This window comes from Crassostrea angulata, chromosome 2, assembly GCF_025612915.1.
Source record: "Crassostrea angulata isolate pt1a10 chromosome 2, ASM2561291v2, whole genome shotgun sequence".
Lineage (NCBI taxonomy): Eukaryota > Metazoa > Mollusca > Bivalvia > Ostreida > Ostreidae > Magallana > Magallana angulata.
Window position 1 is genome coordinate 47,634,289 of NC_069112.1, and position 72,089 is coordinate 47,706,377.

Below are 72,089 nucleotides of genomic sequence, written 5' to 3' on the forward strand. Positions count from 1 at the left end.
CTCGGCTGTCGCCGTTAATCTCCGACAAGCAAGAGAGACTCTCTGCTTGTCGGAGATTTACGGAGACAGCCGAGCGTCGAGTTGAACGAGACTATATTGAACTCTGTCGTAAGAATATATAGGACTACAAAATATATTTAAATTGTTCGTACCATTTAAAATCTGGCTATTTTCAAGGTATTTATAAATGAGTTTTCTTGAGAAAAAAAAAAGCTTTAGCGTACATTTTTTCGAATTTTATCAACTATTTTCAAGAACTAAGTCTTGTCAGCGGCGATGATTTGTGCTTTGGTCCAAACACGTTTTCCTTTTCGGTTTGTCAGAGTAACTGCATAGGAGAGTTGATTAAAATCAACTCCCAAAAAATGGGCGACACGATTATATATTCTCGTGATTTGATACAAAACGGAATTAAGTACTTAAGTAAAATAAGAAATATTCAGTATATGATAACCATTCGTAGCATTTTCAAAAATATTGATCTATTTAAGTCTAATGTAGAAAAAAATAAACGTTTTATATCTTCGATTACGTGCAGGTAAATATATCGTTTTATATTTTTTTTATTTTTCTAGTTTGTTATAAATCAGCCGATCAGAGAGATAGTAATTAAATCATCATATTATAAATTTATTTATACAGAAATAGCAAGATTATTATTGAAATCGGCACGAAAATATGATGAAAAATAAATGAAAATAAGCAACCTTTATTATATACTGAATATTACATATTCGATTTAATATAAGTATATATACAAAGCACTGACTATATATTAAGTGTCCACATTGTCAATTTTAATTTTAAATGAATGGACATTTTTAAATCTGAACTTTAAATCTGTAGCTTTTTCTATATTTTCTGCTAGTGACCTACCAATGCAAATCAAAAAATGAACATTGTTTTAGATTATACAAGACATTAAGTCGTTATATTCATTAGTTTTTTTTTCTTATGTAATTTTAATTTTCAAATTTCTATTTCTTTAGACTAGGCAGGCACGTAGCATCGGGGGGGGGGGGGGGGGGGGGGGGGGGGGCAAGCTTTCTCGCAGCAAGTAATTTTTTTAATTTGCATATAAAAAATTGAATAAGTTGCCCCCTCACTTTTTGGGAGTATGTAAAAAAATAATATGAAAATAAGAAAGTTAGGAGTGAAATTGAAGTTATAGATATACTTCGCCAGCCCCCCCCCCTCACTATCAAAAACGATGCTATGTGCCTGCTAAGGTACATTTCAATATTGATAATAATGTCTTTGTATATGTACAAAAAAGTTTGTTGTTTTAAGACAGGTTTGATATACCTGTTTCATCTAAAACCAAATATTTGATGCATTTTATTGATCAAATAAAATATTGGTTTGTACATAGCAAAAGAGAGAGTATTTATGTTAAATTCTGATAATTATTTTCATTCCTTCTTTCTTTGAGCTCTTGGTAATGCGGTTCCTCCTCTTCGGTGTTATTCTTTTCGGTTTTAAACGTGGTCCTCAAACAATACTGGATATTATTCCAGTTGAACGATTTTTTCCTGTAATTTTCTCTAGTATTTCATAAAAATAGTAACATTTACAAAGGTATTATAAATTTTGCAAAAAATAATTTTTAAAAACAACTTATACATTACTTTCAAAATAATTAAGACAAAATCTTTGATCCGCTCCAAAATGATCGGTTCACATAGCGATTTTTTCAAGCGGATCAAAGATCAAATTTTAATAATATTGCCATACATTCAAAGGCCGCAAATAAAAAGATAAATAGCGTACCTTCTACGAAGCATTATCGCACTGATGACAATGATGTTGATAACTAGTGAAACTGTAAACCCAGCGATCGATATTGTTAAAGTCGTTGGAAACTGCTGACTATCTACTGTTATATGTTAATCGTTTTAAACCATATTGTGACTTTAGCAAAGAGAAATTATTATTCATTCAATACAGGGTATCAAATTTCATTAAAAAACTTTAAACGATCCTTGAATTATAACAAAAAATAGAAAATGACTTACACAAATTAAACAAAAACCAATATTACAGATTGGCTGCACTCTTACAAAAATTTAATAAAGTTAGAAAAGTTGACAGTTTTTTTAATATATTGAGTTATTAATTCGTATGTTTTACCTGATTCACAATACATGTATTCACTACTGTAACCAAGCAAACAGCTTCCATTGAATCTGTCACATGTTTGGTTTATACAGTGTCTACTGCACGGATATTGACAATGACCCCCATAGGACCAAACGCATTCTGTAATGAATTGTTTTGTATAAAACACGTTGTTTATTGCAGAAGAATATTTAATGATGTTTCAATAACAGGTGGCGGAAAGTCAACTCGCAACTGGAATTCGAAGCCAGTGTCTCTTATGTATCGAAACAACGCTCTTACCACTAAATTACTGGGACCCGACATATTGACTGACCATCACACACCGGAAAAACCCAGTGAAATAGAAATTACCAAATTGTATAAAGGTCCACAAAATTACATTTACTTTAGCCTGTAAAATATCAGATGGATCTTTAGTTTTAATATTTTATTCATAATTATCCAATGTTAATTTGCATACCTAAAGAGCAATTAGGACCTATCCAACCTGCGCCACAAGTGCAAAATCCGTCTGTGTTTCGACACGTTGTGCAGTTAGGATGGCAAACCATTGAACAATTTTTGCCATAATATCCTTCTTGACAAGCTGGGATATTAATAGAAAAATGCTACAGTGTGCGAACTTAGCAAAACACAATATTTTATACTGGAACGATAATAATAATGATACATTATATATAATAACGATATCATAATGATATATTTCCATTTCTATTACGGACACTTATAACTAATGCATAGCTCTATAGAAACAGCCGGACTGAAAGCTACACGCACCGTTTATCGATTGGTTGAAATCTACAATAGCTGAAACTGACAAGAAATTGACAGGACTAAAATTGACACGGCCTGTTTATCGATTGGTCGAAGCCAAAAGCGACCTAAGAAAAATCTCGGACTGCACAAAAAATTATGATGATGTCAGACTCAAAGTCTCACAGGAGACGATTTTCCTGTTTGTTTTAGCTAACGTACTTACGTACATGAACAGTGATTTAGTGATTTTTACTTCCTTTTCATAATCAATTTATTAATAAGTTAAAAGAAAGATGGTAATATAAAAAATAAAATGCTATCTTTGATGATTCATGCAGGTCAGGAAAGTAGCAATCATTACAGGAAAAAAAACATAACCTGCTAACGCGGGTTATGTATTTTTTCTGCAATGTCGCTACCTTCATATCCTGAATGAATCCCCTAAGAAAGCATTTTATTGTTTAAATAATATTTAATGTTTGCAGATGTTGTGAAAGTTAATGTGGGATATTTTACATACAAATGTTACAGTATTTTCCAATATATCCATCGTGACACCCATTAAGACACAGTCCGCTGACGTGATCACAGGTTTCGTTGTTTAAACAATGTCCAGGACACGATTTCTTGCAATCCATTCCAAAATTACCAGAAGGACACTCTTAGGATTAAAAAAAAATTATAATCATAAGTGATACACAATTTTGTAATTGTTCTGCATGCATTGGTTTAAAACAATTAAATATAATACAATTATTTTTGATGAAGCGAAATAGTCTAAAACGCATAATGATTATACTAGTAGTAACACTATTATCAAAAGTAATATAAGTATTTGCTTCAGACTTTGACCTCACAAAACCAACTCTTAAGGTTACGTGAAATATACATGTTCAATGTATATGACAAAATAAAACCGCCTACAGCGTTTCAGTCGCTTACTTGTACCACAGTCACTGTTTATGTATCCAACCTTACATCCCCTCTCGCAATGGCCAGTCTGTTTGTTACAGGGAGAATCTCCAAAACAGTGACCACTGCATGTGTTGACACAGTCAAAACCATATTCTCCGACATCACATTCTGTAATAGACAATATTTGTTAATATTATACTTTTGCAAACTAATTGACCGTGTAAAAAAAACACATTTTCGCATTCCTGTTATAAACAAAGATCCGTGTCCAATAATTCAAAAACAATCATGAACTTCATTACAAATTTACTTAAATCTTTCCTTTTCTCAGGAAAAATCCTCCCGCAAATAATTTTACGGTTTTTATGGTTTTTAAACTGCTGTTCAATGTATTAGTGTTTATTGCTTTAAGTAAAAATAATTAAACCAATTTCAACCTACAAATAATGCTTACCACTTTTCAACTTTTTTAGATTTACGCTTGTACATGTATTATATATCTCCAATTAAAATTCAAACAAATTTACAAAAAAACTAAAATAACTTTTCATTTCAGACCCAAACTCACCTTTGTTACAAAAATAGCCTGTCCATCCGGCATCACAGCCTCCGTCACACTGACCAGTCACGTGATTACAGATTATGTTATCTCTACAATGTCCTTCACATGGCTTACTGCAATGTATACCATACCACCCATCTTCACACCCTACATCACATAGACCAGTCACGTGATTACATGGAGTCCCACTTCTACAATGTCCTTCACATAGTTGACTGCAGTTGCTACCGTACCATCCTTCCATACATTCTTTTAATAAAAAGCAACATTAATTAAAGCTTTTTAATGGAAAAAAATCTTTGTGCCACATTTTTAATAGGCAACACACTCCAGACCTTTTTAATTTGATTAAAATAGTATTGAATTTAATTGGTCAAAACCTTTTGAAATTTTTTTTTCGGTAAAAATGTAGTTATCTAGAAATATACGATCTCTCTTTTGTCTGTTTGCCTTTAAACGATAAGATATGAGTCCGAACAATGAAATATAATTTCTCTGCTTTTTGTTCATGACGATAAGATGAATGTAAATATAAAATTTCTACATTCTTAAGAATTTGTTTTAAATATTAAAGTAAAAAAAGACGATGCTTTTAAAAGAAGAAATCAATATGTTCTTATATGGCAGGAAATAAATCGTTTCGACAACAAGTAACAGGAATAAAATCGGAATTTCAATATGAAATGCCATAAAACACAAAACAAACTGTCAACTGTACCCGGCACTGAATTTATGAGGGAATAAAGTTTATTATCAAATCAAGCTCAGATTATTGAACTGACATACTTGTAATACAGGAGTTTCCTGTCCATCCAGGTTTACACGCAAAACAGTTTCCAAGTTGTATGTGACACATGTTGTCCTTACAGTTGATAGGGCATGGTTTATCACAGTTACTTCCATACACAATAGAATTCTGACAGCCTTTTAAAATAAATAAAAACATGGGTCATTATGAATGTATAAAAATGTGTCAATGTTCAATAGAGTATTCATAAAGTATTTATTTGGTGCATCTACTTGCTAGCATAAAAAAGATGAATAAAGGTTTTAAAACTTAATTTACAAATATTAGTCAACACAAAACACAGTAAATTACAGTATCGATCAGATTCCACCTAACAGAAAGTAAATCCCAATTAAACCCTGGGTTTACTCCGGGTTTACTCGAGTGGGCCCAGAATAAACCCACAGTAAAGCGACAGTAATCCCAGAGTGGACACAGAGAGTAACTCCCGATCAGAAGAATACCCCTGAAAGCAGATGCTACATGTTTATTCGGAATATACAAGGGGCAGGAATTACATGCAGTAATATGGTAAGACAAAATACAGGTTTCCTCCACACGTCAGTGCGAATAGTTGACCCAGAAAACCCAGAAAGTAGACCCGGGTTTATTTGGGGTTGCCTTTGGGGTTAGGTTGGATCTGATCATTACTGTATATAGTTGATTTCAATTATAAGTTTCAACCCTTATTACCTTTCAGATGTTAAGACAAATAAAGAAAATATCCAAAAATCTTCAAAGATTTTGAAATTGTTCAGTTGTTGACTAAAGACAGACTTAATCCAATTGGTCAGTTAGTGGCAGAAATGTCTGTAATATATATTCATGTTTATTATACCTCAAAATTATTATTCTATATTATGCAACATCTGATTGTTTCCAGACAATCACGTGCAAGGGCAATAAAACTTCATATTTCCTTATCATGGTCATATTTATGTCATATCCACACCCCTCGACTTTTCATTCCATGCTTATGAAAAATCTTGAGGATGGTAATATGATGTAATTAAATGATTTATTCTTTTAAAAAATCGTTTTAAATCTTCTTTAAATCAGAAAATTGTCATAGAAAGAAACCGATAAAACATTAACGTTTTTGCTCTACTGGAATTGAAAAACGAATAGAAACCGATGTATTTTATATTATCCACTGTCGTTCGGTATAATAAACAATTTATTACATGAACGTTGGGGAAATATGATGATTTATTCCCCCAGAAAAATCATATAATTATGTAAATCAGGAAATATGATATTCTTTGTGGGAATAAATCTTCCTATTCCGTAACAATCATGCTATAAATGTATAGTAACCAACACAATACATTCAACAATGACTTCACACAGTTCGGTGTAGGCATTTGCTAGTTGATAACCATCTGGATAGATTACTCCATCGAGCCTTTCGTTGTAAAATATGACGTATCGTCCGTATTCAGGGCAGGTTGTTGTAAAGTTCAGAGGAGGCAACTGTGGTCCATCTTTATAGCACAGCGTAGCACCTTGTTTATCGCCAGTGTTTGATACAAAGATAGAAAATCCTGCAAAACGGCCTCGTTGTCGGCTCTCTAAAAGCATTATTTGAACTACGTAATGCAATAACAGAACCAATTTTGACATGCGTACAAATGTACATTACTTTGATATCATATATCGGAATACTTTCATGAATTCGTTTCAGTGTAAAAGCAATGATACATCAAATGTGTTTTAGTACATAATATTGCAGTTCAAAGTTTTTGTCAAAATCCTAAGATTTGGAAATATGAATAACTAGGTAACGTCTAAACTAAAAAATGCAACGTTTTGAAAATTTAAAAAAAGTTACAGTATCAATGGTTGGAATATAATATATTAATTCTTAAAGCGAGAACTTAAGTAACACGCATGAGGCGAAAGAAAGAAATATTTTTAGCTTCGATTGAAACTGCAAAACTTACACTGTTAAAAAGTATTTCAATATTAACATACCATGACCGTTGTAGTTTCTAAATAAAATGGTCACACTATAAATACTGTACACCCAACCAAGATCAACTTTCCACCAAACAGTCTTTTCCGGAGAATTTGGTCCTACGTTATTTGTCCTCATACACGTAATAAGGTTTCTATCAACTGCATTGCGTGCATTATACATGCTACTCGAGCCTGTGTAGGTATGTGATTGGGTGGCATCTTTATTTAAGGATAGATCATCTGCAGGATATAAATATAGATAGATAGATAGATAGATAGATAGATAGATAGATAGATAGATGGATAGATAGATAGATAGATAGATAGATAGATAGATAGATAGATAGATAGATAGATAGATAGATAGATAGATAGATAGATAGATAGATAGATAGATAGATAGATAGACAATTGATATTACAATAGAAAAACGATACATACCGTAAGATAATACTAAAGTTAATCCTCCTAAATAGATTTGAAGGACTGAACACATCATTATTCTGATAAGTCATTTAACAGTCGGGTTGTCGCGTACTAGGAAGATTCAAAAAACCCTGATCAAATAAACGGCGGATCTTTCCTGCAGTGAATATTAAGTCTAGTTTATCGGGTTTTTTTAAGAACGAATTTCTTATCTAAGTAATGTATATAGAGATACTTTAAAGGAAGTGAACATGAAAAAAATAATTGTTGCTTAATAAATTATAAAAGCCTTTTGAAACTTAAAAATGAGGCCTGTTACCTGTTTGTTTATTTCTATCAAGAGATTTTATCAATTTAACACTCTCAGTGAAAAGTTTATGGAGGTAATCCATTATTCCCCAGCATGCATCTGTTCTCTGACGTAGATAAGCCACATTGCTGCTGGTGACTGGGTCAATGTTGGAACTAGGCCAGTGTTTATGTACAGAGTTGATAAAAGTTGAGGAGAAAAATTATGCCTTGATGTGAAGAAAAATTTTGTGTACTGTCATGAGAAGACAAGGATTTAGTACATTTCTATAAATGAACCTCAGATAACTATTTATGATTTGTACAAAAAATGAATATAGATAAATTAATTTGTGAAATATAAGACCATCACATTCCAGATGTTTATACGGAGATGCATGTGGCAGTTAGTGTTTACATAAATGAAATGCTGTTTTTAGATTTCAATTTAAATTAATATAGAATTGTAATTCCATTTTCCATGTGGGGTTTCTTACCGTTACTTTTTATTTCAATGCCCTGGAAATTTTTCTGATTTGTTTTTTTTTATACATAAGATCTTGATGATATGTACGCCAGTTCTGTTTATGCTGTCAGAAGAATAACAGGACTAAGACTCTTTTTAAAAGTCAGGATGTTGTGCAATGCACCTTGTGTGCTCATTTATGTAGCACACATAATGTTCAAACTCATAAACAAGAAATTCCCGAGTGCAAGAAAAAATAGGTCACAATAACACTGATCCACGGACATTCCATTTTAGTTACATGTCACATTAACTGCTGGTGGGAATGCATCATTCTGAGATCCAAAATCTTCCTCCATAAACACTGTTTAAAATGACAACTCTTTACATTCCTTTCAAGTTTCCATTCACATTTTGATGATGGCATTTTATCCCTGTTAATACACGTGTGTAAAAATGCAATGTGTCTCACTGACGGCAGCATCAGTGCTGCCCTCTCTTAGATGCTTAGAGATAACCCAGCAGGGAGGTAATGATTTTAACAATATGGCAGCGCTCATGGATTGCAAGAATTAGTTATTCTAAGTGGTATATCTTTTTACTGAGGAAAGATCTGTCTAAACGGTTTTCAGATATCATTATACACATCAAACAGACAAATTTGAGCCCTTGATAATTTTTTCATGTTCACTTCCTTTAATTACATGTATCACATCTTCCTCACATACATTATCAATTATCGTAGTAGTTTAAAATGTAAAACATTTCTACATATACACCTGATGGATTAAAATCAAATGTTTACATTTAATGAATTAGTTCTATTTAGTTCTTGTTAGAAATCCACATGTCTTATCAAACTTTTCTGCTTAAATTAAAAGTTTTTAGGAAATGACGTCTGGTTGAGGAAATAACTTTTAACTATAAAATCTCAAATGTCTGTCTTTTTTTAAATGCTTATAAGGTTTTTATACAACATATCAAATTACACATACCTAGAAACACACCAAACAAATGAAACAGAGTTTTAAAAATATCGAGCGGTAAAATTGTGCCTAACATTTCTATATTCTTTCATATACCAAAAATTAGATTTTAATGATTTAGTTCTGGTTGTAATGCGGATGGGATAAGAAAGGTTTGTTAAATTTGTGTAACCTGGTTTGCATGTCACAAGACACGTACCGCCCGCGTCACAATGTACTAACGTCAAAAACGTACTAATCCGTTTGAATTTTGAACAGAATAATATAATTTTAAATGTAAAACGCACTCAATTTGTACAGTAAATTACAGAAAATGAAATTATAAGGAATGAACCCAAGATATACAGAATAACCTGAGATGGAGCAATTTACGCTTTTTTATAATCCCCTTCGCGGATTATAAAGCGTAAACTGTCCCGACCCTGGTTATACTCGTCTAACACAGGCAGACTTTGAGTTCATTTCTTAAATGGATATACTTTTAAAATTTTATTCCTTAAAGACAATTGCTCTGGCTTCGAATAAATATTCTGAATTGTTCATTCCATTATCTTACTTTTTGTCCACATATATAATATATTTTAACTAATAACTAAAAATAAGTATTTTTATATGAAATATGTCATTTATCGTTTCGGAATAGAAAAAAATTACCTGACTTAGTTGCCAGTGTGAACAATATTTGAGTGGGTAGAAATACGTTTATCTTCCTTAACGGAAATATAAAATTTTGACTTAATAATTACATTTGCAAACAAGGCAAGAATTTAAAAAATGTAAATATAAGCATTAAGTTGATATAGCCTTATAACTGCAGTGCAGCGGTGTGTGCATACAAATTTTCATAACGCGCGTAAGTGCCATTGCCAAATATCATTTACAACACTATTGAAAGCGAAAGCAGAAATTAGATAAAAGAGATTTATATTTTGCTGCTATTATTAGTTCACAAACAGACCTTTATCAATGTTTGTTGTACGTTCAATGTGTCTTAAACAAGAGGGCATGCATTTTCTTTATACCAGTGTGGTTATCAATTATTTTGTTTAGTTAAAAAATGAATTTTCGTTTATATCCGTTGGGAAAAAATCTGTCATCCATATTTGTTAACAGAATGTTTCCCTAAATGAACAGTGCCCATAGCTATTCTAGTTCGATTATTTTAATGCAATTTCATATTCACCTGTGGATACACTTGTATGCAGTTTGATTGCACATGAGATAAACAATCTATAGGTAATGTAAATGTTATGTAATTTTTTTTCTGCAATGATCGTTACCTTCATAACCCATATGAATCATCAAAAAAGCATTTTATTGTTTATATTTACATTTCTCTTCTTTGACTTATTAATAAATTGATTTTTAAAAATTAGTAAAATTCACTTAATTACTGTTAATGTACATAAGTAAATTAGCTAAGAGAAACAGCCAAATTGTCTCCTGTGAGACTTTGACTCTGAAGTAATCATGAATGAAGAAATAAAGATGTGTTGTACAATAAAACTAGTATGTTAATGCGCACTTGTCTACGGAAAATCTGTTTAAAAATTCAGAAGTAAATTTAAGATGTACATATTTTGATTTGGAAATAAAATCATCTTGTTTCGAACCGAAGTACGATAATGTCAAGATCATTTTACTTAATTTATTAACGATTGTTTTGTATATCTGCTTAAAACATTTACCGAGTAAATACAATAAAACAAAGCACTTACATAAACATAGAAGCAAGTCTTAAGTAGGATTTTGATCCAAACTATTCAGCGCTACTTTGCTCATATTATGTATGTTTAAAGCAATATGAGCTGCAACTTCCATGAATTTTGTTAACGAAAATCTAATTTTCTACTAAAATGACAAAAATATCATGGTTTTTAAATTTCTTTTCGCCAAATTTTTCTGAAAAGGACCGTTTAGGAACCTTTATTGGGGCGAAATTGAATTATTGTCGTCCTGTACAAAAATTGATTTGCTTTATGTTCCATAGAAGAGATATCTTCCTCTGACAAAAATTAATGATTTTTTCCAACCTTATTTATCATAAAAGTTTAAGTTTTATGCAGACTTACCATACTAGCAGGTTTTTACACCAAACAGAAATCTAAAAAAAAATACAGCTCAAATTGCTTTAAGACTTAAATAATTCGGTTAAAAAAAATTAAAACTTCGATTTAAATTAATCCTCTATTAAAGTGTGTTTGAGTCATATTGCTTGATGTTAGTTACATGTATATGATTCAGCAACGCGTTGATACAAACATATCAAACTGAGTGTTATTATGCAAAAAAAACGAATTACTATCAGTGTGGAAAAACAGCTAAAAGACACAAAAATACTTTAAAGAATTGTATCATTAAACAGCAAACTTTTTTTTTCTAAAAAGCAAACATTTGATTCAGTATACATCAATCCACAGCACTAATTATATATTAGGCTTCTCTATAGCAAAGCTAAGTTTTTAGTTTTAATATAATACACATTTCCTTTCCTCAACATTAAGTTAAATATGTAGCATGTCCATTATGCTATATTTTCTTTTAGCATCTTGCCAATACAACAACAGGAACCAATCATTGTCTTAAACTATAAGGGACATCCATTCATTCATTAGGTTTTAACATGATTTTTATTTGCATATGTTGATACTTCAATCTCTTTAAATCGAACGTACATTCTAATAATGATAATAATGTCTTTGTTTATGTACAAACAAAATATGTTGTTTTTTTTTATGAAAAACTAGGTTTATATTTTTTTTCTATCTTAAACCACATAGTTGCAGCATATTCATTATTGATTAATAATATCTTATATATAACACTAGAAAGGTTAGTCAATCTGGTGTTAAATTCTGATAATTTTCTTTTTTTCTTTCCTTGAGCTCTTGGTAATGAGGTTCCTCTTCTTCGGTGTTTGTCTGATTTCTATTCGACGTGGACCGCAAACAACTTCGGATATTTTTCCGGTTTGGCAATTTTTTCCTGTAATTTTGTTAATATATTTTTTAAAATGGTATCACTTACACAGGTACTATAAATGATGCAAAATTGTTAAACTGATACTTTACTTTCAATTTCATTTGAATTAAATCTTTGATCCGTTCACCAAAAAAATCACTACTAGAATGAATGTATTTGGAGCGGATCAAAGATCTAATATTAATAGCTCTATATTCAAAAGCCGACAAAATGATAAATGTGTTACCTTCTCCGAAGCCTGAGCGCACTGATGACAATGATGTTGATAGCTAGTGATACTGTAAACCCAGCAATCGATATTGTTAGAGTCGGTGGAGACTGTTCAATATCTGCTGTGAAATATAAATTGTATATGTTATCACCAGATTCAAACCATTTATTTTGTGTGTTTTTAAATGTATTTTTTAAATTTGAATCGATAACTGTTGTATCGCTAAACGTAAAACCCATACAGGATATCATTATACAGTCAATACATCTATTCGTTTCAATAAAAATAATAAAGTTGAAGGGTAAGAATTATATCACGATGTAAAAGCTTTAAAAAAATTAAGTTTAATAACTTAAAGAATGACTAGCATAACTAAAAACGCTATAAACTGACCACTCTCTGATGAATCACTTCATTTGTAATGTTTTACCTGATTCACAATACATGTATTCATCACTATAACCAAACAAACAGCTTCCATTGAATCTATCACATGTCTGGTTTATACAGTGTCTACTGCACGGATATTGACAATGACCCCCATAGGACCAAACACATTCTGTAAAGAATTATTTTGTATAAAACACATTCCTAATATACTGAAGAATTTTCAATGATATTTGTGTAACAGGTGGTGAAAAGTCAACACGAAAGCGGAATTCGAACCAGCAGGCGTTGAATATCGTGCCAGCGCTCTAACCACTGATCTTCCTGGACACATTATGTTGACTGGCCATCACACATCTGATTAACCCAGTGACATAAAAATGACAAATTGTATAAAGGTCTACCAGATCACTTTACTATTTTTTGTAGCATATCAAATGGGTCTTTATCTTTAATATCTTATTCACCATTATCTGATTTTAATTTTCATACCTAAAGAGCAATTAGGACCTATCCAACCTGCGCCACAAGTGCAAAATCCGTCTGTGTTTCGACACGTCGTGCAGTTAGGATGGCAAACCATTGCACAATTTTTGCCATAATATCCCTCTTGACAAGCTGCGGTATTCAAAGATAAATGTTACGTTGTGCAAACAAAACATACTGAAACAAGTGTTAACGTTAATGATGATATGAGATAAAATATTTGCAGATACTGTGATCACTAACAAGTTATTTTCAATGTTTTACATACAGTTGTTACAGTATTTTCCAATATATCCATCATGACACCCATTAAGGCACAGTCCACTAACGTGATCACAAGTTTGATTGTCTGTGCAATATCCAAAACACCGTTCTTTGCATTCAATTCCAAAATATCCAGAAGGACACTCTGGGTATAAAAAAATCAAAAGTTATAAGTAACAACTAATTTTGTTACTGGCATTGGTGTAAAAAAAAATTAAGTGTGATACAATGAGTTTGATGAGGCGAAACAGTACAAAATACATTACGTAAATAGTAACACTAATATAGAGAGTCACAAAAGTATTTGCTTTGATAAAGAAGGCCCCTACAATGCAATGTATTTTAACCTTAAAAAACTATTTAGTTAAGGTTAAATGAAAAATTCTTATAAATGTACCGTGTATATATCAAAACTAAAACGCCTACAGCGTTTCGGTAGCTTACTTGTTGCACAGTCACTGTTTATGTATCCAACCTTACATCCCCTCTCGCAATGGCCCGTCTGTTTGTTACAGGGAGAGTCATTCAAACAGTGTCCACTACAGTTGTTGACACAGTCAAAACCATACATCCCCACTTCACACTCTATGATAGACATTTACTGTAACATATTATACTTTTGCAAACTAATTGTGTAAAATAACCATTGGTTGTATTTCTATTATGAATACAGTCTTATTCTTATTTCAAAGACAATCATGAACTTTCTTTTAACTTTACATAAATCTTTCCTTTTCTCAGGAGCAATTAGCCCGTAAATAGATTTACGGTTTTTTACGGTTTTTAAACTGCTGTTAAATGTATTTGTGTTTATTGCATTTAGTAAAAATAATTGAATCAAGTTCAACATACAAATAATGTGTACCATATTTCAGGTTATTTCCAATTAGAATTCAAACATACGTACAAAGAAAACTAAAAAAAATTAATTTCATTTCAGATTCAAACTCACCTTTGTTACAAAAATAACCTGTCCATCCAGCATCACAGCCTCCGTCACACTGACCAGTTCTGTCATTACAGACTATGTTATCTCTGCAATGTCCTTCACATTGTTCGGTACAGTTTACGCCGTACCATCCGTCTGCACAGCCTACGTCACATTGACTAGTTACGTGATTACAAGTTACCCCACCTCTACAATGTCCATTACACGCCTGACTGCAGTGTATACCATACCACCCATCTTCACATCCTTCGTCGCAATGACCTGTTACCTGACTACAGATTGTGTGCAATTTACACTGCCATTCACACGATTGATTGCACCTGATGCCGTACCATCCGTCTTCACACCCTACCTCACAATGACCATTTATGTGATTACAAGTTGCCCCACCTCTACAATATCCTACACACGGCTGAGTACAATGTATACCAAACCAACCATCTTCACATCCTCCGTCACAATGACCTGTCATGTGATTACAGGTTGTACCAACTTTACATTGCCATTCACACGGTTGACTACAATACGCATTGTACCATCCATTTTTACATCCTTGATCACACTCGCCAGTTCTTTGATTACAAGTTGCCCCACCTCTACAATGTCCTTCACACAGCTGACTGCAGTGTATACCATACCACCCATCTTCACATCCTACGTCACATAGACCAGTCACGTGATTACAAGCTGTCCCACTTCTACAATGTCCTACACACTGTTGACTACAGTTTCTCCCGTACCATCCTTCCATACATGCTTTCAATGAAAAGCCACAATTACTTAATCTTTTTTAATGTAAAAATTATCAATCTTTGTGCCACATTCTTTTAATAATGAACAACACACCCCGATCCTTTTCTTTAAATGAAATTAAATGAATTGTAATGGTCAAAATGTTTTGAAAGCCTTTTTTTTGGAGGGGGTTGCAGTTATCTCGAACTACTGTATACAGGGAAATATTCACCCACGTTTAATAAATGAAGTTTATTATTGAAACTTATATTATAGAAGTGACATACTTATATTACAAGAGCTTCCTGTCCATCCAGGTGGACATGCAAAACAGTGTCCAAGTTGTATGTGACACATGTTGTCCTTACAGTTGGAAGGGCATGGTATGTCACAGTCACTGCCATACACAGTAGCATTCTGACAGCCTTAATAATAATAAAAAAAGCCATTATAAAAACTAGTATATCAAAAAGTACCAATGCTCATTACGCATTCGATCGGTTTACATTTCTGCGTATGTTGTGCATTGAAAATCTTTGACGTTCAATGTTCAATAGCACACGTAGAATTTGATAACGGCGTATAAGAAAAAGGAAGCGTCATCACTCATTTGAATAGAATTATCATTTTAAGATTAAATGAAACTTTTTTATATATACTTTTGAAAATAAGAATAATAGTTAAATCATATCTATTCTATCTCACAAAAGAGTTTTCCGGCAAAGTTTCAGGCACTAGATCTCTATATTCAAACGCGAAAGTGCATGAAATATCGTGTCTGTTCCATCAATAATTCATACAGTACCGATCAGACCCAACCTAAGAGAAAGAAACTCGAACTAAACCCTGGGTTTACTTTCTGGGTTTAATCGTGGTTAACCCCGGGTTTACTAGAGTGGACCCAGAGAAAACCCAAAGTAAACCCAAAATAAACCAGAGTGGACCAGAGAGTAAACCCCGATCAGAGGTATAGCCCTTAAAGCAGACGCTACATGTGTATTCGGTATATACAAGGGACATGAATTACAGGCAGTAAGATGGTAAAATAAAATACGGGTCTGCTTCACACTTCAGTGCGTACAGTTGACCTCAAAAGCAACTCCTGAGTAAACCCAAAGTAAACCTCGAGTGGACCCACTTTATCAAAAAGTAAACCCAGAGTAAACCCCAAGTAAATCCAAAAAGTAAACCCGGTGTTAGGTTGGGTCTGATTGGTACTGTATGTTGTTGACCAGAGTAAACTTTTATTGTGCAGTAGACGTGATAAAAACAAATTCTGCAACCTGATTAAACATCAACATGACAGTGACACCCCAATCATATTGTAGTAGAACATAAGGCCATTGCAAAAAAATGTTGATGCTTTGAAACCAGACGTTTTGTAAAAAAAAAAGTCATTTCAGTCACTAAATGACGCCCAGGACGAAATTAAAATTTCCTAAACTTTATTGCGCCTCAATAGGAAAACCTAAAATATATTCCTAAAGACGATTAATCTTCTGTTTAAAATGTATGAGGAGTTCAAGGAACAAGTTTTTTGTAAATAAAAATATTTTACCTAACGATTGACTTTTAGGACTACCAGAGAATTTTTTAACCAAAGCAATATGACACCAAAAATCAAATTCCAAAAGATCAGTTTATAAGATGTAGGATCAGTTTGAGAAAGTAAAACATGACGGACGGATGGACGGACAGACGGACCAGGGTAACAACAATATACCCAAACTGGAAGGTGTGAGTATTATTAGTTTATACAGAACACCATTCACTATGTATCTAATTGGTTTAAATCATAACGAAAAACTCAGTTAAGCTTAAAGATGCCATGACAAAAACATTCTAAAAATAATAAAGATTTTGAAAATAGTCAAAACTTTACTAAAGACAGACGTAAGTATGTTGTTTACTCAAGGTTTGAGCTATTAAATTCGGATTGTAATAAAGTTCAATGTCATCATTAAAAGTTATTCTTAGCACAAAACGTATTTATAAAATAAATATTAACGTATTATAAAACGTAATATTTGATATACATGTCACAGGGGCCAAGCCCGTTTTAACATTAATTTCAATGTAACCATAAATAAAGAAAGGGGTCGAACTCTGACCCAGATAAAAAAAACTACCAGCTCGCTTCAAAAGCCTTATAAATAAATTATTTTTATAACACTTGCAATATGTAATGTCTAAGATACACTCATGCCGAGTTTCAAGTTGATGGGTTTTAAAATAACGGAGATATACGTCATTATTCTCTCGAAGTCGCCAGTTTATTTTTACTCGGACATTTACCGGTCCAGGGCTCACGATGGGATTTTGCCTCTGACAACGGCAGTATTGCAACAAGTCAAGAAACATTCGCACTTATCTTTTAAAATCTCACATTAAACGTACTTACATCCTTAAATTTCGATAAAATTCCTTAAATTAACTCCAAACTGAACTTTTATTCTGCAGCCACATCAACTTTTGACCAGACCGGCCATTGTGATAGAAAATGTTAAACTCAATTTCAATCAGAATCAGTCTCTCTCGAAGACGTCAGAAGTCAATGTGGCTGCAGCATAAAAGTTCAGTTTGGAGAGTATTTAAGGAATTTTAGTCAGCAGACTAAGGTTTTTAGTCTTACAATTTTTTTGGTATTTTTTTTAACTTCAATCAAAATGGGTTGGGATTTGAAAACTGATTGAGAACATTTAGACTGGGTGGTATTTTTCAGTTATTACTGAAAACTTAATGCATTTTTATCAGTGCCACTGCTATTCATAAGCTGCATTGCATTTTTCAAAGCGTTTACTAGTTTGCGATATTTTCAGAATTAAGAAAATCTTTATTATAGTGTAAAATTTAAATGGAATTTCCATATTCCATAAGATAATATTAAATGATCATTGAATCAAAAGGTAGATCATTGACCTACTTTTTTGAATGTGAAAAATAACACTACAATCAAAGGTCTGTAGCATACAATAGATGGTTTTATTTTCATTATTATTTTTCATTCTAAGAAAATGTCATCTTTAAAAGGATTGCAATTGGTCAATTATTGACGGTGGTGACTGTTATGAATAGCATAAACTTTGTAAACAATACCTTGTACAATGACTTCACACAATTCAGTGAAAGCACTTGTTACTTCATAATCTGTTGGATAACTCACTCCGTCGAGCCTTTCGTTGTAGAAGATGACGTATCGTCCGTATTTTAGGCAGGTTGTTGTAAAGTTCAGGGGCGGTAACTGTGGTCCGTCTTTGTAACACAGCGTTGAACCTTGTATATCACCATTGTTTGATACATAAATAGAGAATCCCGCAAAACGACCTTGTTGTCGATGCTCTAAAAGCAAAACTTCAAATATTTTTCATTAACATTAATGCCAAAATTTTTCAAGCAAAGTCCAAACAGATAGAAATATCATTACCTAGAAGTTTAAGAAGTTTAACTGTGTGTAAACAAAATCTAAATATGTAACAATTAAAAACAAAACATAATTCACTCTTCATTAATATGAGTAAAATATGCCATAGAAACCGTTTTCAGCATTCCCAATTTAGCAATACAGGCATGAATTGTGATGATATATATATAGCCAACAGATTTTGAAAGTATTGAACGAGATATTAACAGATGGATTATGAAGAAATGTAAATATTAAGATTAAACCTTTTAGTTATTAAACGTTTACGAACATAATATCAAAGCTACATATTGTGACTTTTTAATAGAACTAACTAATAATAGTAAAATACATCTAAAAAGACTCATAGTAAAATCATCAAATCTAGGCAGAAAATTTATTGTTCTTCAAAATAAATGGCACAACCTGTTCTGACATACTAGCATATGTTTTAATGTCTGGAGGTTTGAACATATAAATGTCTAAGAAAATTATCCTCCATATAATTAAAACAAAGTTTTTATTGGAACTTAAAAATAGATGACATACAACTACATTAAAGGGACATGGTCATGATTTTTCTCAGTATCTATTTTTCTGGGGGGGGGGGGGGGGGTAATGTTTTATTTGCAATGCTTTACTATGCACCTCTTATAATCAAATGAAATCTGAGAGTCAGTCCTTGAGTTATAATCAAGATACAGGGCTCACAGTTCTTTGTCATGTAAACAAGGCTCGTGCCCTGTTTTTGTTTACGTACGTTCAATAAACAAGTTTAAAAAAATGTTTTTCCAAGCTAATTTGTTTATCATCTCTTAATAAATTCATTTCAAGCATTCATAACAAGTTACTAACATTTAACACATCCATTTTAGGTCTAAAAAACTGGAATTTATACTTCAACGTTCAAAATGTAAACAAAAGCTTTGTTTATATAGTAAAGAACTGTAAGCTCTGTAACTCGCTTATAACTCAACTCAAATTTTGGTTGCCTTATTAAAATGCTTTACCTAAACATTGTACACTTTAAACTCGCAAAATTATTTTTTGACCAAAATCATGATCATGCCCCTTTAAATCTAAACCACTTACAGGAGCCAATAACATTGTAGAAGCAAGCAGTTAATAAGAAAATGTGTCGAAATATTGAGTGCACCAACACTAAAAAACGTGTCCATGAAAGACTACCAAAATGTCATCAAAAAAATCGGGGGGAGGGGGGGAGGGAGGAGGTGGTAGATATATTTTTGACTGTCTTTGGAACATTCATTCATATTTTTTATGTACATGTATTATCATATTCAAAGCAAATCGATTTAATTAATTGCCATAAACAATACTTTTATAAAGTATTAAAGAATTTCTGGGTAACGTTTTAACGTTTTCTTTTAACTTGCAAAAAGAAAATGTTCCTCCTCAAGACTTTAGTTTAGAGGCCTTAAGAAAGAAATACTTTGCATCAGCTTCAGAGTGACAAACGCATTGTGTTTAACGCTGTATCAACAATAACATACCTGAATTGTCGTAATTTTTAAACAAAATGGAAACACTGTAAATGCTGTACACGTCACCAAGATCCACTTTCCACCACACAGTCTTGTAGTCAGAGGTTTTCCCTATATCACGTGTCCTCATACAAGTTTCTGTGTTTCCATCAACTGCATTGTGTGCAGAATAATCTTGTCCCTCGTGAGAAAGTGATTGGGATTGAGTGGCGACTTTATTGAAGGATAAATCATCTGAAAAAAAAATACATAAAGATAGATACTTTAGATTCCTATTTAAACGCGAGGAATTAATTTCCGCGTAGAATCGCGAGAGGCAACCCTCGCAGATTTTAAAATCTCGCTTATATTTTTCATACAGTTTTGAATTTTTGTTAATTATTGCAAAACATTGGTGATTGCGATTATATATTCTTGCGATTTGATACAGAACAGTGGAATCGCGAAATTAAGTATTCGTGTAAAATAAGAAATTTACAGTAGATAGATAGATAGATAGATAGATAGATAGATAGATAGATAGATGGATGGATGGATGGATGGATGGATGGATGGATGGATGGATGGATGGATGGATGGATGGATGGATGGATGGATGGATAGATAGATAGATAGATAGATAGATAGATAGATAGATAGATAGATAGATAGATAGATAGATAGATAGATAGATAGATAGATAGATAGATCGATCGATCGATCGATCGATCGATCGATCGATCGATCGATCGATAGATAGATAGATAGATAGATAGAACGACAGATCGATAGATCGATAGATATTGATCTCAAAACAACACCTATATGAACTTTGATGAGGTATAAATAATACAACAGAAAATAATACATACCGTAGGACAATGTTAAAGCTAATCCTCCTATATAGATTAGTAAGTAAGTACACATCATTGCTCTGATTTGTCTTTTAACACACAGGTTATCGTGTACCAGGAAAATTCAGGAGGTCCTTATCAGATAAATGTCGGATCGTTCTTGAGATAAGAATCAAATATGGTTAATCGGTTTCTATTTTTTTTAAATGTCTTGTAATGTACCGTTTTTAGGGACACTTCCATTATTGCATCATGCTAACATACATTTTCAATTATCGAGTTTAGAATGCAAAAAAAAAAACATTACACAGAATTACACTGAACGTACGTCTAAAAATATAACTGTTACACACAATGAGTAAAAATTTTTATTTTTATATTAGAAATTCACATGCCTTGTCAGAATTACCGGATTTATATAAATTAATTAGCAGGAAACGACATTTGATAGAGGTAAATGATAATATAGTATAAGAAAACAATGGCGTCTGGTCTTATTATTTTTATACATATACAAATACCTTTTAGAAAACTAATCAAATTAAAAACATAAAACACAGATCAAGCAAAGGTTATAAAGCTGAAAAAAAAACTCTCGCGGTAAAAATGCAGCTTAATTACATTTATGCCTACTATGATGCAAAAGAATTATGTCTTAACGCACATAGTTCTAATTATAAATCATTCCCTTCTCTTTTTGTTTTTTTCTTCTTTACATATTCGATATATTTTCAAAATTCTAAAGATTAAGTAAATTCTCTTTTGTATGTTATAGATAAAATACGTTAGCTATCATTGAGGAATATGGAAAAAAAAATAATTCACCCAGCTTGTCTGTGTGTATAGTTATGTAATAATGTGAAAAAATACATTTATCTTCCCTTAACTTATCAGCCATTACCTGCAGAATGCCAGTGGCGTTGAGTTTCAAATTCCCAACGGAAATATTCTTTTTGATTCGTGTTTGAAATTATATTCTCGAGTGGCTTTTTTTCTCGTCTTTCCCGTTTTTATATTTATTTTACTATGAAACTCTGTCATTAATATTATCAAATCATTTAACGCCACATGACATACTCAATACCTCTAGATAAGAGTTATATAATTTGTCTTGGCTTCGATCTGCATGAATTTCATTTCGTGGCTAAAGTAATTGCAGTTTAAATCCTTCCCACTTTTCTCATATCGAACATGATAGAGCAGCCGTTATGATCCTTGTATGACTGTCGTCTCATAGGGCCTTTTTCCAATGTGTTTCATAACTCTCTGTACAGCACCAAGATCAGACGAAAGACATGTGTGTGTTTCTGACGACATTCCATAACCAATTTTTGAAATCAAAGTTCAAGTAATCCCTATTCAAGAGGTACAAATACATGTATGTGTCAAGTGTATGTTGTGTATTGCCTATTTTATTCTCTCTTGGTTTGTTCATAAGATAGATTATCTGCTTTTGATTGATTTTCCTGTCGTTTTAAAATGTTGCTTGTCTGCTTTTATCTGCAACGCGTTGCAAAACAGTTTTAGCTTACGCTGCATGGTTCATGTTTTCGCAGATGTCCTTGGGAAAGATTTTAAGTTTTGGAAGGGTTACAGAAAAAACAGTCTTTGTTCTTTTTTAGAGTAAAACATGAAGTTGAACATGAATTCGACATTTTATCTGTAATACCTGTTAATAAAGCAGTAGGCTCTGACAGTTTAAGTCACAAAATACCTAGATCCTGCCAAGAAACAATTTTAAATCCCTTATGCAAACAAATCACTATCCTGACTACTGGACATTGGCACATGTAATTTCATTGTTTAAGACAGACCAGTTTCACTGCTGAGCTGTAGTAGTAAAAGTTTTGAGAGAACCTTGTCTACACATCCATACAACTTTTTATACTCCAACAACATATACTATAAATATCAGGATCATGAAGCAATTTCAGACAGTCAAAATTTCAGTCGGTCATAAAATGATTGTTTATCACAATATGGCGATTGAAATTTGTAATTAACAACTTTATATCAAGACACTATTAATAGTTAATCAATTGTGTCGGTATTTTCAATTAGGAGAGATTAAGAAAGTGTGCAATGTTTTAATTAAGTTTAAGATTGTTTCATGATCCTAGAGCCAAGCTGGTTTTTTGTCTGTACATTCAACTGTTTACCAACTTTTAGAAACATATTGATGACTTTTAGAAAAGTACTGATGAGTGTAATTACTGCTGTGTTATTCAACCTAAAGCATATGTAATCTCCCGGCCAAATCTTGAATGGTTTTTGAGAACACAGAAGTTTTTTGTATTAAAAACTAACTTTCTTCTATTCGATTCTTAAATGCAGGTGTTACTCAGGGCTCAGTGTTTGGTCCATTATTGTTTTCTAAAAAAAAAACTCGATGGAAGAGACGGAAGGAACGTTATGCAATGAAATATTGTTCAGAAGAACTGATGACTCTTGTGATTCGAACCAACTTTTGAAATGTGTATCATGTGTGTTATGGTGAACTTGTTGCTCCTTATACAAAGACGTTTATGTCCTCTATGTACTTTAGATAAAGAAGATGAATATCATTTTATATTGAAATGTCCCAATTACTGTAACTTAAGAGAAAAATTCCTTGTTGTAAGTTGTATTATATTAAACCCTCTCTCTTTAAATTAATTCTATTATTGTCAATAAAAAATGTTAAAGGATTTGTGTTATTTAGGTAAATATATTAAAAATGTTTTTGTAATCAGAAAACTTCATGTATAAACTTGCCTTTTTTCAAGTGACCAGTATATGCATTATAACATGTGTATATTAATTGTATATATCTATGAGCTGTACAGCTGTTGACCAATAAACAATACAATATTGACTAATTAGGAACTATTGTGGGGAAATTAAATCACTAAATAAATAAACTGAGTATTATCTTACATTTGGGGACTTGTTGTATTTGAAATAATTTGATATGTTGTATAATGATTTAACTTACTTTAGCCATATAGGTTAGAACCTATAGCATAACTTTACGAAGAGTTAAAGGACAAACTTTCAACTAGAATTCAACCTTTATACTTTAGATAAACGTCAGAGGGCATTAAATCAATGTTGAAACAACGTCAAATTTCAACGTTCATTCAATGTCGGAATTTCAATCCATTCAATTTCATAATCATCCACATTTCAACGTCATTTCAATGTTGAAGGCTGTTAAACAACGTTGAAATATGTGCTGGAATAGCAAACCCAATGGGATTATACATCAAACATTTTTAGTGTGTAAAAAATATTTATTAGCAAAACAATCCTTAATGAATAATCTTTTATCGTTGAACTTATTTAATATAATTGAAGTAAATTTAATTGATACCAATGGGGTGATAAATCTTTGTCCTATGGTGAAAATGTAAAAACATTTAAAGAATAAGTCTCCGCATATCAAAATAATCTCAAAACTTTGAGCACATTTTTTGATCCAGTCTAAAGTTTTCTTTTAAAAAACACATCTATTGTTAAGTGTGTACATCGTTTGGTGCATATATATTTACATTTGTAATAATTTTTTTAAAACTCTATATTTACTATAAGTTTTCTACCATCATTTGTTTTATGAGTATTAGTAATATTACATGACAAGTTTTTCACTAAATAAAATTGAATCGCCCCTGCTAAAAGGGGAATCTGAAAAATTGTGTACAGATATACCCATCATGCATCATAATTTACAATGTTATTTTCAGTATAGTGTGTTTCTTGAATAAATATGACTTCAATATTACTATCATTTATCCAGGCATACAATTTTAGACGTTTTTCTGCAGTAATTCACCCCCTGCAGTTAAAATGAGTTAAGCTTGTCTATTACATTAAATGAAGTATACTGATAAAGCTTACTATAGCTTAGTTCTTATTTTTCCTCGTTGATGTCCTGGAGCTGTTGCTGGATCCTGACTTAGGGTTGCTTCCAGAATTTCACTCATCACGGTAACTTTAGACGAAATCAACGCATCAGATTTTAAAGCGCTTGGCGTCCAGGACGGTTTCTGATTTGCGGACTGCCTCCGTGCTGCCAAGGTCTCCTAACCTAATTGATTTCACATGCTGGAAAGCATCTTCAGCTCAAGGAAACGTCTGTCCGAAGACTTTGAGATCCGATGGAAAGAACTTGAATTTGATAAAGGGTTGTCTTGAAAGCATCTTCAGCTGAAGGAAACGTCTGTCCGAAGACTTTGAGATCCGATGGAAAGAATTTTAATTGGATAAAGGGTTGTCTTTTCCAGAGAAGCAAACGATACTGTAATCGTATAGTGGTTATTGTAACGTCGCGGCACCAATGTAATCATATAGTGGTTATTACTTTTATTTAAACCAAGAATCCCATGATATTCTTAATTAGGTCTCTAGTCGCTAAAGATAAGTAAGTCTCAAATCCGTCAGTTTTCTTAGTCTAAATCCAATTCTCCGTAACAATGAAAATGTTCTAGAAATTAATATCAACGCTCAATCACTCTATCAAATATTTACGTATATTTCAAAACCACACCGGCTAACTTCCAGCTACATGTAAATGAAAATTTAACACTTGTTATGGATCCATAGATTTATTAATGAACAAATGTTATATACACAAATATACAGTTATACAAACTTCCCATTATCACCATCCTTTCCAAGTTACAACGTAAATGTAAGCCTGTCTTAAAGTTAATTGGAAGTCAAAGTAACCCAAAACTAATGCCAACCCACTTAGCACGGACTAAACGCCTAGCATGCTGCACAATGGAAATTTACGGGACAATAAACAAAATACTTAGCGAGGCAATGTCCGAGACGGGAAGTGGAGACTGGGGCTCGCCCATCTACCCGGGGAAGTGAGCTAACTCGAACCTTAGAGAAGATTCCACGTCAACTGCCGGACAAAGGCAAATACACCGCGTTCCAGGGGTGTGTTTCTTTTAACCAATCAGAACGACTATATGTATTTATAACTCGAACTAGCTTTTCGCCACATCATTATGAATAACACAGACACTTTCCGAATGATAGTTAAACGAATACAACCAATCATATTTATCGTTACGTTTTGCTTAATCTATAGAAAACATGTGCTTGACATGTGACTAATGCTAAATATTATCCTATCACAATATCATCCTGCTCAGAGACGTATACTATTTGCAACGCGTTGAAGATAATAGGTTAATCCTTCATTTGATTTATTTGATACTGTGGAAGATTTTTGTTGTGTAAAAGGAATAACCGGCTAAAACTAATTTTGGTCTGTTTTTTAAATACATGTAAACAATAGAGTTGTCTTCCTTGATTCGCTCACGGGGTCATTTTAGGTTACAGAACCACCGAAAAGACAACGCCCGCGAACAGCTCAGGTCGATCAGCCCATCATCATTTAACAGTTTCAGCCTTGCAGGTAATATGTCCACGAATCTGTCCAAGGGACTATGATACGTCTTAAACTACTGTACGTCTTACTCTTGGAATTTGTCATAATATTAGGTCAATTTCAAGTAAAGATCTCGTGGGCCTAAATGACTCCGAGTGTGTTTTATCCATTATGACGTCATAAGTGATTTGATGATATTTTTTCCCGTACTTTACGGCTTTGAAGGAAATATTGTGGAAAAATAAACAATTTCTAGACATATAGTCTATATTGATTGATGCCATTGATGGGGGAAGTTATCACGATACTTACAAGTATATTCAATTTGACATCATTTTAAAGAGCTTGTTTAGTGGCTCTTTTTTGAGAGAACGTAGGCATCCTAGATATATTCCATTGGCCCTACTCAAAAATGGACCAAACTGATTGTTTTGTTACTTTTATCACATGTTTATCCCAATATACGGTGGATATCACTCATGGGATAAATTTTTGATATTCCACTGTGTGTTCTTACGCCACGTGACGTCATAGTTAATCATTGCGTAGGCTTAGACAGTTGATTGACGTAGAATGAAAAAGTAAATAATTAATTCAGTTGAGGGGTGTTGAGATATAAATTTGAAACATTTAATGTTGTTTCAGTTATTTGTCATGAATTCATAAAAAAATGTTCGAAAATGAATGTTTGTTAAACTTCAAGGAACTTTTTTTCCATGCGTAACGTTGTTGACGTGTTGTAAATAATGTGTTGTGCGGCTCACAATCACAATTTTTACAGAAAAAGTTGGGATTAACAAAATACTTGGTAAAACATGTGATAAAAAGAATCTCTCATGATTTGCGATGGTATATGATTTTTATCCAACTCGTTGTGTGTTTTCTATCCCCTCGCCAAGGCTCGGGGATAGAAAACACACAACTCGTTGGATAAAAATCATATACCATCGCAAATCATGAGAGATCCTATATATATCCTACATATTACATAGAAAATGACAGTCTAAAACATGATTTCCATGGTGTTTACTAAAAATTTTAAGCCCTGATACACCCTATCAAACAAGCTACTGGTATGAAGCATCATTAAAAGGATTTATCTTGAATTTCATAAACCTGTTGGCACCTTTCATTTAAGTACTAGATCTTTTTTTTTTTTGGCTATTGGAGGCACTGTACATGTAGCTCCCAGGTCGTTCATCCAAATTTTTTCAGGCCAGAAGTTACAGACCTAGCTGCAGCTATCCTTGCATCTTCAGAATCCACATGTTGTCTATCCGTTACACTGCGTTGAAAGCAGTGTAACGGATAGAAAATCTGTGGGTTCCGACGATGCTATCCTTGTATAAACAAGTATCTTTGACAAACCTGAATTTCCTTTTCTGGGTATTGGGGGGGGGGGGGGGTTCACTTTCCTCAAAGTTCTACTTGCGTGCTACCAGTTCTCGCCAAGTACCATTTCTCTACAATGCATTGTTACAACATTTTTCGCATATAATATTAATATGTGTCAATGAAGTGATGTAGCAAATCACTGGCAAGAAACGGTTCTTGGCAAGAACTGATCTTATGCCAGCATACATTACATGTATAAATGATCTCTCTTGATTTGTAATGTTAATATACAGTGTATATGTGATTTGTACCCCAATGAGTTTTGAGATTTTCATTGAGTTGTGAGATTAAAGCCAACAGAGTCCGCTAATTCTTTTTATGCTTATGTCCTTTTAATGTCTCTTGATGTCATGTTCATTCATTATTGTTAAGTCCATAAGTGAGGCCCTTAGAGATTGTAACCATTTCAACAATAATTAGGGTCTTCCGTTTTCAACGGAAGACCCTCTTGTTATTCTTCGGTTTCTTTCTATTATTATTAGGGTCTTCCGTTTTCCAACGGAAGACCCTTTTGTTTTTCTACGGTTTCTTTTTTTAGGGTTTTCCGTTTTTCAACGGAAAACCCTTCTGTTATTCTACTGTTTCTTATTATTATTTTTTTTTTTTTCCCGCAAATTTTGTGCACGAGATTTCTCGAACATTTTTTGTATGATTGCTATGAAACTTTCAGGGTATGTAGATGATATTAATATCTCTAGACGTTTTTTTCAAATTTTTAAAATTCACTTCCGGTTATGAGTTATTGCCCTTTAATTGAAAATTGGGGGGTCTTTTGTCCAGAGTTGATCTCGGGAACTACAGATGATAGATGCATGAAATTTGGCGAAATTGTCGGTAACATTTTATAGTTTTGCTGGCATGAAAATTTTGGTAATTTCTTCGTTAGTTTTTGAGCTATTTGTCGCCAAAGTTTAAGATTTTTTCGGGGCTGAAATTTTGTTGCTTTTTGTATTATAACCTTTTAACTAAAAATATTTTGTTAATACATATAGAACAAAAGTTGTTTAGAATAACGAGAGCTTTCATTTAAAATTAAGAAAAAAGGGCTGGCCCCTATAATTAGGGGTCAGCAGCTCATACACGTATTTTTCTGATAGCAAAAATCGTTATCATTTTATGAAAAAAAATTAATTCAGTTATTGTTAATATATTAAATAATGTCATTTGGTATCAAATTTAAAAAGTTCTGTGCCCTATTTTTTTCAAATTTCATAAAACAAATATGTGTGAATCGTAACGTTACATGAACGAGTTAATTTGTCTACATAGACACACAAGCGAACAAATGCCACTTTAAGGCCCAGGCATATACTGCATTACGTTGTGTTGCGTCTTAGATAAATAGTTGTGATTCAATTTCATTTTTTTCATCTATATCATTTATGAATTCAATGAACACACATTATTTTAACGTTCTATGTGCAACTATTTGTCGGGGCGCCCCTGTTTGTAACCCCCGCGCGCGCGCCGAATGTAAACAGTAACGAACGGCATTGTAGAAAAGAGAGAGCCGTAATGCAGAAGAGAAGTTGTGTATTCTTTCGACGTACAAATGCATTTTCAATTAACTGTGAAACATATGAACATGCACAGGGAACAATACTACATATTTGATTAAGGAGGATATTTTTCTCGTGTGAATCGTTTACGAGGAAATTCTGACAGCCACACTTCTGTCGACGATCAGCCGTTGATAAGCTACGAGTAATAAAGGGGAAAAGATGGACATTAAAGTGTGTGATTTATGTGGATGTTACTGAAGAAGGTGAGGCTTTTACTCCTTTTAAAGTTTAAAAAAGTTAAAGTTAAAATTTAGTATATAGTATAGATGTACATGTAAGTACGTGCACACTGTTTGTTTTTGTTATGGTGTGGGTGTTTGTTTACTAGGCTAACGTGTAATTTTTACATGTTTCATGGATGTTTAGACTCGCTCGAGGTTCATGGGGGACTGGAAAGGGTAACTGAATTTATCTATTTAAAAAAATAACAGATTTTCAACTCAAAATTCAAAGCAGGGTCTAATTAGAAACATATCATATATTCTTGTGCAGAAGACTCCAAATGTAGTCATGAATATCCTGTAGACATAACTTCAAGTAAATAAAATTGTATACTTCAGACTTCAGAGTTAAAACATGACTTTAATATCTTTATGATGCCAATCATTGTATCATTAGAAAGGTTTAGCAGACCAACGGGTACCCGGTACATGTACTTGTACATGTAGGTTACAAGTTAGAACTATGCGTACTATTCTACCAGTTCACATAATTTTTCTTGTTTAGCAGTTATGATGTGTACTTAAATTGTCCTTGTTAATGTTTTAAATGTAATTTTTTATTCTCTTTTTTTAATCTGACTACTGGCAGTACTGGCCTGCGAGCAGTTCTCGTCGAGGACCATTTCTCGCTGGTGCACTGTAACATCATATTTTCGTATATAATTTTATGTGTTGATAAAATGACGTAACAATGCACTGGTGAGAAATGGTACTCGGCGAGAACTGATCGCACGCCAATATTGATTAATTACAGACAAAAACTGAAGGTTGCGCGTGTTATTTTTTATTGAACAACATTGTTTAAAATAATTCTTTATATATGTGATGATCAGACCGGTTTGAATACCAGTGCCAGATAGCTCAGTTGGTAGAGCACCTGACTAGAGATTCAGGGGGCCCAGGTTCAAATTCCGGTTTGGTCCTTCATTATTTCTCCCATCCTGTTACAATATTGGTGTTGTGACCAACCCCTGAAACTAACAGGTTAACTCCTGCCAGGGGTGATCTTCGAGGGTGAAGATCATTTAAGGGGGAAGGAATGTGACGGTCAGACTGGTTTGAATACCGGTGCCAGATACATGTAGCTCAGTTGGTAGAGCACTTGACTAGAGATTCAGAGGGCCAGGTTCGAATCCCAGTTTGTTCCGTCGTTATTTCTCCCATCTTTTACATATACATGTATATCAGATATATGACAGATGATTAAGGTCATCACATGTTTTGCAAGATGCAATAAGTGTTAAAAACCTTTACTTTACAACACAATACATATAAGTGAATATTTATGTTTCCTGTTATTGTTTGGTGTGGTTTTCTTGACAGTGTCGCATAAACAATTTACCCGCTCCTAAAACACAAACTTTCTTTTTGAGGATTCAGCTTACCGCTGATTGGCTGCTGTTGCAGCAGACAAATAAGATATGCACGCACAAAACACAATGAACTTATCAGAGAATGAGTTGAGTTTATTTCAACTGTTGGAATTTGGGGTTGTTTTTTTTAAATGTATACTTGTGACAAAACATATATGTGGTACATACAGCTGTAGCTTTGTGAAGAAAATTTTGGTTAGACCATATATACCTATCATGCAAGTAAATGATATTTACAAAAAACTTGCAATTTATGGCGCACGAAATATACGCTAGTTTTATAAAGATTGACATACATGTAATGTACCACATTCTGTGAAAAATAATCTATTAAAAATTCTTCATTAAGTTTACTCATACATGTTTTATGCTTATTACACATAGTATTGTTTTTAAAACATGTAATTTATAAGAAAATAAGCAAAAACCCTTGCTAAATTTATTTGCAAAAAAAAAAAACACAGTAGAATTGATAAAAAATGGTATACCAGAAGCTAATACCAGTAAATGTACTTTGACGCTGTTCGGTGGGTAATATTCGTTTGTAATTTACGAATTGAAATATTGACTGTTGCACTACAAGTACGGTAATAAACTCTCTCTCTCTCAAACTCTCTCTCTCTCAATTTGATAAGTGTTTATACCTATGAAAATTTTTTAATATTATATTATGACTTGATATGCAAATTTTTGATCTTGTACTGCCTAAATGTTATGTCATGTATTTGGATATGTCATACCTATTACACTGCATGGTCAGTGTATTTTTTCCAGAAATACTATGCATATGTTAATGCAAACACAGCTATTACTAGTACATGTATGTAAACACAGCTAATTATTTTTTTTTTTATTTCAGCTCAAAACAGACTCTTGTTACCACATGGCTTTTACCAGTACCTGTTGATTCTTGTGGGTCAGCTCCTGAGATTAACCTGTCACCTCTATCCACATGCATATTCCTTGTGTTCTACAGACTATTTACCGGTAATTCAAATTAAATCCGATAATGCATAAACAATAATGGAACTTGAAGAAAGCATCATGCCATGTTGTGGTTTGTGTTTGATAAGAAATTATGAAAACAAAATTAAGGCTGTTTATAAAGAAATTCATAATTGCTGTGAAAATTTGTTTTTCAATAAAAGTATGCAATTATGTTTCCTTTATTTTTTATTTCATAAAGATATTTAGATGTGTTTACATAATTGAAAATCCCCCCCCCCCCTCTATTTAATTGTCTGCATTAAGATTACATGTAGGATATGTAAATGTACATTTGACTTTGAAATAACATCTGCTATGATAATTACTTTTGAAATGAACAAGAAACAACCTATTTCTACCTTTCTAAGGTATATATGCATAAAAAAAAGTAGAAAAACATGTCAAATTTGAAAATTTTTCATTGAAATCAACTCGATCTGTCTCCAGCTACCTGGGTGTGTTTGAATTTAATTTTAATTTAAGGCAGATGTCTAACTTGTAGGTTGTAACTTACTGTTTTAGCATGGTTAGAAGGAGACTAGAAATCAGAATAGATTAGATATTCACTAAATATGATTGTTAGCTTACTTTTTTCATGAAAACAAGAAATCACAAGCAGGACAGCTGTCTATTTGTTAATTAAAATGGTACAAATCATACAATAAACAAATAAAGATCAAATTTTAGAATCATTGATGATTGTTTTCATATGTGTGAGAAATTACTCAAGGAAATTGCCACACGTTTTATAAAATTAGGTAAAACATTTCAAACCATGACTTTTTATGAAAATCAAAAGATTGGGGGGTGGGGGGTATACATGTAAGGGTATTTCTAAGTGATGTGAAGCTTTTATCATGATTATATCATGTAGGGGTATGTTGTATTGAATAAGGTTTCTTTTTAAAGGTGGTTGAACAAAAGTTGACCTCTAAAAGGTCAGGTAAAGATGTTTTACTATGGAGAACCCTGTAAATCTGTGTTTACTAAAGGAAATTGGAAATGGTGGGTTCACTTAAATGGCCATATTTTTATTAAACCTCAATGGAATTGGCAATATGTGGTATTCTTTTTCTCAGAATTGCATTAGCTTTCTTAGTCTTTTCATAAAAATGTTAGTGTACTAAGTTAAAGGTACAAGGAACAGTTTCGGATAAAGTACCGTCAATATTTTTGTAAAATTGAGAGTGACTGTACTTGAAGGTTTATCATTGTTGCGTAGATTCATGAAATGAATTTTAATGATTATCAATAGTTAGAGGGATGTCTCTTGTTGGAATTGGTAAGCAATATTAAGGCCCCTGATTTTAAGTACATGAGAAGCAGAAATAAATTGTGAAACTTGCGGCTATGACAGATATGTTGACTTTACAGTGAAATTGAAGGTTACAAACGGGAGGTTATATAACATGAAATGTAGGTGGATGGGATATTATATGCCTATTTAGTATTTACTGGGTATGAGGACAATAGCAAGTGTATTGTCCCCAAAGACAGCAACTATTTAATGAGGCAAAGCCAAGGGAAATAGTTGCTGTGGAGTGGGACAATAAACTTGCTATTGTCCGAATAGTCAGTTAATTGGTATTTCATTATACAGAAGAAAACTTTATTTGTCAGCGATGCACAATTTCTTGATGATAAATAAATTAGAGTTAAATCAAACTTTGTATTTAATGATGCGATCTTATTAGGTCAGAGGTGTTCCGAGTTTAAGGTGATATGGGACACTTCCATGTTGTGACGTATTGTTTATCGAAATAAACAATAAAATAAAGTGTAATTATATAAGTACATGTAATTTCTTTTCAAAAATGGTCACATAACTCCTTAGCACAGTGGGTTAGAGGGTTACTAGGAACCTGTAAGTCATGAGTTCGAATCCCGCTGGGGTTTTTACAATTTTTACCTTTTCAAATATTTTTAAAAGCTATTTTTTGGTTAAATATTGTAAATATTGATGACTATTCACCATGGGCAGATAGCATGGATACTATTTTAAATTCGATAAAAAGGATTGTTTATGCGGGCGCCTTCTAGTGATCAATTTGTCCGTCTGTCCATCCGAGATGGCTTGACAGGAGCATAGCTTCTCTCCCCTTGGCCCAATCTGGCTCATACCTCATCCACAGGGTTCCTTTGGTTGAAGGATGTGCAGTGACCTTGAACCATGTTTTTAGGTATAAGGTTATGGTCATAGCAGAATTATATATATATAAAATCCTTGTCTGGGGCATATCTTTTTTCCCTTTGGTCCAATCTGGCTAATACTCACAGAGTGTCTCTATGGTTAAACGATGTGCAGTGACCTTGCATGAAATTTCTAGGTAAAGGGTGAAGATCATATCGGATCATGCAAAAATCCTTTTTTGAGAGCATATATAATTTCTACTAACCCTTATTTGGCTCAGACTTCACATAAGCAGAGCGTTTGAGTAAAGGGTGAAAGGGTGTGTAGTGACCTTGAACCTATTTTCAGTGAAAAGAAACTGTGAAGGTCATAGCAGAATTATATTTTTAAAAATCCTTGTCCGGAGTATATCTTCTCTCCCTTTGCTCCATTCAGCCTCATACTTCACCCACATGATGCCTTTGATCAAAATATATGCAATGACCTCGAATGATATTTGTAGATGAAGAGTCAAGGTCATATCAGATCACACAAAAATCCATATTTTAAGAGCATAGATATACTCTCCTTTTAGCCCCAATTTGGCTAATATTTTACCTTTACAGAGTTTATTGGTTAATGGCGTGCAGTGTCCTTGAACCAAGTCTGTCAATGTGAAGCCAAGGTCATAGCAGATCTTTTTAAAATTAGTTTTAGACAGTAGATTATTTTCCAAATATGCTTAATCTTGGTCAGATTGAACAAAAATGCATGTATGTTAGGAGGAATGAAATTGAATTAAAAGTTCTATGCCAGCTGGAAAAATTTCAAGTTATAGCTCAAGGTCAAAGCAGAATTCTCTGAAATTACATAAGCGGGGCCCTTTGAAATGTTCACCATTTCAATGTTGTCTGGTTCATAGTAATTTTACATAGAAAATTACTAACAGAGGTACAGTAAAGTAAACTTAACATCGATAAGTTTCTGACAATTAATGATGCAACGAGCACACGGTACGAAAGGTCAACCCTTTTAAAAGCAGTGAAGAGAAAAAGTTGCTCTGAATTATGTTTTAAACAAAATTGATTTTTTACGTAAATTTAAAATTTTGCATTCTGGGTTAAGAAAAAAGATGTTAGTTCAAGGTAAAGTAAACTTGTACCTTAAAATGAAGTCAAATTTGTTAAGTCGTACTTTAACACATTGGTTTTTTTTGTTAAGTCGTTCTTGAAATGGTTATGGGTTTTTGGTTAAGTCGTACTTAAAAACATTCGGATTATGTTAAGTTGTACCAAAAATCATTCGATTTTTTTTATCTTTTTGTACTTAGGTTTCTTTGTTACTAGATAAAGAACTCTGCTTCTTAGACGTACTTCTAGCGTTGCTTTCGACATTAGCGGAAAACCCACTCGTTGCTTTGCAACGAGCTTTGCTCTAGTTTCTTATTCTTATTATTAGGGTCTTCCGTTTCCAACGGAAGACCCTCTTGTTATTCTATTGTTTCTTTTTATTATTAGGGTTTTCCGTTTTTCAACGGAAAACCCTTCTGTTATTCTACTGTTTCTTATTATTATTTTTTTTTTCCCGCAAATTTTGTGCACGAGATTTCTCGAACATTTTTTGTCTGATTGCTATGAAACTTTCAGGGTATGTAGATGATATTAATATCTCTAGACGTTTTTTTCAAATTTTTAAAATTTACTTCCGGTTATGAGTTATTGCCCTTTAATTGAAAATTTGGGGGTCTTTTGTCCAGAGTTGATCTCGGGAACTACAGATGGTAGATGCATGAAATTTGGCGAAATTGTCGGTAACATTTTATAGTTTTGCTGGCGTGAAAATTTTGGTCATTTCGTTGTTAGTTTTTGAGCTATTTGTCGCCAAAGTTTAAGATTTTTTCGGGGCTGAAATTTTGTTGCTTTTTGTATTATAACCTTTAAACTAAAAATATTTTGTTAATACATATAGAACAAAAGTTGTTTAGAATAACGAGAGCTTTCATTTAAAATTAAGAAAAAAGGGCTGGCCCCTATAATTAGGGGTCAGCAGCTCATACACGTATTTTTCTGATAGCAAAAATCGTTATCATTTTATGAAAAAAAATTAATTCAGTTATTGTTAATATATTAAATAATGTCATTTGGTATCAAATTTAAAAAGTTCTGTGCCCTATTTTTTTTCAAATTTCATAAAACAAATATGTGTGAATCGTAACGTTACATGAACGAGTTAATTTGTCTACATAGACACACAAGCGAACAAATGCCACTTTAAGGCCCAGGCATATACTGCATTACGTTGTGTTGCGTCTTAGATAAATAGTTGTGATTCAATTTCATTTTTTTCATTTGTATCATTTATGAATTCAATGAACACACATTATTTTAACGTTCTATGTGCAACTATTTGTCGGGGCGCCCCTGTTTGTAACCCCCGCGCGCGCGCCGAATGTTAACAGTAACGAACGGCATTGTAGAAAAGAGAGAGCCGTAATGCAGAAGAGAAGTTGTGTATTCTTTCGACGTACAAATGCATTTTCAATTTACTGTGAAACATATGAACATGCACAGGGAACAATACTACATATTTGTTTAAGGAGGATATTTTTCTCGTGTGAATCGTTTACGAGGAAATTCTGACAGCCACACTTCTGTCGACGATCAGCCGTTGATAAGCTACGAGTAATAAAGGGGAAAAGATGGACATTAAAGTGTGTGATTTATGTGGATGTTACTGAAGAAGGTGAGGCTTTTACTCCTTTTAAAGTTTAAAAAAGATAAAGTTAAAATTTAGTATATAGTATAGATGTACATGTAAGTACGTGCACACTGTTTGTTTTTGTTATGGTGTGGGTGTTTGTTTACTAGGCTAACGTGTAATTTTTACATGTTACATGGATGTTTAGACTCGCTCGAGGTTCATGGGGGACTGGAAAGGGTAACTGAATTTATCTATTTAAAAAAATAACAGATTGTAAATTTTCAACTCAAAATTCAAAGCAGGGTCTAATTAGAAACATATCATATATTCTTGTGCAGAAGACTCCAAATGTAGTCATGAATATCCTGTAGACATAACTTCAAGTAAATAAAATTGTATACTTCAGACTTCAGAGTTAAAACATGACTTTAATATCTTTATGATGCCAATCATTGTATCATTAGAAAGGTTTAGCAGACCAACGGGTACCCGGTACATGTACTTGTACATGTAGGTTACAAGTTAGAACTATGCGGTCTAATTAGAAACATATCATATATTCTTGTGCAGAAGACTCCAAATGTAGTCATGAATATCCTGTAGACATAACTTCAAGTAAATAAAATTGTATACTTCAGACTTCAGAGTTAAAACATGACTTTAATATCTTTATGATGCCAATCATTGTATCATTAAAGAGGTATAGCAGACCAACGGGTACCCGGTACATGTACTTGTACATGTAGGTTACAAGTTAGAACTATGCCTACCATTCTACCAGTTCACATAATTTTTCTTGTTTAGCAGTTATGATGTGTACTTAAATTGTCCTTGTTAATGTTTTAAATGTAATTTTTTATTCTCTTTTTTTAATCTGACTACTGGCAGTACTGGCCTGCGAGCAGTTCTCTTCGAGGACCATTTCTCGCTGGTGCACTGTAACATCATATTTTCGTATATAATTTTATGTGTTGATAAAATGACGTAACAATGCACTGGTGAGAAATGGTACTCGGCGAGAACTGATCGCACGCCAATATTGATTAATTACAGACAAAAACTGAAGGTTGCGCGTGTTATTTTTTATTGAACAACATTGTTTAAAATAATTCTTTATATATGTGATGATCAGACGGGTTTGAATACCAGTGCCAGATAGCTCAGTTGGTAGAGCACCTGACTAGAGATTCAGGGGGCCCAGGTTCAAATCCCGGTTTGGTCCTTCATTATTTCTCCCATCCTGTTACAATATTGGTGTTGTGACCAACCCCTGGAACTAACAGGTTAACTCCTGCCAGGGGTGATCTTCGAGGGTGAAGATCATTTAAGGGGGAAGGAATGTGACGGTCAGACTGGTTTGAATACCGGTGCCAGATACATGTAGCTCAGTTGGTAGAGCACTTGACTAGAGATTCAGAGGGCCAGGTTCGAATCCCACTTTGTTCCGTCGTTATTTCTCCCATCTTTTACATATACATGTATATCAGATATATGACAGATGATTAAGGGTCATCACATGTTTTGCAAGATGCAATAAGTGTTAAAAACCTTTACTTTACAACACAATACATATAAGTGAATATTTATGTTTCCTGTTATTATTTGGTGTGGTTTTCTTGACAGTGTCGCAGAAACAATTTACCCGCTCCTAAAACACAAACTTTCTTTTTGTGGATTCAGCTTACCGCTGATTGGCTGCTGTTGCAGCAGACAAATAAGATATGCACGCACAAAACACAATGAACTTATCAGAGAATGAGTTGAGTTTATTTCAACTGTTGGAATTTGGGGTTGTTTTTTTTAAATGTATACTTGTGACAAAACATATATGTGGTACATACAGCTGTAGCTTTGTGAAGAAAATTTTGGTTAGACCATATATACCTATCATGCAAGTAAATGATATTTACAAAAAACTTGCAATTTATGGCGCACGAAATATACGCTAGTTTTATAAAGATTGACATACATGTAATGTACCACATTCTGTGAAAAAAAATTTATTAAAAATTCTTCATTAAGTTTACTCATACATGTTTTATGCTTATTACACATAGTATTGTTTTTAAAACATGTAATTTATAAGAAAATAAGCAAAAACCCTTGCTAAATTTATTTGCAAAAAAGAAAAAACACAGTAGAATTGATAAGAAATGGTATACCAGAAGCTAATACCAGTACATGTACTTTGACGCTGTTCGGTGGGTAATATTCGTTTGTAATTTACGAATTGAAATATTGACTGTTGCACTACAAGTACGGTAATAAACTCTCTCTCTCTCTCTCAAACTCTCTCTCTCTCAATTTGATAAGTGTTTATACCTATGAAAATTTTTTAATATTATATTATGACTTGATATGCAAATTTTTGATCTTGTACTGCCTAAATGTTATGTCATGTATTGGGATATGTCATACCTATTACACTGCATGGTCAGTGTATTTTTTCCAGAAATACTATGCATATGTTAATGTAAACACAGCTGTTACTAGTACATGTATGTAAACACAGCTAATTATTTTTTTTTTTATTTCAGCTCAAAACAGACTCTTGTTACCACATGGCTTTTACCGGTACCTGTTGATTCTTGTGGGTCAGCTCCTGAGATTAACCTGTCACCTCTATCCACATGCATATTCCTTGTGTTCTACAGACTATTTACCGGTAATTCAAATTAAATCCGATAATGCATAAACAATAATGGAACTTGAAGAAAGCATCATGCCATGTTGTGGTTTGTGTTTGATAAGAAATTATGAAAACAAAATTAAGGCTGTTTATAAAGAAATTCATAATTGCTGTGAAAATTTGTTTTTCAATAAAAGTATGCAATTATGTTTCCTTTATTTTTTATTTCATAAAGATATTTAGATGTGTTTACATAATTGAAAAATCCCCCCCCCCCCCCCTCTATTTAATTGTCTGCATTAAGATTACATGTAGGATATGTAAATGTACATTTGACTTTGAAATAACATCTGCTATGATAATTACTTTTGAAATGAACCAGAAACAACCTATTTCTACCTTTCTAAGGTATATATGCATAAAAAAAAGTAGAAAAACATGTCAAATTTGAAAATTTTTCATTGAAATCAACTCGATCTGTCTCCAGCTACCTGGGTGTGTTTGAATTTAATTTTAATTTAAGGCAGATGTCTAACTTGTAGGTTGTAACTTACTGTTTTAGCATGGTTAGAAGGAGACTAGAAATCAGAATAGATTAGATATTCACTAAATATGATTGTTAGCTTACTTTTTTCATGAAAACAAGAAATCACAAGCAGGACAGCTGTCTATTTGTTAATTAAAATGGTACAAATCATACAATAAACAAATAAAGATCAAATTTTAGAATCATTGATGATTGTTTTCATATGTGTGAGAAATTACTCAAGGAAATTGCCACACGTCTCATAAAATTAGGTAAAACATTTCAAACCATGACTTTTTATGAAAATCAAAAGATTGGGGGGTGGGGGGTATACATGTAAGGGTATTTCTAAGTGATGTGAAGCTTTTATCATGATTATATCATGTAAGGGTATGTTGTATTGAATAAGGTTTCTTTTTAAAGGTGGTTGAACAAAAGTTGACCTCTAAAAGGTCAGGTAAAGATGTTTTACTATGGAGAACCCTGTAAATCTGTGTTTACTAAAGGAAATTGGAAATGGTGGGTTCACTTAAATGGCCATATTTTTATTAAACCTCAATGGAATTGGCAATATGTGGTATTCTTTTTCTCAGAATTGCATTAGCTTTCTTAGTCTTTTCATAAAAATGTTAGTGTACTAAGTTAAAGGTACAAGGAACAGTTTCGGATAAAGTACCGTCAATATTTTTGTAAAATTGAGAGTGACTGTACTTGGAGGTTTATCATTGTTGCGTAGATTCATGAAATGAATTTTAATGATTATCAATAGTTAGAGGGATGTCTCTTGTTGGAATTGGTAAGCAATATTAAGGCCCCTAATTTTAAGTACATGAGAAGCAGAAATAAATTGTGAAACTTGCGGCTATGACAGATATGTTGACTAAATTTACAGTGAAATTGAAGGTTACAAACGGGAGGTTATATAACATGAAATGTAGGTGGATGGGATATTATATGCCTATTTAGTATTTACTGGGTATGAGGACAATAGCAAGTTTATTGTCCCCCAAGACAGCAACTATTTAATGAGGCAAAGCCAAGGGAAATAGTTGCTGTGGAGTGGGACAATAAACTTGCTATTGTCCGAATAGTCAGTTAATTGGTATTTCATTATACAGAAGAAAACTTTATTTGTCAGCGATGCACAATTTCTTGATGATAAACAAATTAGAGTTAAATCAAACTTTGTATTTAATGATGCGATCTTATTAGGTCAGAGGTGTTCCGAGTTTAAGGTGATATGGGACACTTCCATGTTGTGACGTATTGTTTATCGAAATAAACAATAAAATAAAGTGTAATTATATAAGTACATGTAGTTTCTTTTCAAAAGTTGTCACATAACTCCTTAGCACAGTGGGTTAGAGGGTTACTAGGAACCTGTAAGTCATGAGTTCGAATCCCGCTGGGGTTTTTACAATTTTTACCTTTTCAAATATTTTTAAAAGCTATTTTTTGGTTAAATATTGTAAATATTGATGACTATTCACCATGGGCAGATAGCATGGATACTATTTTAAATTAGATAAAAAGGCATGTTTATGCGGGCGCCTTCTAGTGATCAATTTGTCCGTCTGTCCATCCGAGATGGCTTGACAGGAGCATAGCTTCTCTCCCCTTGGCCCAATCTGGCTCATACCTCATCCACAGGGTTCCTTTGGTTGAAGGATGTGCAGTGACCTTGAACCATGTTTTTAGGTATAAGGTTAAGGTCATAGCAGAATTATATATATAAAATCCTTGTCTGGGGCATATCTTTTTTCCCTTTGGTCCAATCTGGCTAATACTCACAGAGTGTCTCTATGGTTAAACGATGTGCAGTGACCTTGCATGAAATTTCTAGGTAACGGGTGAAGATCATATCGGATCATGCAAAAATCCTTTTTTGAGAGCATATATAATTTCTACTAACCCCTATTTGGCTCAGACTGCACATAAGCAGAGCTTTTGAGTAAAGGGTGAAAGGGTGTGTAGTGACCTTGAACCTATTTTCAGTGAAAAGAAACTGTGAAGGTCATACCAGAATTATATTTTTAAAAATCCTTGTCCGGAGTATATCTTCTCTCCCTTTGCTCCATTCAGCCTCATACTTCACCCACATGATGCCTTTGATCAAAATATATGCAATGACCTCGAATGATATTTGTAGATGAAGAGTCAAGGTCATATCAGATCACACAAAAATCCATATTTTAAGAGCATAGATATACTCTCCTTTTAGCCCCTATTTGGCTAATATTTTACCTTTACAGAGTTTATCGCTTAATGGCGTGCAGTGACCTTGAACCAAGTCTGTCAATGTGAAGGTCATAGCAGATCTTTTTAAAATTAGTTTTAGATAGTAGATTATTTTCCAAATATTCTTAATCTTGGTCAGATTGAACAAAAATGCATGTATGTTAAGGGGAATGAAATTGAATTAAAAGTTCTATGCCAGCTGGAAAAATTTCTATAGGTTAGGTCAAAGCAGAATTCTCTGAAATAACGTAAGCGGGGCCCTTTGAAATGTTCACCATTTCAATGTTGTCTGGTTCATAGTAATTTTACATAAAAAATATTAGTGATTCAGCGATAGTCGCCGACGATCGAAAAATCGTCGTTAGACTGCTACCGATGCCGACAATCGATAGCTGAAAGCTGACATCGATAGTCGGTAAACATTTGACTAAAATTTGAACTCGCGGTACACAAATCCGTTTTGTGCCGGTTCTATGCATTTTTTAATTTCCGAAAAGAACGATAACTCTAAATAAAGTTCAAAGTTAAAATGGCTGAGCAAAGTGGGCAGGACGCGACGACAGGGTCCCAGATCTACCCTTAACTAAGGACAACCCGGTCGGTAGTCCGAAATATTTGACGTGTTCCTGGCTTTTTAAACGATTTTGATATTTAACATGCCAGGCAAGTAAAATATCAAAATCGTTTAAAAGCCAGGTAAACGTCAGATATTTCGGACTTCCCGGTAGGTTGTATGGAAATAGTTTGGCTTCACTACGAAAAAAAAAAGTAGACAGAACTTATATGTGGTGGTAGTCAGTTATTCTGCAAACTCTGTAGAAAACGTATGCCAAAAAAGGTAAATAGAAAAAAATGTCAGCTTCACACCACGACTTGCACGTCACATGTTAGACATATTTTGTTGCTTTGCGCGGTCAGTGAAGTTTGCCAGTTCTATTTTATAAATTAATTTTTTTTTATGATCAGCGTTTACGATAATTTAAAATCCAAGATCTAGAATGAGATGGTCTTAGGAGGACACAATAGTGTTTTTGAAAATGAATAAGGATTTGTACACGTGAAAAATTGAAAACTGAATAGTGGTAAATACCTGGTACATGTTCTGTATTTTTTCTTATAAAAAATTGATACTTGAACAGAAAGTTCATAACTTACTACGGCATTAATTGTTATAATAGTAATAACACTCTGTCACATAACAGAAACTTTTAATCTGCAAAAGCTGAATGCCTATAATGCCCTATATTGAAATACAAAACTTCTATTGACTTATTGTGTTATTTATCTCGAAACAAAATCCATCTAGCTGAAAATATAACTTCTCGTTTATGATTTAATAATAATAATAATAATAGAGGTTTGAAACAGAAGTGCATTTATGACCATATTTATTAAAGTTCATTTTGCAAATGCCTATGTTAGTTATATTTGCTTGAATATACTAGAAGTACGTGTACATAATTAATACATGTAACTATAAATTCAGTAAGTTGAAAATCTCCGATTATTTTCGATTATGAATCGAAATGGTGTTTCCGATTCGATTCGATAATCGATAGTGTTTTCTGTCCGATTCTGAAACACTAGAAAATATTCACAGAAGTACAGTAAAGTAAACTTTACATCGATAAGTTTCTGACAATTAATAACGCAACGAGCACAAAGTACGAAAGGTCAACCTTTTGAAAAGCAGTGAAGAGGAAAATTTGCTCAGAATTATGTTTTAAACAAAATTGATTTTTTACATAAATTTTAATTTTGCATTCTGGGTTAAGAAAAAAGATGTTAGTTCAAGGTAAAGTAAACTTGTACCTAAAATGAAGTCAAATGTGTTAAGTCGTACTTAAACACATTGTTTTTTTTTGTTAAGTCATTCTTTAAATGGTTAAAGGTTTTTGGTTAAGTCGTACTTAAAAACATTCGGACCATGTTAAGTTGTACCAAGAATCATTCGATTTTTTTTATCTTTTTGTTCTTACGTTTCTTTGTTACTAGATTAAGAACTCTGCTTCTTAGACGTACTTCTAGCGTTGCTTTCGACATTAGCGGAAAACCCACTCGTTGCTTTGCAACGAGCTTTGCTCTAGTTATTATTATTATTCTTTTTCTTTATTTTTCTGACTTTTTTAAAGCTTAATATCTCAAAAAGTTTTCAACAGATTAACATGAAACTTTCAGGGATTATGTACCATTATCGTCCCTAAAAGATGATCAATTTTCAACTACAACGTCACTTCCATTTCAACGTTACGTCAATTTTTATATTTTAAAAACGTGATTTTGTCCAGGGCGTTTTTCAAAAACGCTTCAAGATAGAGACTTGGAATTTTTTGTGTTGAAGCATTGATCGTTTTTATTTGGACAAAAGGCTGGAATTTAGTTTCCGTCACTTCCGGTCTAAACCGGAAGTGTTTTAAAATTTTCGAATTTTCGAATTTTTCGTTTTAATTTAAAATGTTTACGAGGTTTGTAGAGTTGTTCATGCTGAATACGAAACTGAAATCCGTTTGAAAATCGGACGATGCATTACAGAGATATCGGGGTTTAAAAATTGATTTTTCCGGAAATTTTGTTTCCACGTCCTTGGTTTAAAAAATAGCGTAATGTTAATAGAAAAATTAACTTGTACCAAAAATAATTGTTAAGTCTTACTTAGACACATTCGGATTTTTTTTTGTTAAGTTGTTCTTAAAATCAAGAAGGTTTTTGTTAAGTTGTACTTAAAATCATTCGGATTTTGTTAAGTCGTACCAGGAATAATTCGATTTTTTCATCTTTTTATTTTACTTTCTCTTGTTACTGGTTTAAGAGCTCTGCTTCTTACAGGAACTTCCAGCTTTACTTCCGACATTAACGGGAGACCCACTCGTTGCTTTGCAACGAGCTTTGCTCTAGTTATTATTCTTTTTATTTTTTTTCCAACTCAAATATTTCAAAAACGCTTGCATCGATTGTTTTGAAATTTACAGGTTTAATGTGTATCTAATAGATCTCTAAGATATGAAAAAAATTTTGATGACGTCATCAAATTCGTCAGATATTGACGTTTTTCACGTTTTAAAAAGTGATTTTGTCCGGAACTTTTCTCATTTTCGATTTAAGATAAAGCTTTGAGATTTACAGAGAATATAGAACTACCTTTTTACTTATGACATAAGGCTGGAAACTAAATTTGGACACTTCCGGTCGAAACCGGAAGCAAAACCAATTTTTTTGAAATTTCATGTTTTTGAATTTTAAAAATTAAACAAACGTATCTGACGGTAATTTTCATGCTGATTACGAAACTGAAAACCGTTTTTAGATCAGACGATTCATTACAGAGATATCCGGGTTTAAAAATTGATTTTTCCGGAAATTTTGATTCCGTGTTCTTGGTTTAAAAAATAGCATAATGTTCAAACTAAAATTAACTCGTACCAAAAAAAATTGTTAAGTCGTACTCGAACACATTCGGATTTTTTAGTTTAGTCGTTCTTGAAATCAAAAAAGATTTTTGTTAATTCGTACTCAAAATAATTCGGATTTTGTTAAGTCGTACCAGGAATAATTCGATTTTTTTTATCTTTTTATTTTAGTTACTCTTGTTATTGGTTTAAGAGCTCTGCTTCTTACAGGAACTTCCAGCTTTGCTTCCTACATCAACGGAAGACCTACTCGTTGCTTTGCAACGAGCTTTGCTCTAGTTATTATTAGGGTCTTCCGTTTTCAACGGAAGACCCTCTTGTTATTCTTCGGTTTCTTTCTATTATTATTATTATTCTTTTTATTTTTTTTTCTGACTCCTTTTTGGTTTTATAACTCAAAAAGTTTACAACCGATTTTAATGAAACTTTCAGAGATTATGTGCAATTATAATACCTCAAAGTTTATGAAGTTTCTTCGAAAACATCACTTCCGTTTTAACGTTACGTCATTTTTAAAATTTTCAAAAAGTCATTTTGTCCGCTGCGTTTCTCAAAAACGCTTTAAGATAGAGGCTTGAAATTTTCAATGGTTATGATTTGGTCGATTTACCTCTGTAATAAGGCTCGAAATGAAAATCTGTCACTTCCGGTCTAAACCGGAAGTGAAACAAATTTTTCGAAAAAATGAATTTTCTGATCAAATCAAAAATGAATATGCGTTTTGTAGAACTTATTAAGCTGAATCTAACACTGAAAGCCGTTTTAAAATCGGACGATGCATTACAGAGATATCGGGGTTTAAAAATTGATTTTTCCGGAAATTTTGATTCCGCGTCCTTGGTTTAAAAAATAGCGTAATGTTTATAGTAAAGTTAACTCGTACCAAAAATAATTGTTAAGTCGTACTTAAACACATTCGGATTTTTTTTGTTAAGTCGTTCAAAAAATCAAAAAAAGGTTTTGTTAATTCGTACTTAAAATCATTCGGAATTGTTAAGTCGTACCAGGAGTAATCCGATTTTTTCATCTTTTTATTTTAGTTACTCTTGTTATTGGTTTAAGAGCTCTGCTTTTTACAGGATCTTCTAGCTTTACTTCTGACATTAAAGGAAGACCCACTCGTTGCTTTGCAACGAGCTTTGCTCTAGTTCTTTTTATTTTTTTTTTCTGACTCCTTTTCGGCTTTATAACTCAAAAAGTTTACAACTGATTTTAATGAAACTTTCAGAGATTATGTGCAATTATAATACCTCAAAGTTTGTGAAGTTTCTTGGAAAATGTCACTTCCGTTTAAACGTTACGTCATTTTTAAAATTTTAAAAAAGTCATTTTGTCCGCGGCGTTTCTCAAAAACGCTTTAAGATAGAGGCTTGAAATTTTCAATGCTTATGACTTGGTCGATTTACCTCTGTAATAAGGCTCGAAATGAAAATCGGTTACTTCCGGTCGAAACCGGAAGTGAAACAAATTTTTCGAAAAAATGAATTTTCTGATCGAATCAAAAATGAATACGAGTTTTGTAGAGCTTATTAAGCTGAATCTAACACTGAAAGCCGTTTTAAAATTGGATGATGCATTACAGAGATATCGGGGTTTTAAAATTGATTTTTCCGGAAATTTTGATTCCGCGTCCTTGGTTTAAAAAATAGCGTAATGTTCAAAGTAATATTAACTCGTACCAAAAATAATTGTTAAGTCGTACTTGAGCACATTCGGATTTTTTTTGTTAAGTCGTTCTTACCCTCTTGTTATTCTTCGGTTTCTTTCTATTATTATTATTATTAGGGTCTTCCGTTTCCAACGGAAGACCCTTTTGTTTTTCTACGGTTTCTTTTTTTTCTTATTCTTATTATTATTATTCTTTTTATTTTTTTTCCAACTCAAATATTTCAAAAACGCTTCCATCGATTGTTTTGAAATTTGCAGATTTTATGTGTATCTAAAAGATCTCTAGATTATGAAAAAATTATCTGATGACGTCATCAATTTCGTCAGATATTGACGTTTTTCACGTTTAAAAAAGTGATTTTGTCCGGAGCTTTTCTCATTTTTGATTTAAGATAAAGCTATGAGATTTACAGAGAAGGTAGAACCATCGTTTTACTTATGACATAAGGCTGGAAACTCAATTCGGACACTTCCGGTCGAAACCGGAAGCAAAACCAATTTTTTTGAATTTTCATGTTTTTCAATTTTAAAACTTTTACGTACGTATCTTACAGTATTTTTCATGCTGAGTTCAAAACTGAAATCCTTTTTTGAATCGGACGATGCATTACAGAGATATCGGGGTTTAAAAAATTGATTTTTCCGGAAATTTTGATTCCACGTCCTTGGTTTAAAAAATAGCGTTATATTCAAAGTAAAATTAACTCGTACCAAAAATAATTGTTAAGTCGTACTTGATCACATTCGGATTTTTTTTTTTTTTGGTAAAGTCGTTCTTGAAATCGGAAGGTTTTTGTTAAGTCGTACTTAAAATCATTCGGATTTTGTTAAGTCGTACCAGGAATAATTTGATTTTTTTCATCTTTTTATTTTAGTTACTTTTGTTATTGGTTTAGGAGCTCTGCTTCTTACAGGAACTTCTAGCTTTACTTCCGACATTAACGGAAGACCCACTCGTTGCTTTGCAACGAGCTTTGCTCTAGTTCTTTTTATTTTTTTTTCTGACTCCTTTTCGGCTTTATAACTCAAAAAGTTTACAACTGATTTTAATGAAACTTTCAGAGATTATGTGCAATTATAATACCTCAAAGTTTGTGAAGTTTCTTGGAAAATGTCACTTCCGTTTAAACGTTACGTCATTTTTAAAATTTTAAAAAAGTCATTTTGTCCGCGGCGTTTCTCAAAAACGCTTTAAGATAGAGGCTTGAAATTTTCAATGCTTATGACTTGGTCGATTTACCTCTGTAATAAGGCTCGAAATGAAAATCGGTTACTTCCGGTCGAAACCGGAAGTGAAACAAATTTTTCGAAAAAATGAATTTTCTGATCGAATCAAAAATGAATACGAGTTTTGTAGAGCTTATTAAGCTGAATCTAACACTGAAAGCCGTTTTAAAATTGGATGATGCATTACAGAGATATCGGGGTTTTAAAATTGGTTTTTCCGGAAATTTTGATTCCGCGTCCTTGGTTTAAAAAATAGCGTAATGTTCAAAGTAATATTAACTCGTACCAAAAATAATTGTTAAGTCGTACTTGAGCACATTCGGATTTTTTTTGTTAAGTCGTTCTTGAAATCGGAAAGGTTTTTGTTAAGTTTGTACTTAAAATCATTCGTATTTTGTTAAGTCGTACCAGGAATATTTTTTTCATCTTTTTATTTTAGTTACTCTTGTTATTGGTTTAAGAGCTCTGCTTCTTACAGGAACTTCCAGCTTTACTTCCGACATTAACGGAAGACCCACTCGTTGCTTTGCAACGAGCTTTGCTCTAGTTGTTTTTTCTTTTTGTATTCATACCTTTACAGATCAAAGAGATATGAATCACATTACGAGTCTGAAAGAAAAGACAGCTGATATGGCTGACACTGATTCGTCCAAGATCGATGTGGTTCTCAATCCAAGTTCAAGAGAACATCGTGAGATACCTCCAGAATTCCCAGGCCACCTCTACTTGCCTTCCTTAGGGTCCAGGAGTTTGGAAGATAAGGAATTACAAGGCAAGGAGACATATAATAAAAATTGTTAAATGACATCAGGCATACACTGTGGAGGAATTCTATCGTAATGTTGAATTGTCATAGCTTGCGTACACATTTTTATAGATATCAAAGTCAGAATGCTTCAAGGCAGAAGGTAATGCAAACATTGAAGTTTTGCAGAATGTAAATAACCGGCAAGATATCTGCCAAGAAGAGAATGGGACACACAAGCTCGCATTTACCTAGTGAGGAATTTGTTCCAAGGTACTTTTATAAATTCATGTGTATAATGAATTTTCATAAAAACATTGATGTTCCCATACAGATTCTTATCATTAACTTCTAATTTTAATGTATCTAAATTGTGCATGCTTTTCGGTTCTAGTCAGTGTACATAAAACAGATCAAGACAATTACTTGGTTTTCTTTTTTTCTAATTTAAGAGAAATTGAGAAGTAATAAGAATTTCTTCTATCTGTAAAAATATGTAACAATTCCTATAAAACATTCAGGGCTCAACATTAACACTTATCGGCTTGTCAATGTCCAGGTGATTTTGATTCACATATGTTGTAGGCCTGAAAATAAATATAATGTGTTTCGGTTAACCCAACCTAACCTACAAAATTGCCCTGATCCTAATATTTTAAGATGTCTGTTTTTGTCCGATTATGATTTATATGACACAAACGAAAACTCTTAGGATTTTTTATTTGTATTTGAGCCCTCTGGCTCATGCAAAAAAATATCATAAACCTAGTAACCAAAGTTTTTTACCAGTGTTACCCTACACACAATTTTTTAGGCCCTATTGGACTAGTATATTTTTCAACATGATATGATATAATCAGGAACCTCATAAAGTATCTAAAAAAAAATGAACAATTTTTGTCACCGTTGTAGAAAAAACTTTAGGTATTTAATAAATGTAAGATGAGAGAAATCTGATATTTCAGATAAGATGGAATTGAATTCCATAATATGTAGTCTGAATGTATACATGTAGATCTGAAGTTGAAAACTGGAATAGATACTAATTAAAATCTACTTGTTGGTGATCACAAATACACAACAGTAAAGTAATAATTCTGTACTCTTGTTAATAAAGTAAGAACTTTTTAAATCTGTGAACATTTTTTCTAGAATACTCAAAAAGAAATATTTTATGCTGTCAGTTACCCAGTACTCTTGCTTATAACAACTGCAATTAAAAGATGATTTTCAATATTAAAATAATTTGTGACAATAACGAACCTGCAGGACCAGTCATACACTTATATGGGTATAATTTATGTAGCTGCAACATGATGTATTTTATATTTGAATTTAAGATAATTCTCCTTTCTCTTCAAATTAGTGGGACAAGTAAAAATAGCATTCAAACAATTAAGTGAAATTTGTAATTGCACGGTGGACAAGTGGATAATTTCAGTAAATGTTGAGCCATGAACATGACTACATGATTTTTTAAGATGCAATACCAATACAATGTAAAACTGTTTATTAACTTTGTTTTGTAGTGGAGCTATTTACGGAACAGGAAATGCATTAACGAAATTGGCACTGAGTTATAAAGAGCTGAAAACAGGCAGACATGGTGTCTACACTGACCTGGTAAGTGCTGTATGCAACTTTGTACTTTTTGTTGTTTAAAAAAATAATTCTTTGTAAAGAGGAAGGTACAACTTAATTATTAATAAATTATTTCCTCATTATGCTTAAGGAGAATAGAGTCTATAAAAAGGTACATACATATATAATATATGTAAAATGCAGTTGTCAACTGTTCCTGAATAAGGTAAAAAGAAGAAAAAATTCAATTTTACTATTATGCACTTTTAATGCCAGAGTGTTCAAAATTGCTTGGTTGTTGAATTCTATTCAAAAGAATTCTTTATAATTAGAATCAACATCCATCATTCATATTTTTTTGTTTCAGAGATATGCTCAGATCCTCCTCCGTAACCATGAAGATGAAGAAAGCCTAGGTAGTGGATCATATGGAGTCGTTACCAAGGGTAAAGGGCCCAATGGATTGGAGTATGTTAGGAAAAGGGTAATGATTACTGATGATCAATCTCATGTCAAAGGTTAATTTTATGATGAAAATGAATTAATGTAACATTGAGGTGGAATAACACACCTGGACAATTAATAGTAAATTACTTGATTATGAAAGATATAATGATAAATAAAATGTACATTTGTCAAATAAGCGAAAAAATTGCAGTTTGAGGATAAAAAAAAATGAATATCTAAAAAAATCAATTCAGTAAGAAATAACAAAAAGCCCCAGCAGGATTCGAACTCGGGATGTACATATCACAAGCCTGACACTTTACCCACTCGGTTTTGGAGTAAGTTACATGTTGCCATCGATAAAATTCTTTAAAAAAACGAATTGTTGTTCATACATGCCAACTATCCCGATTTTTGCGGGATTCTCCCGATTTCACGTTGTCAAAAATACAAATCCCGATATCCCGATCGCGATTGTCAAAATACCCCGAAATCCCGATTCTCAGTCCAGATTTCCATCTAAAATTTCAAATCCTGCGCTGCTTGTCTACGCTTATCAATCAAAAAGCGGGATTATGACCGCCATTGCTGTTTACCTGGCTGGATGTGTGAAATGGTGTAATCACCTGTACGCTACCTGTGTCTGGGTGTTTGCAAACCTAATGAGGACCATGCTTGATAGTAATTAATCGGGAAGTCTCGGGATGGATAGCAAAATGCTACACTTTTTACACAAACTTCGACAAGAATGGGGTTACACCACCAAAGAAAACGAAACTTTTATCCCGATATCGGGAGGCAGATTTCCGATTTTCGGGATGACTATCGGGATCGTAATTGGATGACAACCATGTATATTGCCGTGCAATAGGTATGTTTAACTTATACATAGTACAACTGAATATATTTATTGACAGGGTACTCTCATTGTGTACACATGACACAAGGAGAGATTGACAGCTAATTCATTACCTACAAGAAGAATAGATATGTGAAACTTTATGAGTAATATTTTTTTTTTATTTTGAGGGATTTTAGGGTAGACCATGGTGGAATGAATGATGTTACAAAGAACACGAAAACAGCCATCTATCAAGCCACCTGCTGCTACCAACTTCTTTGTGAAATCAAAATTGGAGCAAGATGAAGGTATGAACTAAATTTTTTGATAAGCTAGTAAATACCAGTAATCTCTCTAAAGAAGTTTAAGCCAGGAAACAATTATAAATACTTTCTTTCACTTTTTATAGCAACTTGACCCATAAATGCTTTTTTGATATTTAATTTAATTAATTATTCATTTTATTTTGTAGATGTCACAAGAGCAGAGGTCCTGTTTGCCAACTGCGTTCCAGAACTTAGTGCTTTTTGAACTGCTATACCATACTATTTATTGTTTGTTGAGATTTTAAAGATTGATTTAATAAAGATTGATTTAATATATAAAAATAAAGTTATGTACTTTATTTATGATTTCATTTGAAAGAGGAGATTGTTTGATAAACATATTAGGATAATGATTAATAGATAAAGAAACAGACGAATTTCTGAAAGTTTAATTGTTTATACAAAGCAATTACACGACAAAATGCCGCGAAATTTCCTTCTCGGAAAATGTCGCGCGTTAAATCCCTCATGGAGATTTTCAAAAGTTGGCATGTATGGTCGTTTTGATCAGAGGTCAGCCATTTTGTGATGATGTGTAATTCCACCTTAAGCAATCTAGTTGGAGTGGATCAAAGATCTAATTTTAATCAGATTATAATTATGACAACCGAAATAAGAAAAATATAAAAATTTGATCATTGGTTTAACACATTTTAATTCATCATTTTTCAATAAAAAGTCATTGAAACAAATCCAGAATTACACATGTAGCAAAGTTTTTTTGGACATTGATTTGAGTGTCACATGATTGCGATTGATGTCTAAAAAATATGAAGGGCTTCCATCTCTAACATGCAATGTCTAATTACATTAATTATAATTGGATATTAATTGCAGAATGCATGTGATACTTAAATAAAGAAATAAATAGACAATTTATTGAGTAAGAATTCTCATTGTCAAGTTAAACAAATGTATATAGATTTTTATTCAAAATGTTTTGCAGGTAATGAGAAAGAATTTCCACCCAACAGAGGCCATTTTCACCAATGCAGCTAATCACCCTAATATTGTAAAATTGTATGGACTGTTATTTGACACCAGGATTGCGGAATTAATAATGGACTTTGCAGGTTAGTTATTTAATTATTTGGGTTTCTGTAGTAGATTTATCTTTTAAAAAAAAGGATATTGATTGTTTAAGAATTTGATTATTATGATTATTATATAGAAGTTTGCATTCATGTATCAGTTTTATAGTCCAATAATATCTACCATATTTTTCGGGGCATATGTCGATGTGGGGCATAGGCTGAATTGCTAATTTTTAGACAAAATTCAAGAAAAATCCTTAGACTAGCCGAATTTGGGGATAAGCCGATTTTCAATCGATGATTACTATAGTGAAAGTATGACCGCTGATTAAGGAAGTCATCGTATTAAGTATATACTTTCAGAATATCTATGTAGAAAGTCAAAAGAGTAATTAAAGTTATTAAATTTGCTTAACATATATATTTTAAGCAATTTTTAAAAATTAATCTGTGTTTTGTGGCTGTTTGGTCTCTTCCGTTTTCGTCGGTGTATCGTTACGTATCGTAATTTTACATAGTGTAAATTTAATTGCAACACCAACCTCCGTGGTTCTGTCTGGAAGAACTAAGTATAATATTTTACCAAACCTTTTATATTTTATTAATACCTTATTGCTAAATTTCATTTAATCAAGTTATACTTTGAAAGCTACTTGTAAATACGGGGTATGGCGACCATTAGCTCAACACGTGGTTTCATATTCAAATAGAGTTATCCCCCGTAATCGCTATGAATGAGAAAACGAAATACCAAACATGAAATATTTCGTTATGCAGAGAAGTTGTAATGTTAAAAACACAGTTAATGCAATGAAGTGTAACGGTGTACACTACATGCCCCCCGGGCTGTGTTTTAGTCACGGGTTTCACACCTTTGTATATACACACGACACCAGAATACCGTTATTTCATCCAACAGAAAATTACCGGTAATTGTAAAAACACAAAGCATTTGATTTATTCTACACCCAAGACCAGTGATACCCACGAACGCATACATGAAGAATTCACAAAAATTCCATCATATTACATTCTACCCGGTTTCGTTTTCTTTTTTACTACGCAATAATAGTTTCCAGGGTTCATACACGAACGTGGGAAAAAAAGTCTTTTGATTGGGGTTGTAAAGAAATACCTCGTACAGTACTGTACATTTTATTACTCACGATGTCATTACAAAAATTATCAACGGGACAACTATCGAATAATAGTTCAAACAGATGGAAAAAACCCAACCCTCATAATAAACTGCTACAACAGTACAACGGATAAAAACAGTGGATTTTATATTTTACTGTTAAATTTTTTCAATTTTGAGTCTAAGATTAACCGATCCCGGGGGATAGGCCGGGGCTCGCTCATCGGAGAAAAAAAATATCGGCCTATTATAAAAACTATTGGGAAGGCCATAGTTTATTTATGAAACTTCAGTTTCTTATGTCAAGTATTTGTTTCATGCACCAAATACCTTTGATTAAAAATCTGAGTATATTGGCGCAACAGTCATTATTTGGGAATTGTGTATAACTATCTTGAGAGATCTGAAATTTAAACAGCTTATAGATAATTTTTCTCTTATTTGATTATATTAAAACACCTTTCAAGCCTTTTTTGTTTTTGATTTAACAAAATCTAAGTGCTCAGATGAGTGATGTTGCTCATGTGCTCATGTGCTTCTTGTTTAAATGTTTTCTTTTCAAATTGGCTATCAAGTGCTCTAACAAAGGGAAGAAACTCTGAAAAAAAAATGTTATTTTCATACTACTTTCAGGGCAATCGCTGCAAAGCCTGATAACCACAAAGTCTTTAGACAAAGACATCATCTTATCCCTGATTTTGGACATCTGTAGCGGTCTGGTTTTCCTGGAATCTAAAAACATGGTTCACCTCGACATTAAGCGTATGTGTTTTTGATTGTTATTTTGACATTTTAAAATTAATTATCAAAACATGAGTACCACTATTCATTTTAAGATACTTACAAGGCTCAGTGATGATAGGTTTTAAATAGTTGGTATATTCTTGACTCTTTCTTGTCCATGGATAGATGAATTTATCAGCACTGTGTTAACTTATACATCTGATAATTGTCATTACTCTGAGGGGGAGATGGACCATGTTGATGCACAATCCACTAATTTACTAAATATCATTTTTTTTACACAATTTCCACATATTTTATATCTCAGGAAAATGTGAACTGTTGGGGAAAAAAAGCGTTCAAAAGTAAATAAATTCATATGACAAGGAAAAAAGAGTTTTTGTTTGGCCAAACATAAATTATTGAGTTTTAGCATAGGATCCAGCATGAGCAAGCAGCCTCTCGTTAAAACCTGATGTTTTCAGGAACTTACGTTATTTGCATATTTTTCATAAGATGCACTCTTTGTATTAAATTATTTTTGGACCACAAGTACCTTCAAATCGTCAATCACACGGACACTATTTTTAGACAGCAATTGTAATCACCTGACACTCAAACCAATGTCCAAAATAATCCAGTTTCATTTCAGGTGTAATTCTGGATGAATATTTATTATTATACTTTCATGTTAAATACTGAAATCTGATTGGTTTAGATGCAGTTGGTAATCACTTCTATTACCCTCAGCGTTAGCAACACACTTGGCAACGGGTAACACAACGAATTGTTTCATGTGCGTAAATTATGCGCGTACGGTTTGCCGTAGAATTCACTTCATTTTTATATAAAAACAGTGAAATTTTTTTTTAAAAATAAGACATTCAGTATAATAAAATAAATAGTGCCTGTTTGGGAGGGTAAATGTTGAAATTGACACCCCTCAAAAACCATTATCAACCTCCACTTCACGTCGGTTGACAATGGTTTTCTCGGGGTGTCAATTTCAACAGTTACCATCCCAAACAGGCTCTATTTATATAATGGCATGTGAGCTGCTACATGTAAATGATGACAAAGAATGTGTGAAATCTCAAAAAAAGTTCTATTTCTTCTAGCCATAATCAAAAAGTAAAACTCCTTTTTAAGTCATTATTTTACTTTAAGTATAGTATAGGGTAGAATTTTATTTATGACCATTTATATTATGATGTACCTGTCATTGTACATACAAATGGAATTCGATGATAAATAAAATGAAATTTAAATCTGATGATATACATCAAAATTGTGTACAATTGTAGCGAGTAACCTCTTTGTACACGTGGACGACAGAAAAGAATACAGATTAAAGATAGGGGACTTTGGCTCTGCTCGAATGCCAGAAGAGAAGAAAGAAAAGATAGCCTGGACAACTCTGTACGGTGCCCCAGAATTGGCTCAATTAAATCTAAAGCAGATTGGCCATCATAAAAAGGAAGAGAAACCAATTCAAAACTCGGTGGAGGAACTAAAACTGAGCCTGCAGCCAAAAACTGACATGTTCTCTTTTGGTCTAGTGCTTGGTTTTATGTATAGTAAAGAGAAGCATCATCTGCTTTCTATACTTGTTCCAAAGGAAAAATCTTATTCCCATGAACTTAAAATAAAAGAATATGTAAGAACCATTTTTAAAGTTTTGAAGATTGCGAACAAATTCAACATTTGCTGATATAATTATATATGATTTCCATGATAAATCTTAAGGAAATAAGATTATGTAATTCAGATAGATTTTCTGTATATATATGATGCCTTAACAATAGTCAAAAACAAGCAAATTAAATAATCTTAGATGCTAGTTTAGAAAAGTAATTTTATTTTTAATTATTTTTAAATTTTTATTTGACAGTTAGCTTATCAATCTTTGTATGAAGCTAAGATATTTCCTAAGTTGATTCCCTGCTCTGCTGATTGGAAGATGCAGAAAATTGTAGAGGGAATGCTTGAATTTGATGTGAAGGATCGTTTGTCAGCCACTGAAACAATGAAGTATTTAGAAGGTAAACCTTAATTATCCAAGTACATCTGTACTTGTTCAACTCTCGAAAAGGTGATATTATTAGTATCCATGTTCACTTCTCCTATTACAACTCACTAAAGTCTGTTCCAAGTTATGTTTTCCATTACATTTGGACGATTTTTAATAAAAATTAAAAAAAAAACACTGCTTAAGAAGTGCTATTGATATCGATGAAAAGGAAAATATCCATGATAGCTTCATTTTTCACCCAGAAAAATTCACAGGGATGAAAACGGATTTCTTACGGAGATTTATGATGGGAAATGTTTTCATCTTTTCTACATTGGGAAGTCGCTCGAAATAACTTGCACAATTATATTGAATGCAACTACTTTTATACTCTGCTATACCCATATCACCCTCCAGAGCTGATAACGATCCTGCAAGGCTGATATCGATATGCAGGGCAGATCAGGATCAATATCATACTCCTTTTGGAAGTCCGTTGTGGGTTTTTTTTCACTTCATAATAAAATATGAGCCGTTAGAGAAAAAAAAAAATATTTGTATTTGTTAAGTAATGAGACATTGTTTTTATGATTAAAATCAAAGTAGAACTGTTGTAGAATTTTGAAATTTATTGTATTTATTTACAATGCTTCAGAAATGCATTTCTATTGATCGAATGAAATTTGTCAGTCAGTCGTAGAGATATAAGCAAGATAAGAGATTCACAATTCTTTGTTATGTAAACAGGATCGTGCCCTGTTTTTGTTTACATAGGTTAATTATACCAGTAAAAAATCTTGTTCAAGCTGATTTGTCTATCAACCAATTCATCTTGAGCATTGTTAAACAATTCCTAATGTTTATCATACTCATTTTAGGTCTAAAACTGAAATTTTCACTTCAACATACAAAATGTAAACAAAAGTTTTGTTTACATAACAAAAAATTATAAGCTATGTAACTCGCATATAGCTCAACGACTGACCTCAAATTTTAGTTTGATTTTTAAAGTGCCTTAATGAAGCATTGTAAACATAAAAATCGGAGAAATAATTTTTGACCAAAATTGTGACCCTGCCCCTTTTAATTACACAATGTATTTCGATTTGGGCTCTTTTTTTTAGTTACCTGAGCTGAAAGCTCAGGTGAGCTATTCTGATCACATTTTGTCTGTCGTCCGTAAACTATTCACATTTTTAACATCTTCTCAAGAACTACTGGGCCAATTTCAACCAAACTTCGCACAAATCATTTTAGGCAAAGGGAATTCAGAGTTGTGAAAACCCGTTTTCAAGGGGAGATATTTAGTCAGAAATTAATGAAAACCTTCGAGAAATTTCCAAAAATCTTCTTCTCAAGAATCATAAAGCCAGGAAAGCTGAAACTTGTGTGGAATCATCCTCAGGTAGTGTAGATTCAAAGTTGTGAAAATCATGATCCCTGGGGGTAGGGTGGGGCCACAATTGAGGGTCGAAGTTTTACATAGGAATATAAAGAGTAAATCTTTAAAAATCTTATTCTCAGAAACTAATCAGCCAGGAAAGCTGAAATTTGTGCGGAAGTATCCTCAGGTAGTGTAGATTCAAAGTTGTTAAAAATCATGATCCCTGGGGGTAGGGTGTGGCCACATTGGGGGGGGGGGTGTTAAAGTCATACATGTAGGAATATATAGAGTAAATCTTTAAAAATCTTCTCAGAAACTAATCAGCCAGATGATTCTTTATAATTGTTAAGACTGTGGCTCCAGGACAATTCTTTGGCCTCACAAGAAGGTTCAGAGTTTGATGTAGCTTTATATCCCATATATAAACAATTGTTAAGGATCTTTTTGAGAATTGCAATACTCAACGTGTGATATGACTATAAAATCATCCTGTTAGAAAATTGACTAATGATTATAAATATAAGAATATCCAGGGGAAAATGGATTTTTTTATACAGGATCTACATGTATTATTGTACATTGTCTGTATTATGACTTCATTAAGCTGATTTTATCATGCCTGTTGTTCCTTAGGTGAGCGATGTGGCCCATGGGCCTCTTGTTTTTACATTTATTCATATTGATAAATGTTACTGATGTTTTATATATTGTATTTATTTATTCTGGTCCTTTACAGGGATTTTTATACTCAGGTGACTATTAAGAACCATTTATATTTTGTTTATGAAATTTAAATTTTACCTGCAAAAATAATTCTATTTTTACAGAAGTCGCCAATGAAAGACATATACCCACTGGAAATGGAGACAAGTTTAAATGTGAAAAAGTCTGGAAGAAAGAGGAGCCACAATCACTTGCACCTCAGGTAAGGGAGTGGGGGAGGGGTCCTTTATTTGTTCAATTAACTTATTAATAAGATAATTATGTATTTTTAGAACCTGTTTTATATAACACTGTAGATATATCCTATATCATGTACATAGGGAGTAGGGACTGATAGCGCTTGAATGCAGATTTTTAAATAAGTTAACTTGTATTAGTCAAATTACCATTTACTCTTGTTGAAATACACAAAGAACTTTATGCATGATAAAGCGTTATGTGCCACAGAAATCAAAGTTGTGAATAGGGCTTTAGAAATTTGTTGAAAGATAGATTAAATTCTTTATAATTCAAGTATATAAAGATACAATTGTCTGATCAGTGAAATGAAATTTGGTATACAGGTGTTAATCATAAAATATCTAGGTCAAGTTCGATATTGGGTATGATCGAGCAATTTTCGACAGTTATGCCTCTTAGACTTATAAGAATTCCAATTACTTACAGTTTCTGCTCATTTTATTCGCAGAGGATGAACATATTGAAATGAAATTTGGTATACAGGTTTATCATGATAATACCTAGGTCAAGTGCGATATTTGGTACAGTGGAGCAATTTTATTCAGAGTTATGCCCCCTGGACGTAGAAAATTTCCAATTATTTGTAGTTTCTTTCCATTTTCTTTACAGATGTTTCAATTATTTACAGTTTCCATTCAGCTTCTTCATAGGTGTTTCAAAAGGAGGGGGCATAAGTGTCTCAAATAATCTGTATAATATATAGTTTTAGCTCACCTGAGCTGAAAGCTCAAGTGAGCTTTTCTGATCTTTTTTTTACCAGCATCAGGCTGTCTGTCTTTCCATCTGTCTATAAAGTTTTTTACATTTCGACTTCTTATCATGAATCACATGGCCAATTTCAACAAACCAGGCACAAAGCATCATTGAGTGGATGAGATTCAAGTTTGTTAAAATGAAAGGCTACTCCCTCTTTTAAGGGGAAATAATTAGGAGTTATTGAAAAGGACTATGTGCGGTATGGTCAAATATCTGCCTCCGATTTCAACCAATTTTTAATTAGTATCGTATAAAAATGAAATCTTCACAAATCATTGTAAAGAGGATTCCTATAACTTTACTCTTGATTTTAGTCATCATTGCTCACTCGCTGTTTATCTATGACGTCACTTAAATGACCTAATTCCTGCAAATTTGCAAACAAATGAAGATATTCTTATTTTTGCTCTATATTTTGCATTCGGAAGTATAGAGCGCAGGTCTGCTCAAGTGCGATTTTAACATATGCTTTTCTTCAGATAATTATACATATCATACTAAAAAATGGTACTTGAGCAAGCCTGCGCTCGATGTTTCCCAGTCGAAAAACTATCGGAAATCACCCATATTTTGCTACAAAACATCAATTTATCAAAATAATGCAATATTCATGACGTCATTTTTACATTATGACGTCACTGTGGTGATAACCTTTTACACCTTTATTTCCAATATGATTTTAACTATCTTTCACCTTATTTTAAAGCTCTCTCTGAAACTTTGATTTTGGGGGGCAAAAATTGCATAAAACCGCACTTAGTCCTTTGTTGGTATTTTTCAAATTGTATCTTTAACAAGAACCATTTGGCCTGAACAGCTGAAACTTATGTGGAAACATTCTCAGATGATGCACAATCAAACTTGACAAAATAATGATTCCAGGGGTAAGGTTGGACACAATTGGGAGGGGGGGGGAGGTTCAAATTTATTTCCTTTTACTGTTTCATCCAATTTTTGGGCACAATCATTCAAAGTGGTATACAAATCCCTAGCTTCTTATGGAAAAAATTGAAAAATCTTCTCAAAACCATTAGGCAGAAAAGCTGTAACATTTGTGGAAGCATCTTCCGGTGGGACCACAATAGGGGGTGAAATAATTAGAGAAATCGTTTCTTCTCAAAAATCATTTGGCCAAAAGTGCTGTAACTTGTGTGGAAGCAGTTTCAGGTTGTATAGATACAAGTTTGTTCAGACCATGATCCCAAGGGCAAGGTAGGGGCCTCAATGGGGAGGGGGGGGGGTCAAATAATTACATGGGAATGTAAAGTCTGAAATATCTGACAGTTTTTAACAGTTTTGATATTAAAATGCCAGGACAATGTCAGAATTGGTGCCATTACGAAAACTGGAAATTCACCACCTCTAACTGGAAGCAGCATTCAAGGCTCGATTTTTAATAGATATATATATACACTCAATAATACAGCTTAAAGTATAATTTTACTGCACATTTTGATAATCACACTGATAAACAATAGTGTTGTTGACCTATTTTCTATGAGATTTCAAAAATGCACGAATTCAAAATAAATCTAAACAGTTATCCATAAAAGCCATATTAGTGTGCAGTAAAATCATCGTTTTATAAATTGGTTGTGAGTGAATCATTTGATTCAACTCGAAAATATTTAAAATTGAGCTGAAAGTGCCGCCTCCAGTTGGAGGTGGTAAATTTCTAGTTTTAATGAGGGCGCCGGTTCTGACTTTTCCTGGCAAGTAAAATATCAAAATCGTTAAAAAAGCCAGTAAAACGTCAGATACTTCGAGACATGGGAGTGAATAGAGAACAATTCAAAATTTTCTTTTCAAAAACCATTTTGCCAAAAAATGCTGTGGCTTGTGTGGAAGCATTTTCAAGTGGTTTAGATTCAAGTTTTCTCAAATCATGATGTTGAGGTATGGTAGGGCCACAAGGGGGTTGGGGGGGGGGGATAAGTAATTAAATAGGAATATTTAGAGAAGAATTTTCTTCTCAAAAACAATTTTGCCAGAAAAGCTGTAACTTGTGTGAAAGCATGTTCAGGTAATGTGAATTCAAGAAAAACAACGTCTTTTAAACAATTCTGAAACATCATAGTTATGAGGATATCTGCATTATCCATATTTTTAAGAAAATATTGCTCCAGAAAACGAACTCGGTTTTTAGCCTTTTGTTGATTTTGAGGAAAAATGAAAATAATTGATGGGCCAAAGTACAAAAGAGTGACACATGTATGCCTGACAGTATATTGAATAGCTCTTTAACATATCACGTGACAAAATTTTCCAGGCAAATGTTTTCATCGATCAAGTGAGTAAGGTTATTAAATGTCACACGAGTTTACATCAGGTAAAAAATTATTTAAGGGAAGACAAATTAAGTTTTTCACTATGGCCTAAGCGACTTTTGCCACAGAGTTCAAACACATTGTCGGAAACCCACGGTATTTATGTGTCGTTCCCCTTTACATTAGTCGGTAATGGAGAGGAGGACACGTAATTAACTGGATTTCCGACGATGGTTCAAACACTGTATACTGGCTTCTAGACTATCTTGCAATCCTCTGTCTGTCAATCTTTGTTTACTTTCACATTTGAGATAAGAGCTGTGAATTTGGTATATCCATAGAGCTTAGCATCGCAGCACTGTTAAGGCTTACTATGAAAATATCAGCAGATTTAAACGTTTATAAAACGATGTATCTTTTATTTCAAAATATTTATGCAAAGTTATTTTATCATTATATAAATGTGATATTAAATGAAACAGTATAGTAAATGCTACTTTGTATGACACTTAGTGTGGTCCCCTGAATTGGTAGCCACGTGACATTTGTTGATAATTCTCGTGAATGGAGGTCGTAAACAAATTTAAATATTACAAGGACATACCCTTACTAGTATTTGAATTTAAATTTAAGTGATAATTAAATTCTTTTTTTAGTAGATTCTAAAAAGTGCTGCTGCATTGTATAGAGTTCATCTTTTATTAGAATAAATAAATGGAATTTATATGACCTTCGCTTAATATTTTATGTATTTATTAACTCATTCTATAGATTTTATCGAAGAAGCAGCACTTTTAATAAATTAAACATTCCCTTAATTTATATCCAAAAGATCGTAATGATCTGTTTAGCGTATGTCCTTGTAAAAAGCGGATTTTGATAGGCTTCCCGGTGTCAAACAACTAGAACTTGTACATTAAACACTCTAGAAAAGAAATAATACACGCTCTAAAAAATAATCAAAGGATGAATCAAAACAGGTATAATAGATAATATTTAATGGTATAATAACTGTTTAAAGATTATGCTCTGTTAATTTATAAAATGCATTTTTCCATGTTAAAAAATTCATTGATCCGCCTCTCTCTACACAAAATATGCCTCAAAATTTACAGTATGACGTCACATCGACAAGTGCACTGCGATCAGTCGGTTGTTCATATTTATCGTTGTTTTGACTTATTTTACTACAAAGTTGCATGCATAGGTAATTTTTAATGTTTCCGTTCCCATAACAATCGGAGACTACTTTATTTACCAGCATTTTTGACGACTTGTTATTTTGTATGAAGTCATAGTTAACATTTCCCATACTTTCTGGTCGGCGTGACCATTTGATTCTCTTGAGAAAAGTGGGGCCACAAAAGAGGGGGGTTTTCAAATAGAAATAGATAAAATCTTCTAACAAATACTAAAACAACCAAAAGGGGCTTGGTATTTACCATAAAAATATTTGCTGATTTTTTAACTTTCTGTGCAAGATTTACTGTACTTATTTGCCTAGATATTTTGAATTTGATACTTTAACTCTGATTTGATCAGAGTTATGGCTTTTATTCCTCAAGGTAGCGATGTGGCCCATGGACCTCTTGTTTTAAGAAGTAGGTCTAGATTTGTGCTCCCTGGATTTGTCATAGTATTATTCAGGTCTAATGCTATACCGTTCGCGTTAGTGTCACATCCAGACCTGCATTTTGATGCAGATCTTGTATCTTACTTAATTACTTGTCATACCTTGCATGGATGATGCATCTGGACCAATTTATGGACTTGAAAGACATGGATGCTGGATCTTGGCCATTAATTTCAAATGCTAGAGGAGGTTAAGGTTTTGTGAGCATGTTAAAGTTTTTGGAGCAGATGCCCTTTGATAGCCATTTCTATGTTGCCACTGGTCCCAACATCACCAAACTACGCATGATACTAATGCACCTGACAGACCTGAATGCTGAATCTGATCTATAGGTTTCGGATGCTGGATGAGGTGAAGGTTTTCTGAGCTGGTTAAAGTTTTTGGATCAGGTGTCCTTCGATGACTATATATTTCTTATATTTGGTCCTAACTTGGCCAAACTTGCACGGATGATACATCTTATGATACTTACGCACTTTACAGGCTTGAGTGCTAAATATGAGCCATAGGATGGATGAGTTTAAGGTTTTTGAGCTAGTTAAAGTTTTTGGAGCAGGTGATCTTTGATAGTCAAATCTGAATTATTGTTGGTTCAATCTTTATCAAATTTGGAAAGATGATGCATTTTGTGATTTGGATGCACTCCACAGGTGTGGATGCTGAATCATAGCCATAGGTTTCGGATGCTGAAGGAGGTTTAGTATTTTGGAACAGGTCACATGTTTACAAAGATAATAGTACATGTACTATTTCAAACCTGCATGGCTGATTTAACTATATATATATATATATTATCTAGATGCTTAGGCAGGTTTCACATTTTGGAACAACTCAAAAAGTGTTAGGCTCTGTTTATAAAATGAAGTAAATTTTGTTCGTACCTAGTCAGACTTATACTATGAATGTGTAAATAGATATAGATTCAGATACAGAGCTTGATCTTGATAATCTGGATGCTAGAGCAGGTGTAAGTTTTTAAGTACGTGTAGTTTAACTGTTCGAATAAAAAGCTGCCCCAACTAACTTTCATGAATCATGTAACTTTGGATTTGAGACTTTAATAATACCCCCGCTCCGAAGGAGAGGGGTTATACTGTTTTACCCTTGTGTGTCTGTCTGTCTGTCCGTCTGTCTGTCCGTCCGTAACAAAAATTTCTGTCGCATTTATCTCAGCAACTATTTATCGCAGATGCTTGAAATTTTAACACAGTGTTTGTTAAGGCATGCCATATCGTGGGATATATTTTTGTACCAATCGGACGTCAACTTCCTGTTAAATGACGACTTTGCTTATTTTTTTACCAAAATTTTCAAACAAATTTGCGTCAAAGAATTCTCAGCAACTATTTATCGCAGAGTATTTGTATAGGCATGCCATATCGTGGGATATATTTTTGTACCAATCAGACGTCAACTTCCTGTAAATTGACGACTTTGTTTATTTTTTGCCAAAATTTTCAAACAAATTTCCATCAAAGAAATTTCAGCAACTATTTATCGCAGATGCTTGAAATTTTAACACACTATTTGTTTAGGCATGCCATATTGTGGGATATATTTTTGTATCAATCGGACGTCAACTTCCTGTTAAATGACGACTTTGCTTATTTTTTAACCAAAATTTTCAAACAAATTTTCGTCAAAGATTTCTCAGCAACTATTTATCGCAGATGCTTGAAATTTTTACACAATATTTGTATAGGCATGCCATATTGTGGGATATATTTCTGTACCAATCGGGTGTCAACTTCCTGTTAAATGACGACTTTGTTTATTTTTAGCCAAAATTTTCAAACAAATTTTCGTCAAAGATTTCTCAGCAGCTATTTATCGCAGATGCTTGAAATTTTAACACACTATTTGTTTTGGCATGCCATATTGTGGGATTTATTTTTGTATCAATTGGACGTCAACTTCCTGTTAAATAATGACTTTGTTTATTTTTTGACAAAATTTTCAAACAAATTTTCGTCAAAGATTTCTCAACAGCTATTTATCGGAGATGCTTGAAATTTTTACACAGTGTTTGTTTAGGCATGCCATATTGTGGGATATATTTCTGTACCAATCGGACGTCATCTTCCTGTTAAATGAGTACTTTGTTTATTTTAGCCCAAATTTTCAAACAAATTTTCGTCAAAGATTTCTCAGCAGCTATTTATCGCAGATGCTTGCAATTTTAACACACTATTTGTTTAGGCATGCCATATTGTGGGATATATTTCTGTACCAATCGGATGCCAGCTTTCTGTTAAATGTCGACTTTGTTTATTTTGCATATTTACATCAGAGCGGGGGTATCACTAGTGAGCATTGGCTCACAGATATCTTGTTAAGGCTAGCTTCAGATATAGAGCCTGGTCTCTATTATCAAGGATGCTGAAAAAATCACTTGCCTCACTCAAACTTGCTCCATGGTGTTTGTTGATAAATAATATAACATGATTCAGGACTGTGATATTGTACTGTATGATATGATTCACTATTGTATTATATATAGTACAATATTTTATCATATTATGTTACATTTTAAAATATTAATATGATATTGTATTAGGTTTTGGTTTTTGGTTTTTTTTTTATTAATATATGATATTGTGTCATATGATATTGTAATAAATGATATTGTATCATATCATATACCTAGAAGTGTATCAGCACTGATACAAGTGTTTTGGGCAAGGTGAGACAGCAACCGGAAGCTAGGGCTGTAGCACCCTGAGGGCAATATTTCTCTGTCTCAGCCCCTCTACAAAGGGCTGGGATGCCCTAAAATTTAAAATCCTTATTTCTCCAATAGCTCTGGTTTTATTAAGACTTGTTTGTGAAAAAGATAAAATAAGAAATAGATAAAATAAATCGTCCTCTTACACATCTGAATATTTTTTTTTTTATTGCTGAAAATTGAAAAACAATAATTTTTAAAAATGCCAAACAGTGATATGTTTCTAAATAAGGGGAGGTAACAAATACAACAGTTGTGTATTTAGAACAATAGCACTCTTTATTTAATATTTATCAACATCTAAATTACAGAGGATATATATCAACTTCGCGATAATTTTTTTTATGTCAGATGGAGATCTGTTGTAGGAATATTGATAAAAAAATGTGTATATCTTTTTGACAACTCCAATGCTTCAATATGTGAAACATGTATGTATAACTATGCAATCATCCTGTAAATGTGTAAAATCTAAATTTTTTAAACTGACCTCTGGACCATTACTTGACCCAAAGAGGGGATCAAAGTTTATATTTTTGAAATATATCTATTTTAGATGTTGAATTGTTTATCCCATGATCCCAAATCTAATACTGGGGTTTCCTAAAAGGTTTTAAAAAAATCAGCAAAGGAATATATGCAAAAGCTGTAAAAATAATCTTATGTTCAATGCTACAACGACACGTGTATTATTAGCTTAAAGCTCAAGTGAGTATTTTTTATTACAATTTGTCCGTTGTCCGTCTGGCTGTCTGTACGTCCATCTGTAAACTTTTTTTTTTTACATTTTTAACCTCTTCTCTAAAAACGCTCTGCCAATTTAATCAAAATACCTTATGGGAAGGCGAATATAAATTGCAAAAATAAAAGGCCAGTTTACATTCAAAGGGGAGAAACCTCGAAACTGTTAAAAGAAAAGGGGGGGGGATGCATTTTAAAGATCTTCATCTCAAGAAATATTGAGTCAAATTCAACGTGATTTAGCGTAATCAAAATACCTTATGGACAGGAAAATATAAATTGCAAAAATTAATAGGCTAATTTTGTTCAAATGATGAATTTGTTTGTTGTGCAAGAGTTCGCGTACGAGTGTATTCTTTGAAACATGCAAGATAAATTTTTGTTGATTTTGAGAAGTGAATTGAGGTTATATATTTCAACGCGTTGAGAGTTTTCAATTTGACGGTGGCGATAGCTGTTTTCGTTTTATTTTCATTATTTATGCTTTGTTATTTGGGGAACTATCGACTGTATTTTGTAATTTTTACGTATCAAAATAAACATAGACTTCGTTAAATCAGACAGTTAACTGTTTACATGGGCAAAATAAGCAAAATCTGATGCATTGACAACATACTAAAATACAAATCTTTGTATCTTTGACCTTGATCTTTGGCGTAAAGGTTGATTAATGCAATGTTTTGTTAAGATGCTCAGCATTTTCTCGAGTCTATTCAGTTTGAACAGAATCTTCTTTTTTCGGTAAAAAAATGGTATTACAAAAAGGTACAATGTCAAAGATTAAGTGTATGCAAAAATAAGTGTAAAATTCGGATATTTTACGGTATTTATTTTTTGTAATTCTACCGAGGGGCCATATGGCACAATATCCTTCGAACGCCATTATAAATTCATTGTTGCTTAGGTGAGCGATGTGGCCCCATGGACCTCTTGTGTATGAAAGCATCATTTAAACCTGTTGAAACATTCATCACTGAAACAGCAAAAGGGGCTTGGTGTGTAACAGGAGAATATTTTGGAAAATTAATGAAAATTCATTTTGAGAAGATTTACTCTAAACTTGGTCCACCAAACTGTCCAGATATTTTCTATATTATTCCTTAAGGGTGTTGTTTACTCAGGGTTTGAGTTCTTCGGACTATTATTAAGTTCAATATAATGCGTAAAATTAGTTCTAAGCGAAAAAGTATTCATCAAAATAAATTTTTACTGACAATAAATTCGATATGTTTACTTTATTATGGAATTAGGCTCAAACAAAAATAAACTTTTAGCCAAACAAAGGAAATTCGGACTAAATTTTTTAAATTTAGTTTTCCGTTGAGACATTTTTGGCAGTAGTCTAATATTAAAATACAAGATTTTATATTTTAGTCTATATAATTGTGCATGTTTCTGTTGGTTTTACCTCACTTATTCATTAAAAGAATCGTATGACATGAATTGCAAAAATATTGAAAAATGCTTAAAAACAATAAAAGACACTTTATCTCAAAATTTTGATCATTGACCTCATACAAATTTTATGCCAACAGATGAGGTCAATATAAGGAGTTCAATAATATAAATGTTTTTGTATTATCAGCATTCAATTTTTTGTAAAATTTGATCAAAAATGGATGGGGATTTGAAAACTGATAGAGGAAATTCGGACTGGAATATTTATTGAAATAGTTGCTTAAATCTTAACGTTTTCTACCTATTTAGTGCCACTACCATTCATAAAATGTATTTTATTTTAAAAATCGGTTTATTATTTGTAATATTTTAACAATGAAGAAAATTTCAATGGTAGTGTAAATTCTGATTTTTCAAAAAATATTCAATGGCCATTAAATCAAAAAGTAGGTCATTGACCTACTTTTTTGAAAGTGAAAAATAACACTACCATCAAAGGTCTGAAACATACAATAAATGGTTTTTTATTATCATCAGTGGATTTTTTTTCATTTTTTCATCCTTAAACCTGATTTTAGCAGTATAATATCTACTGTTGCCTAAGTGCATGATGTGGCCCCTGGACCACTTGTTTTGTTTTTCTTTACTGTCATAAATATCACAGAAAGCACATTATAATTAATTGGTTTAAGTGTAAATCATAATATATTATGATATTTATGTTTCATGATTATCATTTTCAAAAATCTACAACAAGAAGCAAATAATGTTAAAATAATTTTGTCTTAAATTCAATTTATTTATCAGTAACAATTTTCAAGAGAGGTCAATGGTAGTTGCCTAGGTAAATATTTGGATCTTTCATTGAAAAAAGTTATCTTTTTTCAAATCGTAAATTACTTGATTATGTATGTACCCATTTTAGACAAAAGTTTTGCTTTGTAATATATAAAAGGTGAATCATGTGGGTTTTTTTAGCAGGAAGACCTGAAGAAACTGACAGCAATGGGAAACCTGAAATTGTATCAGTAAAGGACAGGGGCGTACAAGGCGTTACAGATCCCCCACGTGTAGCAACAAAAAAGAATTTGTTTCAATGCCAATAAAAATGTTTTCTCGGCTTGTATACATTTTTTATACTTTAAATTCCACGATGCATGTCAATAACGTGTTTTTATTCTATATACACAAGATGTACAGGTTTCCAAATTAAGCCACATGACGTTTTTTTTACTTAATATTGACCAATTACTTGGATAAATTGCAATATTATGGTATAAACAGGTCTAAAAGTACTTAAATTAAAAGGATAAGTTTTCATTCCTTTAAATCATTGGTTTATTTAAGTGGAGTCTAAACCCATTATAGATTAAAATTCATGGTTTTTACAGATCTTTAAAAATTTATTTAAAATTGTCAAACTATAAAAGGTATTGACAACTAGAGCAGAGCTCGTGGCAAAGCCACGCGTAGGTCTTCCGTTGTTGCTGCGAGTTGAAATTTTTTATGATTTGGTATCAAACGATTTTAATGACTAAACTTTCAGTTCTGCTTTTGTTATAAATACGTGTTGTGATTGAAAGCCTTTATAAAAAGTGTTTTGAAAAAGACAGGAAGAAATTGTTAAAGAAAAACTATTTGTCGAACACAGTTTGTGTAATTGTTTCAAAAACTCTTTAAACAATTAATGAGAAGTTTCATGGCGAGTTAAATTTTTACGATGGCCCAATACACCACTTTTTGATGACGCAGTGCGCTAAAAAGTAAATCTGGAAGCGTGCAATTCCGGTACTGGCTAATTCAAACTGACGCGAATTGTATGGGGACCGCTCTTATGAAAACTTTGTTAAATGAATAGATTTAATTTGAGAATTTGAAAATTCATTACTCGCAAGTAATGCGGTATGTGACACATTCACGTTGTGTCGTAGTTTTTATCGAAATAAACAATAAAATCAAGTATAAATTTTTAAATGGTGTCTTTCCAATTACCGACATCTAACAGAGTAGCGCAGTGGGTTTGTGGGTTCACTACAAACCTGTAGGTTATGAGTTCGAATCCCGTTGAGAACAATAAAAATGTTAACTTCTAAAATTTCTAAAACGTATTTTTTGGTTGAATACTGTGAAAGAAAATTCTAAACCGGTGAAAGTATTTCAATTATAATATACAGTGGAGCCTCAGATATCCGGACGCCAGATATCCGGACGCTTCACTTACCGGTCGATTTTTATTGGGAACGGAATTTTTACACAATAATTTGTCTCGTTTATCCGGAATTCCGCGTTCCGGATCCGGACGGTCAAATTTTACCACATAATACAGTTTCCCTTTAAATTTTACCTCATTTATCCGGACGGTCACATTTAAGTGTTCGGGGGCACTAAAGTTTTTTATGCGCAAGTGCAAATTGGTGTAAAAACATCTGACACTGGTTGTTGGTTTTAAACAATGCCTTCGTCCGGTAATCGGGGTCACCTGTGTCACGCTATGTACTCGCCCGAGGATATTACGATAACCATGGATGCGACATGTTTCATTGTCGCCATTTAACTTATGAACTGTTATTGTTTGATTAAAATGTCATGAAAATTGTTTAATTTGTGTTTAAAAAAGTCATCTATTGATTGAATTAAAATTCTATTAATCGTAGTATGATTAGATCGTTCGTACGCCTATTCGTTTTAAAACGAAGTTAATTGAAATGAAATATTTGATAGTTTGAGTTCTGTTTACGATAGTTATTAAGACCGCTTGGGATGTTCAGGGTATCGACATGAATTTTATAGCGTGTGTTCAATAAACAGTGTAATAATAATTTATGCCAAACATGGCGTGGATGAGTGTTCACGCTACTTGTAAAAATCGCTTGGGTGCAATTAACTCTATAGAAAGATGGATACGTAAAATTAGCTTGGGTAAGTTCTGTCAATG

The 72,089-nt window shown here is 32.8% G+C and overlaps 3 protein-coding genes and 3 long non-coding RNA genes across 8 annotated transcripts; 4 read left to right on the plus strand and 2 right to left on the minus strand.

Annotated features, from left to right (window-relative positions):
* Window positions 1–1,291: 1,291 nt before the first annotated feature.
* Window positions 1,292–7,599, minus strand: LOC128171985 (multiple epidermal growth factor-like domains protein 10). Its single transcript, XM_052837763.1, has 11 exons — window positions 7,542–7,599; window positions 7,116–7,340; window positions 6,470–6,712; window positions 5,141–5,278; window positions 4,361–4,603; window positions 3,820–3,960; window positions 3,398–3,538; window positions 2,582–2,707; window positions 2,131–2,259; window positions 1,771–1,876; window positions 1,292–1,532 (listed from the first exon to the last, which is right to left on the minus strand). Exons 1-11 carry the CDS (start codon window positions 7,597–7,599, stop codon window positions 1,388–1,390), a joined length of 1,695 nt encoding a protein of 564 aa, XP_052693723.1. The 3' UTR covers window positions 1,292–1,387.
* A 3,189-nt stretch (window positions 7,600–10,788) lies between these two features.
* Window positions 10,789–21,113, minus strand: LOC128171981 (multiple epidermal growth factor-like domains protein 10). Of its 2 annotated transcripts, none has more exons than XM_052837759.1 (11): window positions 21,034–21,113; window positions 20,192–20,416; window positions 18,374–18,616; window positions 15,565–15,702; window positions 14,549–15,301; window positions 14,041–14,181; window positions 13,601–13,741; window positions 13,339–13,464; window positions 12,890–13,018; window positions 12,475–12,577; window positions 10,789–12,251 (listed from the first exon to the last, which is right to left on the minus strand). In XM_052837759.1, exons 1-11 carry the CDS (start codon window positions 21,089–21,091, stop codon window positions 12,104–12,106), a joined length of 2,205 nt encoding a protein of 734 aa, XP_052693719.1. In that variant the 5' UTR covers window positions 21,092–21,113; the 3' UTR covers window positions 10,789–12,103. The 2 variants fall into 2 exon arrangements, with proteins under 2 accessions (XP_052693719.1, XP_052693718.1); XM_052837758.1 differs by having other exon boundaries at window positions 12,475–12,580.
* Window positions 21,114–28,398: 7,285 nt separating this feature from the next.
* LOC128171995 (uncharacterized) lies at window positions 28,399–32,107 on the plus strand. The gene is made up of 2 exons (XR_008242181.1): window positions 28,399–29,558; window positions 31,809–32,107. It is a non-coding gene; the product is annotated as an uncharacterized LOC128171995 (long non-coding RNA).
* A 4,399-nt stretch (window positions 32,108–36,506) lies between these two features.
* On the plus strand, window positions 36,507–39,584 carry LOC128171996 (uncharacterized). The gene is made up of 2 exons (XR_008242182.1): window positions 36,507–36,788; window positions 39,284–39,584. It is a non-coding gene; the product is annotated as an uncharacterized LOC128171996 (long non-coding RNA).
* An 11,135-nt stretch (window positions 39,585–50,719) lies between these two features.
* On the plus strand, window positions 50,720–56,987 carry LOC128174428 (aurora/IPL1-related protein kinase 2-like). The gene is made up of 5 exons (XM_052839989.1): window positions 50,720–50,809; window positions 51,135–51,251; window positions 53,328–53,454; window positions 55,187–55,315; window positions 56,581–56,987. The coding sequence occupies exons 3-5, from the start codon at window positions 53,331–53,333 to the stop codon at window positions 56,985–56,987; spliced, it is 660 nt and encodes a 219-aa protein (XP_052695949.1). The 5' UTR covers window positions 50,720–50,809; window positions 51,135–51,251; window positions 53,328–53,330.
* LOC128171992 (uncharacterized) lies at window positions 51,865–52,729 on the plus strand. 2 transcript variants are annotated; one of them, XR_008242178.1, is made up of 3 exons: window positions 51,865–52,085; window positions 52,244–52,363; window positions 52,528–52,729. It is a non-coding gene; the product is annotated as an uncharacterized LOC128171992 (long non-coding RNA). The 2 variants fall into 2 exon arrangements; XR_008242179.1 differs by having other exon boundaries at window positions 51,866–52,085; window positions 52,253–52,363.
* Window positions 56,988–72,089: the final 15,102 nt, after the last annotated feature.

What these genes read in the sequence shown, in the direction of transcription:
- LOC128171985 (XM_052837763.1), bottom strand. Translation starts at nt 7,599, where the DNA reads ATGATGTGTTCAGTCCTTCAAATCTATTTAGGAGGATTAACTTTAGTA. An exon ending in TAGAAACTACAACGGTCATG is followed by an intron (nt 6,713 to 7,115) that starts GTATGTTAATAT and finishes TAATGCTTTTAG; the next exon opens with AGAGCCGACAACGAGGCCGT. An exon ending in GTGTGAAGTCATTGTTGAAT is followed by an intron (nt 5,279 to 6,469) that starts GTATTGTGTTGG and finishes TTATTTTAAAAG; the next exon opens with GCTGTCAGAATTCTATTGTG.
- LOC128171981 (XM_052837758.1), bottom strand. Translation starts at nt 21,091, where the DNA reads ATGATGTGTACTTACTTACTAATCTATATAGGAGGATTAGCTTTAACA. An exon ending in TAAAAATTACGACAATTCAG is followed by an intron (nt 18,617 to 20,191) that starts GTATGTTATTGT and finishes TTTTGCTTTTAG; the next exon opens with AGCATCGACAACAAGGTCGT. An exon ending in TGGAAAATACTGTAACAACT is followed by an intron (nt 13,465 to 13,600) that starts GTATGTAAAACA and finishes TGAATACCGCAG; the next exon opens with CTTGTCAAGAGGGATATTAT.
- LOC128174428 (XM_052839989.1), top strand. Translation starts at nt 53,331, where the DNA reads ATGAGAAAGAATTTCCACCCAACAGAGGCCATTTTCACCAATGCAGCT. An exon ending in ATTAATAATGGACTTTGCAG is followed by an intron (nt 53,455 to 55,186) that starts GTTAGTTATTTA and finishes TACTACTTTCAG; the next exon opens with GGCAATCGCTGCAAAGCCTG. An exon ending in GGTTCACCTCGACATTAAGC is followed by an intron (nt 55,316 to 56,580) that starts GTATGTGTTTTT and finishes GTACAATTGTAG; the next exon opens with CGAGTAACCTCTTTGTACAC.